This window comes from Hesperophylax consimilis, chromosome 17 (genome assembly GCF_061612785.1).
Source record: "Hesperophylax consimilis isolate HC1 chromosome 17, BYU_Hcon_1.0, whole genome shotgun sequence".
NCBI lineage: Eukaryota > Metazoa > Arthropoda > Insecta > Trichoptera > Limnephilidae > Hesperophylax > Hesperophylax consimilis.
The window spans coordinates 12,795,182-12,867,270 of NC_142852.1; the positions used below are offsets into that span (position 1 = coordinate 12,795,182).

Below are 72,089 nucleotides of genomic sequence, written 5' to 3' on the forward strand. Positions count from 1 at the left end.
CATACTAAAGAAAAACCATTTTCATGTTCGTACTGCCCCTATGCTTTTTCACAGAAGTCAAACTTAATAAAACACATGCGTACTCATACTAAGAAAAAATCATTAGTGACTGACCGAAAGTAAATTTTCAGCCGATACTGAATTTCATCTTCTCTTCTAGTGTTGACCCAAACTAAAATCAAAACTTGAACCAATAACACACGATACATTATGTCCTCATATTTAAGAAAAAAAAATTTCATGTTCTTACTGTTTTCTTATTATTATTTTATATTTTGCCATTTAAGTTAAGTTTGTACATGATTACGACTTAAATGGTAATTACAGTTATTTAAATATTGTAAAAACATATTATTAAATAATGAGTACAAAAATAACGGCACAGTTTTAAAACTAAGTTTAACAATAATATTAATGACGAGTTTTGATTTCTTTGTATACGGCCCTCTTTTTTAAAAGCCTGTGCACTCCTGCTGTACTGCGTTTCCTTGGCAACAGTTGTCGCGCTGCATTAGTTCGGCAAATTGTAGAAACTGCCGAACTTGCTCCCCGCGCATCCCTCTGTGCTTAAGTGAAACGTGAATCTCTGAGATTTATGTATGACAGCATCTCTCATAGTATATTTATCTTTGTAAGTGACTTTAAAAACTTTATAATAATAATATTTGGATAATTTGTAGAGCGCAGTTTTTGTGAAAAATCACCTCAAGGGCGCTGTACAATTTATTTCCTAGGATCTACATTTGTTATTTAGAAAAGATACCAAAACATACTTACCTGGCAAGTCACTTCCGACAAACACACTTATATTAAAAAGTTTATGCTATACATATTTCCGTATTTTATTTAGAAATACGTTCAAAAACAGCGAATTTTTCTGGAATCAAATGTAATGCGAACACGTGTTCCGTTCACTCTGCATTCGGACAGTTCTCTTAGGAGAAGTACATTGCAAAATTGTCTTTAGGATTAGGGGTTATATGTGTATAAATGAATCGAAATCGAAACGATATATTGAAATCCTATTTTTTCAAGTGTTATTTGGAAAACGAGTCATAAGTAGGTACAAACTCTGTTCTGATAGCCGTCCTAATTATCTCCAAATACCAAACTTTGTACATCCAGAGATGTATGGGCTTTTTTAATCTTTTCATGTATTTTGAATGTAAAACATCTTGTTTTAGGTCTGTTTATTTTTGAACCCGTACTTTTTAATGTATTTTCCTGATTTTGTTTTAATGCATTTCTATAGTCCATCATTGAGGATACTTTTTAACTTTTTGACACCAACAGTACATAAATCAAATGAGTGATTATAATAATTCATAAAGTCTTATAAGATAATTTATTTTGTGACATATCTGTAAAGTGATTCTTCATATGTTGTGTCTGTATGTTGCTTCTGTAAAATGTTTTGTAAATGTTTTCTTCATACATTGTGTCTTCACATTGGGTTGGGTTGGGTCTTATTTATCTGTACAAAACTCTTTTTTTTATTTTTTTTACTCTTCTATTTCAAAACTACCAATTGGCGATCCCTTAATGAGTTTGATAACTCATGGGAGTGCAACATTGTTTGTTGTTTGTTTAAAAAAAAAAAAAAAAAAAAAGTAAAACATATACTGCTCAGTACCCCAAACTAGGGAAATGCCCGTATCATGGTGGTAACATAACACAAATAAGAACATATTATATAATAATACAATCATATGCATATAAGATTAAAAAAAAACAAACACAACGGATTTGGGTGCCTCGGTGTTGATAGGCAAATCTGGAGACGTCATGCTGCATAACAGCAGACTCTGAATCTGCATCTCCAGTCCTCGAGTCCTGTCCTATCCAGTCCAGTCCAGTTTTCAATTCAGTCAGACCATGATTTTATTCAGGAAGTTTTCCGAATCTGTTCTGCCACTTTCTATAAGCCATATTGTAATTAGCTTTTAAATAGAGTCCGTTTATTACTGTTGTTGTTGTTTGAATTCATTATATACCTTAGGTGCTAGGAATATATGAAATCGTGGTCCACACCTTGTATTAATTTTTTGCACTATCACTCTTTGTCCTGTTCTTAGTCTTGTCGTGTGACTGTGATTTACAAGACTGTGAAGCTTGGGGTTGTTCGTATAGTATATTATAAGTACAGGTATAATAATTTTGTTTTCTAGAATAAGGCTGTCGATGGATACATGTTAGATGTATTTACAGGTTAACTACAGCTTTTTATATGCAGTCAGTGTAAGAATAGTGTCACCGAGTTCACAGTCCTCACAAAATAATGTGTCTATTTTTTTAAATATAAAGATGTACCCCAATAAAAATCTTTGGTTGCATGTAAGGGGAGAAGTTATATATTTATACATAATGTGTGTGTAGGGGTATTGTATGCTTGTAATGAGTGTCTAGTTGTCTGCATAATGTTTGCAAGTTGATGATTATCTTTCAATTCTCTTTGCCATTTTTTTACTTCAGTTTTAAATACATATATTTGAATTTCAATTTTGTTTTCTCGAATGAATGAATAAGTAAACGAATGAATGAAATTGAAAGTTGAAATTAACCCACTTCCAGGAATAAACGCGAATATTTAAAATATTTCTAATATTGATTTCTAATATTATTATAAATATTGTGTAGTAACTTTGATCCTTTACTAGGTTACCTGCTAAAAATACTAGATATACCGTTCAAAATACAACCAATATCATTCCCATCTCCTTTCCTTTCCAACTCCCTTAATGATAGTAATAATAAGCTGGTTAGGTCTCCGTAACTCATTTGCGGTTTTCGAACCACCTTGAACGTCGTTGAAACCAAACGTGATGGAGTAATTAAAATTCAAAGACAATAATTTATAATTGCAATTTATTATTAATTATATTATTTATTATTAGGTACGTCATATAAATAATTTAATACGTATTTTACTGTGCCTGTCTCACAAGTGTGTCGAGACTGAATGAATTCTTCAATAATAGGTATGCTCAATTTCGATGCGTACATTTTTTGATAATTTTGGAGCAAAGAATTGTATGAATTGAATGTATACATCATATATTAGGTGCAGAAATCATTAACGAAGAAGGGAATCAGTGTAGGGTCAAGGACAGTTCCTTGGGGAATTCCGAAAATGGTTGGGAGATTAGCGATTAATGTATTCACAGCGTTTCAGGATAATTCATCTATTATAGGATGACACAAAGCGTAGTACACTTTTTAATGTCGTTTGTGTTGAGGATATTACGGATTATATGTACCTGACGATTTTATTTGTAATTTCTTCAATGTGTGAATTCCATCGGATATTTTAATCGATTTCAATTTCAATGTTTATCTTTACTACCAGTATTTATTCACTTGCTTAGTGACAGGCAAAAATCAATTAGACTTGTACCAAAAATCAAGGTAATGGTTTGAGTTGACCAGTCTAGGTACGTATTCTGGAAAAATATGAATTTATTTTATTTATTTATTATTGTACATTTATATCATTGGACAAATAATGTGAACACGGGTATTATATATATTATGCATATTGATATGTAATAATACAAGTAAAAAGTCGAGGATAAGCTGTAATGCAGGCCTGAATACATTATGGCCCAGTCCACATTAGTTTCTAACTAGGCAGTGCCTTTTCTAAACATCAATTTCTTTGGTTATTTAAGTTGTTTGGTAGGTATTACCAAATTATTTTTGTACGTATCAATTATTTCGTATATTAATTATTTCGTTTTAATTATTTCGTAAGTAATATTAATTGTACTTAATAATTAGGCACGTAATATCTGATTAATATCACGTAATATCTAATATCTGATTATGTAAGAATTTTTTTTTTTGAGTTTGAAGAAATAAAAACGAACATACAACTAAGTACTCGTATTAACTTATTATTTCCAAAACTGTCCTGCTGAAATCTGATAACCATTTTGCTATTTTTGGACCAAAGGATGACTATTCCCACAGTTTCAGTTGTGAAGGGGTTTTATTATATACTAGCTGTACCCCGCCACGCGTTGATGTGGCTCAGGCTGTGTGTGCAGATAGAGAAACAATAGCGCGTTTTGGTTTTACATCACAGGTAACATCTATATAATATATATAAACACATGCGTATTCAAATACAACGTTGTGTCAAAATTCCAAAGCAATCAGTGAAGAATTGAAGAATCAGTGAAGTGCAATCATTCCACACCTACCTACTGAGTCTAGTGTTGACATATTCTTACGTCTGCTATAATTTAATAAAAATCAACATAAAACTGAAGTGTACTAAACTCAAAGATCTAAACTATTAGAAATCAAAGACCGCGCTTCAAATCAGTGCATTTATATCTTGTGAAGTGCTATTTTTTCATGTTTTTTTGTCTTCACAAAGAAATTGCATGTTAACTGTCAAAAAAATAAACAAACAATAAAAATAAATCTGTCATTCTGTACTAAAACGAGCCAGCTGTTAAAAAATACAAAAGTGCCTAAACTGTGTTGTAACTATCAATATTATACATCATTCAATCAATTTTATTCACAGCGAAATCACTTTTTATAAATTTATTTCAACATGAATAAACTATGCATCGTTTGTGACAAAAATATCGACAGTCCAGCCGAATTCATATCTTGTGTTGTCTGTGATAATGGCTATCATCTTGTTTGTGCAGAGATTGGTGAAAACATACGTGGTGCTCGTAATTCTCAGTGGAAATGTAAAAAGTGCACTAAAGCTTTTATTAAAAAAAAGTCCAGGAATATGAATTATTGTGATGAAAAAATCGATCAAGAACCATCTACCGGCAAACCTACCAAACAGCTAACTCAACCTTCTAAATCTGCAATCGAGCAGTCAACAGACGCAGAGAAATTTCCTTCCTCAACCGTAGATGGCGCAAGCGGTATACTTACGTCAGATAAGTTTATTTTAGAATTAAACAATTTCAAAAAAACAATAATGGATTTTGTGGAACAAAAATATGATTCGATTATCGCACAAAACAAAAAAATCCTTGATTCATTTAAATTTTTAGCGGATCAGCAAGACCTTCTAAAAAAACGATTAACTGACATTGAATCCTCGCAAGAAAGGGTCATTACTGATATGATAGAATTAAAAAAAAAAAAACAAAACGCTGTATTAGAAAATACTACTTCTCATCAGGACGACAAAATTGACCGGCTGGAGTACATTACAAAGATGTGCAATATCGACATCAGAGGCATCCCTGAAGCAAACAATGAAAATATTATGGAAACTCTTAAAAAAATATCAAAAATCATAAATTACGGAGATACCACGATACCTTTAAAATCTGAAAACAATAAAATGTACAGACTAGGACCAAAACTGTCCGAAAAAAATCCCAGATCTGTAATAGTGTCGTTCAATAGTATTAAATCTCGACATGACTTCCTACTCAAAGTCAAAGACTATAAAAAATCCTCTACCTCCAGTTCAAGCAAACTCAATACAGCAGATCTAGGGCTATCTCAAGAAGCAAAACGGATTTACGTGTCCGATCATCTAACGCAAAAAGGAAAATTCCTACTCTCCCAAACTAAAAAATTCGCCAGAGAAAATAACTACAAATACTCTTGGTCATCTTCGGGGCGCATTCTGTTAAGACAAACGGATACATCCAAAATTATTACGATTAAAAACATCACTGATCTTGATCGAGAAAAACGCCAACTACTGTGACAGATGATAAAAAGTACCTCAACATTTACTGCACTGCTAAACAAAAATAATCCGGATAATATCATCTTCATCGCAAGTTTTTTTATGAGCTTTTTCTTTGTCTTTAAAAATAATAATGTTTTAATTGAAAATAATGCATTCTTACTCTTTTTAGGAGTTCTTTCATGTAGCAACAATATCAGTGTGAAAATTATTTATATCAGTATTCACTATTTTTATTATACTTTACCTCCTTTGACTGTAACTCACGTTTCATTAACTCTCTCTAAAAAAAAATTATATATCTCCATAAATAATACTTTCACTGCAAGTTTTTATTTGAATATTACCGCTATATACTATTCACACACCCTAAGCATAATACCTAATATTTATCAAAATAATTCATTCTTACTTTCATTAGTAGCTTTCCCTAGTAACATCAAAATTATTATAAAAATTGCGAATCTTACAATTAAAAATTCTAACCATACTCTTCCTCTAAGCAACAAAAACCACGCTGTTTTAGTATTCTTTAAAATATCTGTTTACTGTGTAAATATTATTCTTCCTGCATGTTCTCGTAGGAATCAGAGTAGTAATATCTTATTTACTCACTATATGATGCTCCTATTTTCTTCAATAATCTTTTTATTTTGGTTAACTTTTATTATATTCACTTGTATTTACAGAATTTACATTAACTACAAATGCTCGAGCTCTGTCAAAATAATGTTTTTGTATTTCTCAAAAACCTTTACTACTGTTTTATTTACATATTTTTTCCGCATTATTACTTACCGGGTTCTGATCCATTTACTTATACAAGCTAGAAATGAGAGTGGTACATCTACCTTGTATTTAATTATTCGCTCGTTGAAGTGCGGCAATACATTCAATCCGTGGGCAATTAGGAGTCAGTTCATAATTCTCTTCAGAATATTATATATTCAAGGTAATATATTCTATATTCAGTTTTCGACATCCGTGATTAGCACATTGTATTTAACATTAGGATACAACAGACGTATACATAATGTTTATATATCAGGGAAAAAATCCCGCTACAAATGCCCACGCACATTTTTAATCATACTTTTGCATTTTTCACATGTTACTAAATTCAATTATTGTCCTTTATCACACCTAACAATTACAATCAGAAGCATTATACACTATAGTATGCACTTTACGGTTAAAATATATTTTAAGTTGGAATACTATGTATCAACATTATCATTCATGTTATATAATGTTCTCTAATTATCTCATAATAATGCACTCTGTCTATTCTCTCTCTCTGTGCTTCAATCAAACTCATATGTACGTATCACAAGCAGCGAGAGTCTTTGTAAGATTATGTTCCCAGCAAATCTATGTAAATCTGGAAAAAATCTTAATTTACATAAATATGTCCTAGTATTGGTTCTTCTTTGCATTTTTCGCATGTTATGGTATTTAATTATTGTTTTTTGGCATTTTTTTTCGCATCAACTCCTCTACAGAATCAGCACATACTTTGCATTTGTCCATTTTATTGATTTTATTGTTTTCATATTTATTGTATTTGCAGCCTTCATGACAGATATCTACATAATCATCAACTGCTTAGATTGCTCTTTACGAAACATACCAACACCATCATCTTTTATAACATCTTTTATATCTAATATAATTAGTGGAATCAACTTTCATCTCAAAGTAAAATACGCATCATACTCGAATTATCAGAACTCACAATCTACTATACAATATATTAATAAAACACTGATTAACAACACAGTAATTTACACTTTCGTTTTTAACTTTTTGTTTGCTGACTTTTCGCAAAAGAACTACGGGTTCACCACCACACATCATAGTAAATTTAATCATAATTATGTTTCAGTTACCTTCGGATAATTACAATGATTCTGTAATTAGCATTAATATGAATATAATTCGAGATCTGGAGAATTTAAACAACTATAACTGGGACTCATATAGTCTAAAAATCATACACCAGAATATTAGAAGCATATCAAATCTCGATGACTTTACAATTTTTCTTGATCTATTTAATTCATCTTTCGATGTTATAATAATAACCGAATCCTGGTTAAATAAATACTATACCGTAAAATCAATCCACAATTACTCTGAATATCACACCACAACCAACCTCAACAAATCTAGTAGAATTGTTATCTACATCAAGGACGGAATTAAAGCTCATGTAGAGGAAATTACTTTAGCACAATCAAACTGTATGAAAATAGTATTGAATAATAACATATGCATATTTGCCATTTACAGATCTCCTTCCTTCATCAATATTGACCCCTTCCTATTTTCATTGCAAGCAATTTTAAACAATGCGAAAAAATTTGAACAGTAAATTATAATTATAATTATAAATTATAATTGACGGCCGGCGTGGTCTAGTGGTATACGCTTTTGACTACAGATCCGAAGGTCGCGGGTTCGAACCCGGCGTGCGCAAATAAATTTTATTTGATTAATTTGTGTTATTTCACAATTAATTAATTTAAAATAATATATAGTATATTTGCGGCACGTTCCAGAGTGGAAGATACTCTCAGTATCGCCCTGGTGTAAGACCACCATTCAGAATTGAAACGTTGCTTGAAATGGCTTTAGCCGTGTTTGGTGACCAGATCTGAATAGCCAGGTACTTCCCCACCTTCCTCTTCCCCATCTCCCTCCCCTCCCCAATACCCTCAGCCACACAACATACCCCAATTGGGGATGCCATAGTCTCACTGGCTCCAGACGGGAGCAGTTGGGACTCTTGTGCGGTATTACTGTAAAAAAAAAAAAAAAATAAAAAAAAAAAAAATAAAAAAAAAATAAAAAAAAAATAATGGGAGATTTAAACATTAACACTATCCCTGACTACCACCGTCAATCAATCGATTATCTATGTCTACTCGCGGAAAATGGTTTCACACAGACTATTAACAGCTTTACTCGTGAACAGGGCTCGAGTAAATCCTGTCTTGATCACATCAATGTAAAAAATATTAACTTTATTGACACTTTTGTTATACACTCAACTATTTCAGACCACTATACAACATCTCTTTGTCTTAAAAACAAGCCTCCCACTTCTTCAAAAATTAAATACGTTGCTAAAACTAATTTCAACAATTTAATTGAGGACTTGAGCGCAGAAAACTGGCTAAATGTTCTAGATAAATCAGATACTGACTTAGCAATGAAAGAATTTATTATCAAACTACACGAGTATATATCAAAACACACAAGTAATATAACCGTATCTAATAAACAAATTAAATTCACACCATGGATCACCCTGGGGCTAGTTAAATCGATTCACAGAAGAAATCATCTTCATGAAAAGGCAAAAACATATCCTGAGAATTTTGTATTACAATGTTATTATAAAAAGTATAGGAATTTGTGTAAGAAATTAATTACATCGGCGAAAGAAAATTATTATAAAAAACTTACGAAAACAACTGCAATCCAAAACGTTTTTGGGATACCTTTCGCAATATAACCAAATCCAAAATCAATAAATCTTCTGAAATAAAATCGCTATACATTAACACATCAAACTCTGAAGTCCCCAAAGATATGGCAAACTTTGCAAACAGTTACTTTTCATCTGTGGGTGACACACTTGCGAAAAAAAATCTCGATAAGTGTAAGAAATCAGAAACCGCTCTTGCCAATTTAACTATCCCTAGGATCGGTCACAAAATAGACTCAATCACAACTTCAACTAACGAAGTCATGAAGATAATTGACGACCTTAAGTCATCAAAAGCATGTGGTCCCGATAAGATTTCATCAAATCTTCTAAAAATCATTAAAGTATACATAGCCATACCGATTGCGTTCATTGCGAATCTAAGCTTTAAATCAGGGAAATTCCCTAACCATTTAAAGCAGTCAATTGTCATTTTACTGCATAAAAGTGGGGACAAATCACTGATACATAATTACCGGCCTGTTTCCTTGCTCAACTCTGTCTCTAAAATTATGGAGAAAATTGTAAAGAACCGTCTCATCCATTATCTCGAAAATAACAACATCCTTTCTAGTAGACAATTCGGCTTTCGCAAAGGTTTAAGCACTGAAAACGCCATCGCTAATTTGACAAAAATCATCTCTAATAATCTAGATAAAGGTAGTAAATGCATTGCACTTTTTTTAGATCTAGCTAAAGCGTTCGACACTATCTCGCACAAAATTCTGCTGAATAAACTACAGCGAATTGGGATACAGGGTCAAATTTTCAAGTGGTTGGTTAGTTACCTAGAAAACAGGAGCCAAAGAGTGGATATTAACGGTACTCTAAGTGATCCAGCCAATATTAAATATGGCGTACCGCAAGGAAGTACACTAGGTCCCATATTGTTTAATGTTTATATAAATGACTTATGTAATACTTCATTTGCAGACCACATTATTACATTTGCTGACGATACAGTACTTTTATTCGAAGGCAAAACCTGGAATGAGTCTTGCAGTAAAGCTGACTTTGGCATAAACAAAGTTAAACAGTGGCTAGATAGTAATCTCCTCACTCTAAACTCGGATAAAACGAAATTCATCTGCTTCAGTTCAACTCAAGCGGGTCAACCACAAGAAATTATTAACATTAGAATACACCATTGTTACGACATTATTACATGTAAATGCAATACCTTAGAATGTGTGGACAATATAAGATACCTAGGAATTATCATTGATAAATTTCTGAGATTGGACAAACACATAGCCTTTACTTCCACAAAGGTCAGGAAACTTACACATCTGTTTATAGCAATAAGAAATATTCTATGTCTAAATGATTTGAAACGAATTTACTTTGCAATGTTCAATTCCATATTAGACTATGCTTCCTTAGGTTGGGGAGGTTGTGCTAAAACCATACTCGATCCCTTAGCTAAATCCCAGAAATCGCTTATAAGAGTCATACTGAAAAAACCTTTCAGGTACCCCAGCGATTCATTGTTCGCAGAGTTTCATGTTCTTGATGTAAGACAATTATACATGAAGAAAATCATATTACATACTCAAAAACAGAGGCACTACTTAGCTTCCGTAAACCACTGTCATAATACAAGACATGCAAAAAAACCCAACAGTTCCGCCCACCACTTCCTCATCTTTAGCACAGAGACAATTCTCATACTTAGGCCCTAAACTGCTCAATCTCATACCTGATGCATGGAAGGAAAAGAGTACTAATATTCTGCGTATGCAGGTAAACAATTGGCTTCTGGTCTTGGGGAGAGCTGAATGCGAGAATATGCTAAAAAACAGTAATTGAATTGTAAATTTTGTTTTTCTTTACATTCTTCTTTACATTTTAATTTATATTGGTATTATATTAGCATTACAGGAACTGTATTTTTACATAAAGAAAGTTCGAAAATTGCTCAATTCTTCGTGATATTTTTCCTTAAAGGAAAAGTTCCTTCTTTACTTTCATTTTTTATTTTTTATTTATTTTTCATTTCCTTGTTTTATCTATTAATATTTCTTTAGTTTATTATATCAGCTAAACAATAGTAAAAAAAAAAAAATGTCGTGGTATAACTGAAAATATACTAGATTATGAATATACATTTGTATTACTTTACCAACAGAATTTCTTCAATTCAGTTTCATTTTCAAATTCATTTTCTTGTTTTTATCTATTAATATTTCTTTACTTTATTATGTCAGCTAAACAATAGTAAAATATGTCGTGGTATAACTGAAAGTATTCTAGAATATGAATATACATAGTATTATTTTAACAACAGAATAGTCAACACTATAATTTACTATAATTTACATGTAAAAACATTATCATATTGGAATGTCCTAAAACGGGCAATCGCCTAGTTGGACATTTTAAGTTCATTAATTGTATTATGTTATATTTACAAACAAACAATAAATAAAATAAAATAAATAAATAAATAAGAACTTTCGGAGATTTAAGATTTTGAACAAACGAACATTTACATTTTTATTTATATAGATAGATATATCCATAAATATTTTATTATAATATATGTAGCCATAATTAGTTGAGTGTTGACTAAGGAAGAGCGGGTTATTATTTCCTAGTCTACGGGAGGAGATATTTATTGAAAGGCAATCGTAGTAAAGTAGACAAATCAATAATACAATTAATTCTTTTGAAGAACCATTTGAGATTAAATTTGTTTACGGTTCTTCTAAAGGAGAAAGAGAAAGTCTCTTCCTTATTCTAGCCTCCCAATAATTGTTGGACAAATAATTAAAATAAATACTCACATCGTTTTTAACTGAAAAATAAATATTTTTCTATATTTCGTCTCGATTACATAACCCAAGTTTCAATAAGAAAATAGCAGAGAAAGCAGTCATTTTTGGTAAAATAATATTGAGATTAACGAAGGCTTTTTCTTTATTTATCTCTTAGGCACGAATGGTGTTTATTACATATGTCGATAGAAAGGACTATAGTATAGTATAGTAAAGTACGGGTCGCTAACGTCAGGTTCTCTGCTATGAGGGGCGTTATTGGCGTTATGAGATAAGTAATTAAGCATACTATATTCACTAACTCTATTTTATGATCTGATTTTTCTGTTTCAAATATTCATTTAGGAATCGCTAATATTGTCCTCAATAATTAAATAGTACGGTTTGAGGTTTTAATCTTTAATTAATTAAAAAAATAAATAAAACTATTAATATTGTTGAAATTTCTAGTTAACCCACCTATTAATCCCAACATGATTAACAAATGAAAGATTTGATTGAAAAGTGATGCCCGAGTCTTAAAGTTGTAAGTCTTAAGAGCATTGTTATCAATGTTGTCAGTAAAGATCACTGGATTTTTTATTCGAGAAAATCTGACAATAGGTTTTTGATATATTTAAGTGAAGTCTGTTTTCACTGTATCAAATCAACAATTTGTTGGGAGAATATTACAATGATAAATATTTGAAATAATTCTAAAAAGTTGGAGGCATTGAAAAAAGTTATATTTAAATACATCATAAAATAATAAGATTTATAATATAATGTATAAACAAGATTGAACCCTGTGGTACTCCACTAGTTGCATTATTCTGTTCTGACAGTAAACATTATGCCGTGTAGTAATCAACCTGTCTTTTTCTTTAACAGCATTTATTTTTGTTATAATTTTAATAACATCTATTGTTTTTAAAATTTCATTTAATAAAACAATTTCTACTGTAATGTCATGCTATGCCAGAACATTTGTTTTGCCATGTGGTATCTTGAACAAGTCGTAGCAACGTTATGTATGGTTTTGTTAGGTTAGTTTGAGTCGTACTTACTTATGGCCACACGATCTTCTCAATCCAGTCTAGATATTGAGTGACTCTAGTGTACACGGCGGGAATGGTGGAACCACATCCAATCCCAAAGGAGGTGATTCCAACCTGGTGATGGATACAGTCCTTCAGTCTATTGGTTGGCAGGTTAATAGTGAGAGGTCCACCGCTGTCTCCCTGAAGGATAAACAAATTACTTTACGGTAAACCGCTACGATATTACAGGACAACGGACCTCTTGCACCACAAATACTGAACTCACACCGGCCACAGTACTCCTCTAATGCCATTAGATGAAAAAATCACACTTTTATCAAATATAACACCCATAAATAGTGTGAATTTATTTATAAAGTATTCAAAAAATAAAACCTTTACTAAGGTTAAAAAAAAAATTAAATTTTATAAAATTTCAATATTTTTAAAATTTCATAATTTATAAAATATACAAAATTTATAAAATTTAATTTAAAATACTAAATTTTGTAATTTTCAAATAGGTAGGTAGGTCCCTAAAATAGTCCACCAAATAAATAGTAGGTGTGTAAAAATGGAAAGAAAATTATACTAACGCTGCACGTGTCTTTCCCGCCATCAGAATTGCCGGCGCAGAGCTGCTGCGGGATGACACCCTGCTTCATGGTCCTCGTCACTCCGAAGCTCTGACGGCACTGCTGGTTGCTGAAGAAAGACAACTCCACCCCCTGCAAGGTGACCGAGTCACTGCCAGCTGAAATAAGGAAAATCATTAATTGTTTTCTCCTTTCTACCGCCAGTGGCGAAAGCAGCGCTACTGCACTATTTTTATATACTTTTAAATTTGGGGATGCTGAGCGGAGAGGAGAGGAAGTTCTGGTAAATAAAACAGTTGGACGTTGGACGTTTTTAAAAGGGGAGCCAAAATATGACTAGCGCCAGTTGCCATTTAGTTCAGGGCCGGCTCTGATGTGGACACCCACACTTATATCCTTACCTTATTTTCCCCATCTCCTTTATCCTCACTACGTACACCTATTGGCGTTGCCATACACCTGGCTTCAGACGGTTGGAATCAGTTGGTACGATTGTGCTGTATTCACATTAAAAAAGGTAAACTTAAGGAGAAATTAAGGAATTTTAGTAAGGTCTATTAATACGTGAAGGTTAAATAATCAAAAAAACATGTGTAAATTGTTGTAAATAGTTTGATAAATGTTACTTTAGTGCACTTCTGTTTAGAGTTGTAAAACATTAACAATATATAATTTACCTAGGCTAGTTCTACCCCATCCAATGGCCTTAGCAATTGTCTGCTCCATTGTCTCGTTTTGCCACAAACAGACGGGCCGAACGAAATCTGTTAACCTGTTGAAAAACATACCTAAGCAATGTGTGTTGAAAATACTAATCACCAAGGAAGATTGGTCAAAGAAGTTGCATGTTCCATTAAATCAAATCGCTGTCCTAGTTCTTGTATGTTCAATAAACCTTTTTTTGCAAAACTGAGTTATGAATGCCAATATGTTCATTAGCCTTTTGCTCATTAATGAAGCTCAAAAAACCATATTTTTTTTGGTTTTTAAGTGACATTTTAAGCATTTTTCGAGTGCCAATATCCACTCACGGAATAATGTTTCAGTTCTTATTTGTTCAATCTCCTGGATATTGAACATTCAAACACTCAAAGATATGAATATAATATTTTTTAAAAAGTTTATAGATATTTGTTCAACATCCCGCAGAAGGTTGAGGTCTTGAATGTTCAATCTTCACTGTCAACCAATCAGGAGCCGGCTAGTCAAAATGTGCGGCCATATTGATTTTTTGTTGCTTTCTAACAACGAAATTGTTCCACTAAAAATACGTTTAATTGCGAATATATACCGTTATTGAACTAAAAAATGACTTCACCGACTATAGAACCAATAAACCTTAGAACAGTAGCTCAAATAGAAAGGTAAGTCTTAAAATTATGTCATTTATAGGTTTTTCACCATATTTTACATGCACTTCTTGAATTTGCTGGGCAAATATACAGAATGCTTAATGTATTATTTATTTATTCAATTATTTATTTACAAACTTAGGACTTTTACCTAAAATAAGTATTAATAAATTATATTAGTGCATTAACCCTTCAGATAATGGTTTTTATTACTTAGGAAGTCTTGGGCAAACGTACTTTCGCGCGCGAAATTCCCAATTGTTCCCGTGTGTTATACATGTTCTTCTATATTAGTTAATATTGATCATTTTGCAAGAACAAAAACTGAACTAAAAACTAGGTATAATAACCTTTCAGACGTGATTATTATAAATAAATATTTTCATTTCTAAATAGATAGACTTTGGAATTTAAAACGTATTATGGGTTTAAAAAAACATACCTGTAAATTAATCCGTAAAACGTATAAAAATCTATGAAACTTCACATTTTGAAAACACATTCCTTTTGATAAGAAAATTTGCAATACTCTCACTTCACTTTTTATATTCCCAATACATTTATTTTTTTTAAATACGTATTAAAAAGTCACTTTTTTTCCACATAAAAATATTTGATCGATAATAAACTTTATTTTTAACGCGATTTTCCTAAGTATTTATAGTGCATTTCCAGAAAACTTTACAATTCACATATATATGAGGCATTTTTTTAATGAATTTTCATAATTTTTGTTAATGTCTTGTAAAATTCAATCATTTTTTTATCAATTTTGAACAGGTCTCGGATAAATCTCTAAAATTTCACCTAGTTATAAACACTTCGTAACGCGTTCACGAATAAGATATACATTAATATACAGAACAAATTCAATAATACATAGAACATATTACAACTTATTGTTAAATTGAGTTCGAAATATAATAAAACGGATTTCAAAACGTAAAAACAAATTCACGTATAATGAAACTTTAATGCATCTATAACGGACAGCATTTCAAAGACAATTGTCAGTTTGTGTCATTTGTAGGGATGGGCGGTACGCTAATTTTTAAACATAATCGACTCTTGTGCGAAAACGGGGTAAGTTGTAGATTTTTCATATAAAGTTGATTATAAATTCTTTTATATACGTGTAAATTTTTTAATTAAAAGGATGATCTACAAATTTACCTTGATAACAATATATAAGTACAAAAGATGAATAAATTTTTTTTTTTGAAGTGAAACTTCTTTAGGCGCGTAATGGATTTTCGGGGACGGAGTAAAACCGAGTCAGAATCGACACGAAAATGCGGGTACCCCCACCACCGCTCACCGTTCACTGTCCCTCTCTCACCATATGCGCTTGTTGAGGTGGGGGAGCCGCTCACGAACGTTCTCTCCCGACACGGGACAACAATCGATGCAGTTTTTGCACGATTCATTAAGGATTTAAGTGCTCATGTATATATCTCGCACTTTAGTTACCATAACCCAATTATCACGACATTAGGAAATGATATTCATGAAATTGACAATGAAAATGGCACATGATTGGTAAATTGTCATTGTAATTTCTTTGTAATTTTTAATTGTAATATTGTTATTTATGTAATATTGTATACTTGTGAATAAATTGAAAATTTTTGGAACTATACATTAATCGAACGTCATTCATCTATAAGAAAATATTAGAAAAAGCAAATCTTCGTCGTTGAATTATTTAACCTCTAATTTTCAAACTAACCTAAGAGAGAAAATAGAGATGATGAAATGAAAATAGAGAGAGAGGAATACTAGAAGTTTCACTTCTGTCTTGCGTAGGCTTGACACACCCACTTTTTTTTTTCATTATAATTCGATTATGATATGACTATTTTTTTATAATGCCTCCGCCGTCACCATTTCTCCACAGGGATAGGCAGAGAAGAATTAATCAATGCACAACACTGTTATAACACATACGCCGTGCTTTCAAGCGTATCCATACATATTCAGTACAGATCATGCCTTTTTTACATAATGAAATAAATCAATAACTTTGTTCAAAATTATGGAATTGTATTTTATTTTTAGACAAATCGATTATAAGAGAGAAACACAATATAAAATAGCATAAAAGTTACATGAGATAGATTACACGTAAATTATAACAATGGATAAAGATTATTACACATTTTTGTAAAAACACAGAATATTATTATTGGCACCTCTAAAAGTATACACGATTTTATTATTAATTATTTACAAATATCTAGATCCACAACTCAATCACATCATAACAACAAAGCAACATGGAAAATGTTTTTGTAAAAACAAAAGGCAGAAATGTGGAAAGTAATCTCGTTCTTCTCACTGAATTCATCGTCGATCACATGGACAACCGCACTCAAGTAAATATCATATATACAGAATTTGCCAAAGCATTTGACAAAATTAATAAAATATTATTTCAAAGAAAACTTTGCTCATTAGGTATACGTGGTAATTTATTTCGTTGGGTTACATCTTATATACTCAACAGATCACAGGCAGTAGCAATAAACGGCTTCGAATCAGATTTCAATAAAATTTCCTCTGGGATCCAACAGGGTTCTCAGCTCGGATCATTGTTTTTGATTTTATATAGTAATGATTTGATCAATAAAATACTCTGAAATATATTTATTTGCTGATGATGCTAAGCTATACAAGCCAATAAAAAGTCTAAACGATTGTGTTAATTTACAACATTATTTAAACAATATATTCTCCTATTATTAATAAAATCAACTATATCTTAGCGTTTCAAAATGTCATCACGTTGTCTTTTCGAAAAATAAAAAGAATAAATTATTTAATTATTCTTTAACAACAAAAACATTGCAACGGTCAGATATTCGTGATCTTGGAATAGACCTTGATAATAAACTATAATATAACCTTAATGTACATCGGAAGTTCCTAAAGTGGTCTATTTCGACCCCCGGGGGTCGATATCGGCTTGCTGGGGGTCAATGTCAGCGACAAAAAATTTTTGGGGTCCACGAGATTCAAATGGGGGTACATACGAGCGGACCCCCATTTTTCCTCAATTCAACATTTAGGAGTTCCGCAAATGACACAATAGACCTAACACAAATAATAATAGACTGAGAAATTACTTATTTGATATTTGCATTTTTATATTTCGTTAAGTTGTTAATTAAGGTATATAAATAGAGTCTACGTTCCTTTTCTCGTTAGAATTAATATATTCAAGCAAAACATTGTACAATTGTACATTGGAAGCCGCGAATTATCCTTGTTCCCCAATTTGTTTTTGAAAAACGTCCAGGGATAAATGTACAGACTTTAAAACTAAGTTTGAGGACATTTTGACTATGGAAATGCAGCGTTGAAGAATCGGATATCACGTGACAAGAAGAACTGACCGGAATAAGCACTGACAAAGAACTTAACGGGCAGTTCTGTAGGGCTAGCTACAGAAAAAAAAATTCCCGTTACTTATCCTGCTTCATTTTCATTTGGTGTAATACCTCACAAGGGCGCCCCTGTCTGCACAGTGTAAAGACAGAGGAACTATACCGCCACCCGGTTGTTGGACAGGCAAGGCAAGGGAACCTTTTTAGGAAAAAAAAAAAAATGATTATCACATGGGACGTTAACAGTTTTGGGAAAATTCAATATTCGGCAGGCAGGGGGTCTACGGAAAATTTTTTTTTGGCTATTGTTCTACGGGGCAAAAAAGTTTGGGAACCTCTGATGTACATCAAATCACAAATAAAGCTGCTAAAATTGTTATGAGTTGCTCATATAGATACATTCATGATCACGCGGCCGGATGCTGAACACGTGGCCAATGCATGTCTACAACATTTAGCACGAACCTACAACCAATAGGAGCACTAGGACGGAAACCATTACCTTATATAATATGATAATGAACGAACTGCCCAGTTCACGTGGACTGCATGTTACGTATGAGGTGACCTGCCTATACGGTAGTGCCCCCCTTCCCTCTGGCTCGCTCGCTGGACAGGTGAAGCGAGAGAGGATTCAACAGTCGCCCCGAGATTGCCCTTGAAGTAACACGACGGTTCAGGCCGCCAGCTGTTTGCCTTATTGGCAAAATTCAGAAAGCAGTGGGGCCAGACAATATTCCAGCCGAATTATGGAAAGAGTGTGGGGAAGTGGGACATAAATGGCTGTGCAACCTGTATAATAAAGTACTGACCGGAGAACCAATGCCAGAAAGCTTTAGGAAAAGCTATCTTCTTCCATTTTACAAAAATAAGGGAGACTCTAGGAAGTGCGACAATTATAGAGGGATAAAGTTTATGTCTCACACCATGAAAATATATGAGAGGATTATAAACACACGAATTAGGAATATTGTAAAAATACACGACGATCAATGCGGCTTTGTATCGGGGAAATCAACAATAGATGCTATTCAAACAGTCAGAATCATAGTTGAAAAATATCGAGATGCAAAAAAAGATTAACACATGGTATTTATAGACTTGGAAAAAGCATTTGACAGGGTACCCCGACGCCTGATATGGGCGGCATTGAGATCTCATAACGTACCAGAAGGATATGTGCTCTCCATACAAGATATGTATACAGACGTAGAAACACAAGTAAGATACACATCAGGGATGTCACCAAAATTTCCAATTAAAGTGGGGGTACACCAAGGATCTGTCCTCAGCCCATTGCTATTCATAATGGTCATGAATTACCTAACGAGTCAAGAAATGAACAGTATTCTCAAGACTATGCTTTTTGCAGATGATGTAGTACTGATAGAAGAAAATCATTGTGATCTACAAAATAGCCTGGAAAGGTGGAGAAAGATCCTGGAGGATAATGGACTTAAAATTAGCAGGAAAAAGACGGAATATTTGTATTTACCATTTGAAGACCCAAATGCTGTAACTCCTTCGATGCAATTGGATGGAGTAACATTAGCCAACTGTGACTCATTTAAGTATCTGGGCTCACTCATCTACAGAGACGGAAGATGTGCAGCGGATGTCAACCATAGGATAGGAGTGGGATGGATGAAATTTAGATCCGTAACAGGAATTTTGTGCGACACGAAAATGCCAATAAAACTTAAAGGAAAGACATACCAGTCTATTGTTAGACCCGCGATAATGTATGGCTCCGAATGCTGGACTATGTACAACTCTTACTCTAGGCAACTCGAATCAGCAGAAATGCGAATGCTTAGATGGACGGCAGGAGTATTATTAAAAGATAAAATTAAAAGCTCACGCATTTGAGGTAGCCTGGGTGTCACTGACATAAACAGTAAGCTAGAGGAACGACAGTTAAGATGGTATGGGCACATAAGACGGAGACCACCAGACTACACAGTGAAGCAGGCAATGTCTATAGAGCTTCAAAGACAGTCATCCAGAGGTAGACCAAAGAAATCCTGGATGACCCAATGCTCCAAAATCCTACAAAGAAACGGCCTAGATGAAAGAACCAAAGAAGAACTCATAACCGAAGAAGCTATAACCTGAGAACGAGAAGAGCCGACCCCAACAGCCCACCTAGGCAATGAGTTGGGATAGTGCTAGGAAGAAGAAAAAAAAATGAGGACTTATGGAACATAAAAAAATGGTTTTTCTCCACTGTTAATCCGCATGTCACCATGAAGGTCGGTTTTTTGATAAAATGCATAGTTTCACAAGGAACATGAAAAAGGTTTTTCTCCACTGTGAGTCAGCATGTGGATCTTTAGGTTGCTCAGGCGATAACTTGCATAGGTGCACACAGAACATGAAAAAGGTTTTTCTCCACTGTGAATCAGCATGTGCTTCTTCAGCTGACCTTTTTCATAACATGCATAGTTGCACAGGGGACATGAAAAGGGTTTTTCTCCACTGTGAGTCAGCATGTGTGACTTCAGGTTACCCTGATGATAACTTGTATAATCACACTCCAAACATGAAAGAGGTTTTTCTCCACTGTGAATCAGCATGTGCCTCTTCAGTAAACGCTTTTGAGAACACGCATATTTGCACACGGAACATGAAAAAGGTTTTTCTCCACTGTGAGTCAGCATGTGTGTCTTCAGGTTACCCTTTTCAAAACATGCATAGTCGCAGTCTGAACATGAAAAAGGTTTTTCTCCACTATGAGTCAGCATGTGTGACTTCAGGTTACCCTGATGATAACTTGTATAATCACACTCCAAACATGAAAGAGGTTTTTCTCCACTGTGAGTCAGCATGTGCCTATTCAGCTGACCCTTTTGACGACAAGCATAGTTGCACACGGAACATGAAAAAGGTTTTTCTCCACCGTGAGTCAGCATGTGGCTCGTTAGGTTCCTCTTTTGATTACATGCATAGTTGCACACGGAACAGGAAAAAGGTTTTTCTCCACTGTGAGTCAGCATGTGCCTCTTCAGCTGATCCCTTCGATTACATGCATAGTTGCACACAAAACATGAAAATGGTTTTTCTCCACTGTGAGTCAGCGTGTGGCTCGTTAGGTTGCTCTTTCGATAAAATGCATAGTTGCACACAGAACATGAAAAAGGTTTTTCTCCACCGTGAGTCAGCTTGTGGAACTTTAGTTGACCCTTTCGATAGCACGCATAGTTGCACAGGGGACATGAAAAGGGTTTTTCTCCACTGTGAGTCAGCATGTGTGACTGCAGGTTACCCTGATAATAACTTGTATAATCACACTCCGAACATGAAAGAGGTTTTTCTCCACTGTGAATCAGCATGTGCCTCTTCAGCCGACGCTTTTTAGAACACGCATATTTGCACACGGAACATGAAAAAGGTTTTTCTCCACTGTGAGTCAGCATGTGGTTCGTTAGGTCGCTCTTTTGATAACATGAATAGGTGCACACGGAACATGAAAAAGGTTTTTCTCCACGGTGAATCATCATGTGTCTATTTAGTTTACCCTGTTGATAACTTGTATAATCACACTCCAAACATGAATGAGGTTTTCCTCCACTGTGAATCAGCATGTGCTTCTTCAGCAGACTCTTTTGACGATACGCATAGTTGCACACGGAACATGAAAAAGGTTTTTCTCCACTGTGAGTCAGCATGTGCTTCTTCAGCAGACTCTTTTGACGACACGCATAGTTGCACACGGAACATGAAAAAGGTTTTTTTCCACTGTGAATCAGCATGTGTCTTTTTAAATTTCGCTTTTGAGCATTTGAATAGTTGCACTTGGAACAAGAAAAAGGTTTTTCTCTTACATGGGTGTGAAAGTTCATTGCAAAATTTGACTTAGGAGAGAAGGAGTAGTTGCGATGGGGAGAAGTGAATCCTTTTTCCACAAAATGCGTCCGAAGATCTGTTGAACAAATTTGAAAAATAGCATGGATGAAAATGATTCAGTTAAACATAGAATAAAAAGGCGAAGTATGTCCTAGAAACGTTAAAAAAATAGGTGAGGCCAAATTATTCAGTTTAAAATTAATACCTGCTACCTTGGTAATTCTTCCAAAGCGTTCTAAGCATTCCTCTTTAACATCCGGTAGGTCTATGTCAATTTTCATATAAGTAAGCCCCGCTTCATCTTTTCGGGGTCCAAGATCCGCGTTTATGGTTACTGTTTCCACATTAATGCTTCCTGGAATAAAAAAGGAGTATAAATAGAGTGTATCTTTGCATTGCCAGTCTTGAACTAAACGGCGCCAGGCGCGAGTTTAATGTCGACTGCCCTAACAGTCTTAATTAGTACACGCCAAGGCAGGATATCACTGTAATCAATAAAATGATGATTTGAGGTTTTTTGTAGCGCGGTATTTACTTAAAATTAATATCAAGGGCGATGTGTTAAGATAAGTATTCGACGCCCGGAGAGAACTGCTCCAATTGCACCCACATAGGGCCAACTATGTATCTTCGTACCAATGATATAAAACGAAACATTTTTATAATCGAATAACTGTAAACTATTTTTTAACGAATAAAGATACCATAGAAGCGGGAATTTGGATGAAAGTTTTAAAGGTCAATATCAGATAAAAATGACTTCAGACGTCCGCTTGTGGAACCGATTCAAGAAGAAAGAAAAACCCTGTTTTAGAGCACCTTAAGTAGGGAGTTGTAAGTCAATGGGATGGTGTTTTCTCATTCAATACTTTTTATTTTTAACGTATAAAAAATATGCTTAATTTACATCATGTTTCAATAAAATTAGGGGAAAATAGAGGAACCGACAACTTATTGTGATACATATAATGTTAAAATAGTGCTGTTTTTGGTAGTTTCCGGCAAGGACGCATTTTAGGTTAAATACCCAATATACCTCATGTATTATAAGAGAAGAAGAAACAAGTATGTTTCCTGTTTGCACGACATTTCAAAACAGACATGGATTCCGGTCATCCGTATTTAAAGTTCTATATTTTATACGTATGCAATGCAACTGGCTGTATGAGTACTCTCCGCATATTACGAGAATTCCTTCGTTACAGCTGGGAGGTCGAAATCTAAATCCGAAAATGCAATTTCACCTCCACCTTCTTCCTGGAGCCCTGGTTCCGTCTTGATGGATATAGTATTTGGCTTCAGTAGATCCATGGTCTGCTTTGGTAGGGTTTGGTTATTAGTTTAACCCTGAAAAAAAAAAGTTGTAATGGAATTCAGTTTTTAAAATATGGCTTCTCAAGTCGTTGCAAAAATACCCAATAGAAAACCTAGAAGTTATGACAAAGGTTTAGAGAAACGTCGTTTATCTTGGGAAAACTCTTTATTTATTTACCGTCTATGTCTACCACCATTCCGTTATAATCCACCTGTGATTAAACGACTGTTATACGTATATTTGTGATCATTTTAATAAATGCATTTAAAATACTAATCTTATAATAGGTTGATGTCAAATTGACAATTTAAAACATTCTGATGTGACAAAACGCCCTATGATTCACTAACTAAACTGGAAGAACGGCCGCTACCAAAGTAAATAGCAATGAATTTAAGTATTATTTCTTACCAATATCCAAATGCATGGGATAATAAGTTTAACAGGGCGGGATAAAAAGAGTGTAGAAACAGGAAGAAAGATTGTCGGAAAAGAAAGCACTTGTCAGAAAATATATAGGTTATGCATAGACAAGAATAAAGTCATAGACAATTAATATAATTTTCATGAACCTGGCCTTTTAAGAACTTGATAATTTCTACTTTTATTTTTACTGGGTACGATAAATACGCCTCTCCTAATAGTAGTACAGTATATATACATCATTTTATATGTCCAATAATGATCTTTAATTTAATATCCTTGTATATCACGTATAAATTGAACTCTTATTAAACAAATAAAAAATACTGTGTGTGCCATTTTCCTGTTACCAGCAGAGAAATGTCAAAATTCGATATTGTCGTAAAAAGCACATCTTCATATTTCATATTAGATCATTAAAGAACGGATTGTTTCTGAGAATTTTTATAATTCTTCAATTTTGAAAGATATTTTTTATGTTCTGTGAAAGATATTTTCAATTCCTGTTACTATTTCAGTTCTATTAAGCTTCTAGCCTATAAAGATATAATAACAGCATTGAATAGGACTTTTACTGAACCTTAAAATGAACGTTGAAATTTGATTAATTGTTTAAATTCTCCAAAATAATTGATTTCAAATCTGTTAAGATTTGTTTGGGCTTGATGAAGTTTTCAAATAACAGACGCATGGTTTTTTTTTGTTTTTACTGCACAAAAACTGCATTTCACTTTATTTAATGTTACAAAGAGTTAAATATTTCCCGACTCGGGCAAAACACTTTTACTAATGGTCTGTAGACCATAGTGACTGCTTATTACTATTTTGTAGGAGAGAAGAAGAAAGAATCCAGTCGGCGAGGCCTTTTATAATCTAACCAAGTAAAACACATTGACAAGCTAATTGTAAACAAACACTGTCAAAGAAAGCCAATTGATAAGGCAAAACATCTGTTTTATCTGTTAGCCCTAGTTTTACCTCTGACCGCTATGTGCTAGGCAGGAGCCTGTAAAGTAACTGGTGGGGAACTTTGCTAATGGTTCGTACATTTTAAACATATTGCCCCCCCGAGATGAGAAAAAACTAGTGGTTTTTTTGATATCAACACAACAAACCTTCAACAAATACTAAATTAGTTCATAATAACTAAACTACCTAAACCTGAAGGGATCGGGAATATAATGTATAACAATCAAAAATATAATAACCCTCATACAAATACATAATCCTAAAAATTAATCACATTAATAATCCCATCAAATTAATAAATCCATAACCTGATAAATCATAAAATTGATAAAATTCATAAAATTAATAACATTTACACATATAGATCACTTAATTAACTAATATTCTAGCTCCCGTATAGAGCAGTTCAAAAACTGAAGCCTGTTTTTTTATATGATTTCATACTTGACTTTTTTACTTTTATTTTTTATTTTTTTTATTTAGAAAAAAAGTAAATATTCACAAGAGATAAAAATATATTATATTTCATATCAGACATCACTTTTTTTGTTTACCCAATTTGTATAGAAATATTCTCGGGTCAAACTGGGGAGCTAGTCTATGTGCTTAATTACTATAATTATATAGATAATAATATGTTTAGTTACAAAAATGGAAAAAAGAATATTAATAATATATAAGAATATAAGAAAAAATAAAAGCTACAATATAAGGAACAGAAATAAGCAACAGAATAAGCAACAGAATATAGCAACAGAATATAGCAACAGAATAGCAACAGAATAGCAACAGAATATATCTGAAAATCATCGATAAAAGTAAGTCAATCTTCTCTGTAAAAATACAAAGAAAGTTTTTTTTTAAATTTAAAATAATTTTTCTCACTTTTTATTGTATCCGGTAAATCGTTAAATAACTTTGGGCCTATATATTCATGATGGTGTTGTGCAGCTGTCGTGTTGCATCTAGGTACGAACATGTTCCCAGATGTTCTAGGTCTTATACTTCGCGTTGAGGACCTTTCAGAATCTTTAAAAACCTTTAAAATAGCATTTCTTTGAAATGGTTTTGAAATCGGTAAGACCTTAAATTTTTCAAAAAGTTCGTTGTTTGGAAAAATTCTTGGTTTTTTTAATAATAACTTTGATTTTCATTTTTTGTGTTGTTACTATCGAATACAGATTATTCTTATGGATACCTCCCCACGCGAATATTCCGTACTGCAACACTGACTGTATAAGAGCAAAGTAAACCATTTTAATATTTGAAAGATTTAGGATATTTCTTAATTGTATAAAAATGTAAGTAAGTTTTCTAATTGTTTTTACACAGTTTTCGATATATGTTTCTTAAATTTCATGTTACTTTCTATAGTGATCCCTAGATATTGGACATCTGGGGTTTTCTTCAGGATTTTACAATTATTATCGTTACATTCTCCTCCTTTACACGAACGACTGTGCACTCTCACTCTAATATTGGAATCTGTGACAGGATCATTAAGATAAAAAGGTATATATGATGTTTTTTTCTACATTGAGACTAAGTAAGTTATCATCAAACCATTCCTTCAATATGTTAATGTCAGCATTCGCATCTATATTCACTTCTGTCCATGTTATTCCTTCGATTATGATGACTGTGTCATCCGCCTATTAGATAACACTTCCATTAAGAGGGAGAGTGAACATGTCATTGACATATATAAGGAAAAGTATAGGCCCAATTACTGTGCCTTGTGGAATTCCATATTCAGAAGACAAGGGTTCACTTAGTGAATTATTTAGTTTAAGGTATTGTTCTCTATTTTTTAAGTAACTCTGGAACCAAGATAAAGCTTTGTCTTCCAGTCCAATTTTCTCTAGCTTAGCGATCAGCCTAGAATGCGACACACTATCTAAAGCCTTTTTTAGATCGATAAATATTCCCAGACACTTCCGACGTCTATCCAAGTTCCCCATAACTAGAGAAGTCAATTTTGAAATTGCATTATGAGTTCCTAGATTAGGTCTAAATCCATATTGGTTAGAATGCAGAATTTTTTTTTCTTCTAAAAATAGGAATAGTCTCTTTTTCACTATTTTTTCAAATATTTTAGAAATGTTAGGTGTCAAAGATATAGGCCGGTAGTTAGTCATTTCCTCTGGGTTTGCCAGATTTAAAAATTGGACTAATTACAGTTTTTTTGTAATTATTTGGAAATCTTCCAACCGAAAAGCTTAAATTAATGATATGCACGATAGGTATTTTTAGAAAATCTTTATGATTTTTTATGATTTCTACTGTTATTCCATCGTATCCCGGCGCTGAGCCACCTCTCAGTGAACTTATTATATTTACAACTTCCGGTTCCGATGTGGGTCCAAGAAGTTGCATTTCATTTGTATCTATTGAATTTCTCTTAAAAGCCTCAGTGGTTTTGCTAGCAGCTAAAGGGTTAATTTGTTGTGCTAAATTTTTTCCTACATTTGCAAAAAAATTATTAAATAAGTTCGCACATTGAGTCGGCTCATCTTTTACGTCTATAGAATTACCGTTGTACGTCAGTCTGTGTATTTCCGACCCTTTCCGTTTCTTATCAATAATTTCATTAATTGTTGACCACATTTTTTTTCTTCTTCAAATTTTGCAAATTCACTTTGTGGCACCATTTTATTTATAAAATAATTAAAACACTTTGTTTTTACCACGATAATCTTTATTTTTTATATAAAGTCAACATGTTTCGAGAACGATGTTCTCTTCATCAGGACAATTAATGTACTAAAAACTAAATTGTCAAGTATATAGAGACAGGTGTGGGTAGAAAAGGAAGTAGTGTGGGGGGGGGGGTTGAGGGGAGGGGTGAGAGGTGGAAAGGGGAGGTGCTTAGATGATTTTACATTTAACATTTTTTTTTTATCATTTTCTACTTGTGACATTTTAATTTTATAATATTATTCTTTAGTATTCCTCATTAAATTTGTAAGCGTATTTCGATATTTGACAAAGGTATTTTTTAATATATAATTGAAAGGGTTTTTTTTACAAAGAATAAATAAACGTTGTTTTTCACGCACAGATTTCACCAATCCAGGACTAATCCACAGTTTTATTGGGCGGTATTTAGAAAGTAGCTTCTGTACCTTAGAGACGGTACTCGCTTCTACATGTTTTGTTAAAATTTCCTCGAAGAGGCGAGAGCTCTCTAAAATATCCCAGCTCTTTAATACACAAGCCCAGGATTCCTTAGATATTTTTTCCCGGAGAAGCTCTTTATTTAACACTAGTTTATTATATTCTCTATCTTTTAATTGATTAGTACTCGCTATTGCATTATAATATAGTAGGCACATATAGTAGTCTGTTATACCGGTTTTATAAACAATAGACTGAAATCTCTTAGTATTATTACTATTTACCCACATATGGTCAATACAGGAAGGTTTCTGACCGGCGACGTCACGAGTAAAATTGTTAATACATGATTTAAAATTCAATTCAGTTAGCATTTTAATATATTCATCCTTTAGATGAGATCGGTGATTTTCAGATATATCCAAATTAATATCACCAACTAAAAACGTAAACAAATCCCGTGTTTTGCAAAGAATTTCATTTAGTTGACATATAAACTGCGAAAGGTCTGACAAGTGTGTCCTGTAGATTGCAATTAAATTAATTGTCAGTTTATTTACACATAATACAACACGTAAACAGTTTACCTTGTCAAAAGCAACTTCCTCAATATTCCGTACTATGAATGTATTTTTGATGAATAATAATATACCCGAATTTTTGTTGATTTCGAGTGTTGTCGCAACGCGGCCGTAGTTCGGTATATCGAAGTGAGTATTGGTATTGGAGTGACATTCGGTTAACACTATAACTCCCGGTTTTTTAAAATTAAATCTAATTGCACCAAAAATTCGCAAATTTTTTTTTTGACACTTCTTATATTTATATGCATTATACTAAACAGAGGATCACACTTGTCCAGAACATCGTTGCACTCGTCGCTAGTCTCACAAACATTTTCGTTTATTTTATACAGCTGGTCAATGTTTTCCGTTATAAAATCTTCCATTTTTAGTAGTCTATTTTTTGACGAGCAATTGTCATCATAAACTGTTTGTATTCACATTTGTCACTGTTCGCACTGTGATTAATTGGATTATTTGTAGATCTTCTTTCGTTGTTTGATGCAATTTTTGCATTTTGATGGTTCTTGTTTGTTATTGCAGTCTTGATATTTATGGTTGCCTGCGCAATGTGAGCAGGCTGGGTCTTTTATTTTATTTAAGCATCTTAGGCTCGAATGATTAAATTTAAGACAGTGACAGACATAACCATTTTAAATCGTCGTTTTAATCGTTTTTTATATCGTCGTCTTTATTTCGACGTTCTCATTCGCATTTTGTCAATATTATACCTATTGCATCCTGCCTGAACAGATTAAAAAAATTAACTATAATTGAGTTAGTGACGTTTCTTGGTAAAAATTGTATAATTCCTTATTTGAAATAAAAAAAGTTACATGAAATATTTTTGGTTTATAATTAAGTGGGTAGGTATTTTAGTATTTAAAAGAAAATGTTGGTTTTGATTAATTTATAATTGAAAATTATAATCATACATTTTTAGACACGAGGTCCACTGTTCATGGAACACAGAACTACAACTAATAATAAATTTAAACAGTTTGAGAATGGATTTAAAAGTCGATGCAGCTGTCACAATAATAATTTTACATAATTAAAAATTAAGTCTTTTTTAAACTAAACTTTCAATAAAAATATATAATTTAATATAACTAAATAGGATTTGTGAGTAAATGTCCCTCGTGCTTGGTTGTTATATTAAAGAAACGCTGACCCTCCTAAAACGCCAAAACCCTATTAATAATTAATTGTATGTCGAATCCGGGAACGTTTCGCAATCAAATGTTTCGATTCTACCCATCACTAGAGACACAGCTCATATCTATCGTTTTCTATGGAATACAATAATACATCTGTCAGTTTTGACACAATCAGACACGATATGTCAAGTAATAATCAATAATATACTTCTGTAACAAATTATTAAATATTAGTAACGCCTGCATTGTTTCCATTAAATGCTTAAATTCTTAATGAGGAAGATTGTTTTTGTTTTTTTATTCGCTGAAGCGGTTAATGTTAAACAGTAGATTTGATTGATTCGTGTATGATTCTAACGACAGAATAGTGTTGTTTTCAAACTCCTGTGGTATAAATCTATGTTGCTCTTCCTTCTTTTATTTAAGGCAACGTTTCGGGTAGCCTTGAAGTTTACCATCATCGGGACAGATGTGTAGAAATGATAAAGACCAATCCGTGTTTTAGTTTTTGAACTACAAACCATAAAGATGGCGAACGATGTTGAAACATTGGAATTTCGACTTTGCCAATGTTGCTTGTCTACAGAAGTAGTTGTTTTTTCATCGAAAAGCAATTATGGGATCATTTTTCAGATTATCTCCGGACAAAAGGTATTATCAATGTATTATTTAATCTATTTAAAGATTAATGTATTTAGATAATGATTTGACATTTTCAGAACCCAAAGTATAATGTTTTTGGTTCTTGAGCCTTGTTGCGCCTCCTCCTTCTTTAATCAACGTTTCGGACAGCATTACAGTGTCCATCATCAGATGTAAGCGATTTGACCTTATGTGCAAAGAAATACAGAAAGAAGTTTGTAAAGAATAAGTTCAGAATCGCTTGTGATAAATATTGCTTCAGAAAATACTTTTTATTTGATGTGTGCAGCTTCTCTGATGACTTTGGAATAAATTATACTTTATTTTTCTGCCTGTCATTTTTTGTCAAGATTACGGACGTCACCAGTCAGTAGATTAACTTCACTTATTTGGGACGAAATGTTTGGGGCCAATATGTCCTAATAAAGCGGAATGGACTGTTTTATGCTAAACATGATTCCTTTGTTGATGATTGACTTTGTATGTATGGGTGATTCCAGCTGGATAATGCAGAGTTCCACCTGTGCCGTCAATGTTGTCACGCTATGGGGAAGTTATCTCGGTTCCGCCACATGTCCTTCTGCGCCAGACAACTTCTCCACCAGTTCTACATCAAACACTCGGACAAACAACAGGTAATCTTATTAAAATTAATCACCCCTGAAGTTAGCGCACTTTTCCCCCAGACACCCTGTAAACAATAGGTTAGATTCCCAACTAAACACGTCTTGTTCACAAAAGGTATTCAATACAAGGATTAAGGAAAAACCTTATAACGAGTGATCTCTCGGCGGCTGATAATATCTTGCATCCCATTACGTCAATTTAATTTAATTTACCCCGGACAGATAATTTTTAAAATTTTTTATTAAACTTTTTTAATACTATGTTTTTTTTGTAATTATATAGTTAGCTATTTAATTAATTTATTTAAAATCTCTGGATATAACAACGTGTAAATAAAATTCTTACTTGCCTTTATTTTATTTACCTCAATTGTTTTGATTTATTCAACTCTATTCCTATATTGTTTTTATTATTACACTAAAAATGAAGTCGTAGACTTACAACAAGGAGCAAGCTAGTGTAGGAAGTAGAGAAATATATTAAATATCTTGTGATTTTTCACGCGTCTGTGCTAGCTATTCATATTTTTATACATTTTTATTGTCAACAGGTCAATTTGGAGATCATTACACGAAAAAGAGCAGAATTAAATTTGGGAGTAAGACTTTCACGATCTAACACTCTATGTGTAAGCATATTTGCACAAGAAGTGGATTCCCCAAGTCTGGTACAAATTAGTTCCATTTCACAAAAACCTTTAAAGAACTTTACACAAGATGTGTTGGGAGATACGGAAAGCAAAAATGGAAACCAAATTGAAATTAAAGGAGAAAATTTGAATGTGGAACGTGACATTGAATTTGAAATTGGAATAGAACAAAATAATACTTTATCAGAACATTTTGAAGAAGACGACAGTAATTTTGGTGATTGTGAAAATTCTAAATTTGTTGAAGGTGTTAAAAGTATTGTGAAAAGAGAAATTAAAACTAAACGGAAGACAAAATGTAACAATATTAAAAGACATATTAATGGTATTTTAGTTGCTAAAGGTTTGTAAACTTCACTTAAATTATTACTATTTGTGAGTTAGGCAGAGCCACCTCTGGTCTGGAGCCCTACAAAACATTTGACTATTTTAACAAACAGCAATCCTTAGATTACAGGAGTCAAATCGGGATTCCGTCCTTGTACCTGAATTTTAATTGGAGATGTTCCGAGGAAACATTTTTATACGGTTGTAATTTGTCACATGAGAATGGGTCGTTCTTGAGTTCAACAGTTCTACTCTGGAATGATATGCCAGTCTCTCGTGTTTCCACCCTCCTATGACATGGCACTCCTTACTTTCCTTTAAAAACCCTCAACACAGGATCTCCTAATATAACATATGACTGATTTCCAAAATGTATCTATTCCAGAAGCACCGCAGAAGTCTGGAGTGGATAGAGTTGAAGAGGAGGCTGTAGCCTCTCTGGATCCAGAGAGTCCTGGTAGTCTATCATGTCCAGTGTGCCGCCAGTTATTCTGGCCCCAGAAAGAACTGACTGAACATCTACAGCAACATGTGGGGGAATCCAACAGTTGCTCTGATTGTGGACAAAACTTCAAGCAAGTATGCTTTAGTATTTTTATGCCAGTACTCTCTCAGATTATCCCACAACTACTTTAATCAATAATCCGCCGTAATAATTTTACTACATAGTTGAAAGCACAAAATCAAGCGAAGGAATTTCCTTCAGGGTCTATGTCATCTCTTGGGGATGATTGTGACGGGTCTTCTTAAGAAAAGGAAAGGGTGGAAGTTCTGAGAAGGAAAAAGGTATGAAGGAAGGGTAGGAATCCAGCGGCAGTGCGTCCAGGAGTGACGGACGAATGAATCTATCCCTCCCACTGCGGTACAAGGTGATAGATGAAGAGAGTCCGGCTGGAGAAGTCAAAGGATCTCCCGCCACGCAACTGATGAGCAGATGTATTCAGACAAACCTCACCCCATGAGCAGTTACCGGCTGTAGCTTGCCACTTGGGGTGACCTATGGCAGAGGGGAAGTTATTGCCTGCTTCGTGAGTTGAATTCCTCATCACAATGACAACACAAGCAATATTTCCGCTCAGTGTGATGGTAGACAGCATTGGAAACAGCGAGTTTGTTAATTTGGAACTTTGGCTCAACAGCCGCTAAGTTTAATTGGAAACAACAGTTGTTGATGCCATTCGAGGTGTGTAAAATGTGAGTTACATTTTTGCAGGCAGGCAGCGAAACACACTTGCGCTGTACACGGAGTAGGTCAAACCTTCTGCTGTGACAAATGTGGGAAAGAATTTTTGAGCAAATCTCCACTGGTTTCTCATTTACGGTAAGTACATTTATGTATTATGTAGAATACGTTTTTCACCGCAGCGGGTGCTTCTATAATGTATTATTTTTGTAGTTTGGAGGCTGATAGTGATATTGATATAAGGATAATTGTAGGAAATTTTATTAACCTCCTGAACGCCAACGCATCCTCAACCCCTCAAGCCTTTGGCATATTGACCCTTATATTTTTTAAAGAAACTGTCGGAAGGTCGTGGAATTTGTGTGGATTTCCGCTTTGCAATAAATTCCAAATAAATTAATTATTTCTGGATGTATCCGGATGGTGAGTACTGTTGTTCAAATACGCTTTCAAATTTTATTATTAGAAATATATATAAATAAAAATGTAAATGTTCATTTGTTCAAAACCTCAAATCTCTGAAATTTCTTCACCGATTGCTTTGAAATTTTGACACAACGTTGCATTCAAATCCGCCTGTGTTTTTACATACCTATATTATGTAGATGTCTCCTTTGACAGGTAAAAACATGCTATTTTGTCAGTAATAACAAAGTTGTTTAGTAATAACGTTCGTTGTAGAAATGTATTATATACTTGTACAGCGCCCTTGAGGTGATTTTGCACAAAAACAGCTTTATAAAAATCTTCCAAATATTATTATTATTATTTTGTGACCTGCGGTAGGTAAAAAAATACTTTGCAATCAGCAAAGTACACAACACCGGAGCTCGAACACCAACAATGACATATTATTATCATTGTTGATTATTTAATGATTTAGATGCCACTGTGCAGCCCCGGGGCCGCCCTTGCCGCCGCCTTCCCCCTCCCGGTCCACTACTGCGTCGAGTGTGACCGCCACTACAAGTCGGCGTATATCTTGCGTCAGCACTTTGGCCGCACCACTCGATCCCAACCTCTACAGGTGAGTGCCGCCTAATACCAGAGTGAGCAGGCAGCATTCTGCCAATGCGCTCATATCTAGTTAAACCACAAGCAGGATTATTAGTTTGGTTTTGCGCACAACACAGCTATTACCCGTGGAGTCAGTTTGTTTGGTCTAAGAAATACTTGTCTTCATTACTCTCATGGTGAGATATATGATCTAAACGGTGCTCGAAAGAGAAAACACAACAAAGCACATTAATTGCAGATTCGAGTGCCTGTCGTGCCCCTCGGTGCGGCGCTTCCGCAGCCCCGCTTTGCTCTCCCAGCACGCGCGCGCCGTGCATGAGCGCGTGGAACAGCTGACGTGCCACAGCTGCGGAGGTAACTATGCCACGCTGGACTCGCTGCAGTCCCACGTCAAGAAGAAACACATGGGCTACAAACCGCCACGCAAGTGGGCGTGTACTTACTGCGATAAAAAATTTAGGGTAAGTTTTATAAATTACTAGCTGACGTGTATCCGGCGTTACTCGGGATTATGAACAGTGGCGGCTCGTGACTTTTGAATGTGATAGAGTGCAATGAGTGCGCCGCACGGATTTCCTGAAAATGTTCTTACAAAAAACCTAATTAACGAAAAAATATAAAAAGTCATTTTCGGCAACATCAATGATGCCAATTTTTTGTAATATTAGCTAATTCTAGTACACCCAAAAGTCACGAGCCGCCACTGGTTATGAATGGTTTAATTGTGAATACCTGACAACTGGGTGCTTTTTGTGGCAGTAAATAGTTGGAGGTGTAATGGTCGCTTTAGTTCCTCCCAAACAGTTGATCGAGGAAAGATTCTCGGCCGTGGCAATTTTTTATTTAAACTTTTGTATTTTTAATTTTAATTTTGACTTTTATTTTAAAAAGTTGTGAGTCTGCACTATGATCCGATCACTTTACACCTGTGACACCTAACAGTTAAGTTAAGGTCCTAACCTAACCTAACATATCCTGGCCTATTTTTTATCACATTCTCTTTTGTCAATGTTCTGTTTTATCTGAGGACTGATTTAGTTCACATTTTTAAGTAATTTGATAGTAAAAAGTAAAAATTTAATAATGTGGAAATAATAATATTAATTTCAATGCAAAACCGACTTGGAGCAATTAGGGTACATTCAGATGTGAGGTTATGATTGACGCATGAATAGACACTAATTATAGTACATTCAGATGTGAGGTTTGATTGACGCATGAATTTATTTTTTATTTTTATTAATTGCCGGAAATCCGGGCGTTTATTGCAATAATGTGATCAATATAACAAATATGAAAGTAACCCGCCTCACTAGAAGATTTCTGTTCTGAGGCGGGTACATATATTTGCTTACACATACACATACATTTATACAAATATATATATCACTATACACATGGAGCATTCCATATATAGTTACATACATATATAGTTACATAAAAACAGGAATTTCGTAGGAACTTTGAATTTACAAAATGGTAGCGTCTAAATCACATAATAATAACATATCAAAAAATAGTTTAAACAACAGTATTAGGTATTGATAAACTAGGCATGCGTAAAACATAAGCAGTTTTAACAAGAAATAGTAAATCACTATAAATGTAAATAACACATGTATGTAAATAAGAAATGAGAATTAGACTAAGAAAGGATTGCTAGAAATTTGCTGATGCATGCCCTTTTTTATGTAGTAACTATGTGTTGAAATGTATAAGTAAACTGTTTGGGTGTTTATGAGTGTTGCAGTAAGTGGTTTCTTTTAGGAAGGTGTTGAAGATGTAAGGTGCTAGGAAGGATTCGTGCTTTTTGGCAAAGGTTGAATTAATTTTTGGCACTTGAAGTTGATTCTGTGATTTTGTCCTTGTGTTATGTGGGTGAGTTACGTGGCATGGTGTGGATTTTATGCAGTTTATTTGAATGATCTTTTTTATGAATAGTTTCCTCATATCTAGTATATTATTTGTAATTAGGAGATTTTCCGTTGGATGCATATATGGTTTTTTGAACATAATCCTAATTAATGTTTTATGCATTGTGTTTAGGGGCTTAAAAAACTTGTCGGCGGCTCCCCCCCAGGCTGATAAACCGTACGTTAAAAGCTTTGACATAGCGCGAAGTAAACATTTTTAAATTGTTTTTGTGACATGATATTTCTTATAGTTTTAAAAATATATGATAGTTTACGGATTTTCTTTGTGAGGGAGTTAATGTGAAGTTCCCAGTTTAATTTATGGTCCACTGTTAAGCCTAGATACTTGATGTTGTAAGTATGTTCTATTTTTTCGCAGAGGTGGTATGAGGATTTTGAGGGAGTATATGGGTGTAGGTATAAAGGCGGAAGGGTTTTTGGTTGCCCAGTGATGGTTTTGCTAAAAGTTAGGTATTTTGTTTTGGAGATATCTAAGGTAAGTAAGTTTTTGTCGAGCCAATTTTTTATGTCTGACATACCGGTTTCCGCATTTTTGAAGGCCTTTTCCCAACTTGGACCTTTGACTAAAATTACCGTATCATCTTCATAACTGATTATCTTATAGTCGATAGATGCCATTTTAATCTCAGTAAGTTCGTTTATGTAAATGAGAAATAGAAGGGGACCAAGGACGCTACCTTGAGGGACACCATACTGGATTTCTTCCGGATCACTGTAGCATTTATTCAGTTCTACTATTTGTTTTCTGTTTTTAGTATACCTAATGAACCAGTCGAGGGGCGGTCCGTTGATACCAATTTTTTTTAGTTTCTCTTACAGAATGTCATGAGAGATAGTATCAAAAGCCTTAGCAAGATCTAGAAAGACTCCGATCACCTTGGATCCTTCATCTGTGTTTTTAACAATGTAATTAGTTAATTCAGAGATAGCCTGTTCCGAACTCATTTTAGCTCGAAAACCGAATTGGCAATCTGATAGTAAGTTATGTTTATCAAGGTAGATTAATAGTCTTTTTTTCATAGCTTTTTCCAGAACTTTCGATAGTGAATTTAAAAGTGAGATAGTAATTGACACTAATTATAGTACATTCAGATGTGAGGTTATGATTGACGCATGCATTGACACTAATAATAGTACATTCAGATGTGAGGTTATGATTGACGCATGAATTGACACTAATTATAGTACATTCATATGTGAGGTTATGATTGACGCATGCATTGACACTAATTATAGTACATTCAGATGTGAGGTTATGATTGACGCATGCATTGACACTTTATGTAATTGTAATTTGACAGGAAAAACAGTTTATTTTTATGGTTTTTTTAAGACAATTCCTAACTTTGAAAGATGCTGTATGCATACAATGCATCTGTGTGGGTTGTGTTTTCGTCTCAAGATCGGTATGAATTTTTCAGAAGTTAGGTTATGTTAATCTTTTGTAATGTTTTGTGCTTGCAGGCCCAGAACGTGCTGAAGAACCACATTAGAATCCACACTGGCGAGAAGCCGTTTGCGTGCCCGGTCTGCCACGACCGCTTCCGCCAGAAGGCTGCGCTTGATACGCACGTGCGCGCCGTGCACCTCAAGCTGGGCGCGCGCAGACGCAGGGTGCCTAACACCAACACCGCAGCCGAGGGTGGTGTGCTCGAGAAGAACAGCACTGAAGACAAGCAGGAAGTGTAGTGTATCTGCCACTGGGATCTCATGTGTACGCCATTAGGAATACCTTCTTGTGTTCCTTGTCTTATTATGACATTGTATTGTTACCAAGTTTTCTGGCTGTGCAGTACAGACGCAGGGTGCCAACACGAGGGTGGTGTGCTCGAGAAGAACAGCACTGAAGACAAGCAGGAAGTGTAGTGTATCTGCCACTGGGATCTCATGTGTACGCCATTAGGAATACCTTCTTGTGTTCATTGTCTTATTATGACATTGTATTGTTACCAAGTGTTCTGGCTGTGCAGTACAGACGCAGGGTGCCAACACGAGGGTGGTATGCTCGAGAAGAACAGCACTGAAGACAAGCAGGAAGTGTAGTGTATCTGCCACTGGGATCCCATGTGTACGCCATTAGGAATACCTTCTTGTGTTCCTTGTCTTATTATGACATTGTATTGTTACCAAGTGTTGTGGCTGTGCAGTACTGGTGCAGTACTGGCGCAGTACTGGTGCAGTACTGGTGCAGTACTGGTGCATTACTGGTGCAGTACTGGTATATTGATCATTCCTCCAATAAGAGTCATTTATTTCTTCCAGTCCCCAATTAATTTCACACAAAACTCAAAAAAAAATTTCACGTGTAACACGCATCAAATAATGCATTTCTTGCGCAGTATTAAAAAAAAAATGACAAAATGCGTGTTTTATTTTACTGTGTGAAGTTCAGGCGCAAGTATTAAAATGTTTTTCATTCATAATCTACAAAACAAAATCATAATTTCCAAAAAAGTGTATAAGTGATACAAGCGCTTTACAAAAGGCCGAGAAGATGTTAATGATGATGAGCGTCCTGGAGTTGCAACCACGTCAACAAACCAACAAAACATCCAAACAGTGAAGAAAATGGTTTTGGAAAATCGTTGAATCACTATTAGGGAAGTTGCAGAGGATGTTGGCATATCAATCGGCTCATGCCATGCAATGTACTCGGATGTTTTGTTATCCAGTGAACTTTGTAGGTTATGTTTGAATTCAGTTGCCCCACACCACTGACTCTATCCAAGGGATATAAGAAGACACGCGGGTGTAGATAGCAGGAATTCCGGCTGCACACGTATTCGGACCGTATGAAGTCACCCCCACCAGGTACTTCATGCAGTTGTTGTTCGGGTACGGAGCGAATATTGGACCACCGGAATCGCCCTGTAATATGAAAATATATTATTATACACTAATTGAGGTAAGGACGTGCTGGGCCCACATATCTGGACAACTTACATGCGTACATCTTCTGTGGAAATAGATCCTTCAGAAATACTTATCACACGCAACGCAAAACCACGCTTCCCATCCAACGCGCTGTCCTGTCAGTCTAACACAGTGAAATCCATAACTTTACAATATCTGATCGATGGCTTAACCGCGTAAGATTTTATATCAATTTCCCAAGCACAGTCGTGCTGTTGATAGCCAGACAGATATTGATAAATCAATACCTCAATGAATTGACATTCTTAAATGTCAGACGGCAACATAAAGGCTAAAAATACTAATAAATTGGCAATTTAGAATTGAAAAAAATATCTTTAATATACAATGGCTGTCGTGTGTACTTTTGGCACTAAAAATGAAATCAATTAATTCATGAGGTCTTTCGTCACAACTATGTAACAGCTTTTGTTTCTCGAAGCTGGAACAGAATCAATTGATCGCATCTCAGATGAATTAATTAAGTCTATAGATTGCGTATTTGATTTCTTTCAGTTCTAAAAGCCTAGTTAGTTCACCTCCATTCATTAATAAGTCTATTATTTTGCATAACAAACAACATTATCTTAAAAGTTGTGCATATTGACGGCTTGAAGGCCTTGTGCATCTGACTGTCGGAATCATATTCTGACAGTGCTCGCAAATATCGCTAACTGGCTTAGATGAGGGATTTTGTCAATATCGTATTGATATAGAGTTTAATAAATCTACCAAGATCGGCGTAGGATGTGTGAAAGAAAGATGGCGTTGGTGGGGAGCCTTCCAACCAATTTATTTATCCATTAAGGACATTTGCTGATCGTTTTGTTGTTAATGGGAGATAATTAACTAATAGTTTTAGTAAGATGTTACAAAGTGATTTGTAAAGTAAATTCCATTGCATATTGACAAGTGTGCACGTTGGCCTGGGAACGTAGTAATGCACATATTGCTCAGTGTTCCTTACCTTCAGTCAATAGAAACACTTTCTTCCCACAGAATATGCAAGTATCCGATACTCTACGATTGATTTAAGAGTCTTGGCGACTACCGCCATACATATACGCCGAGGTTCATACACAGTTGCTAACAATCTGTAAACTCGTCAACTTCAGATTTCATTATCGCAGACTAAAATGCATTAACTGCAATGCGAGTTGCATGTAGACTGTCGGATATATTTATTAGTAAATCACTGAAAGATTATGTTGGCTTCTTCCCCTCAGCCTAAAAAAGGATATCTCTTGTTTCTTTGGTTTGTGGTCTTCACCAAAATAAATGAATTCCTTAAATGTAAAAGTAATTCTTCTTTGCATTTTTCTTCTTCTTTTGTGTGGTGGGGGGGTCAGAGGGGGACATCTAGGTCTGCGAGCTAGTCTAGGGCCTCAGGCGTCGCCATGTGAACCTCATCAATCCCGCCGGGGAATGAATGGAGCGGTCATTCGTTAACCACGTGGTCGGTGGTCGGCACAGCACCACATTCATACATCGCGGACTCTTTAAGGCCCCATCTGTGCATCATGTGGGCACAGCGGCGATTGGAGCACCTTAACCGATTGATGGCGGACCAGGTTTTGCGAGGCAATGAGAACCCAGGCTGTGTCTCGGTGGGGTCCTTTATGAGATGGGCATTTCTCACGTTGACCGTTTGCCACTCAAGTTTTCACTCAAAATCTTCTGGGGTGTGAGGTAATCGGAGGAGCCTGTCTCTCTTTCCGCCCAGAAGGGCTGTCGGGACTTCAAACGGCATGCCGGGTGGGAGACGACATCTTCGTGCAAAGGAATTGCGCTTTTTTGCAGCGCCTTCTTGTATTCCCTCAGTGTTGCAATTTCTCGCACAATTGTTTGCATAAATACATATGATATAAGAATTTATTTAAGAGGCGTGCATTCCATACAGTCAAATAAGCACTGCCTATCCAAGATTACTAACATTAAAAGTTCTAGCTACGAATCACAGCGCCAATTGCGCCTCTACGACCGCACTACTATATGCGACAAAAGTAGCAACTAATTATTCAAATGTGGACTGTTGATGTGTGTATTCGAAGAAATACTTGTTTTGGTTAGTGTAAAAAAGGCCATGCCTTTGTAGGAATGTAGCAATCAGTGCCATCTGTCAGTACCTCTATTAATTAGTACAATGTTTTATATATCCCGTAGAATTTGGTTTGTAAATATGAATAGTGAAGCGGTTATATTGATATTTGTATTAAGATGTTGAAGTAATAACAATTAATGTTTCTCCTAATGCCCTCCCCGATTAAATACTTTTCGTACGCCGCCGCTTACTATCAACTAGCAAAGAATAAAAAGGAAGAAGAAGATGTTACCTGACAGGTGTCCCCGCCACTTTCTCCCAAAGCACAGATTTGGGTCTGCTTTAACTCATCATAGGTATCTTCACACTCTTCTTTGGACACAATGTTCATTCGAAGTTTCTGTAGCCGGTTAGACTTGACACCACCTGGAAATAATCTTACTGTTGTCTTTAATCTATTAAAATAAATCTCCAAATACTTGAGTCGGGCCATGTGTCAGAATAACAAACGGGTATGCATGAGAAGTGAGGATTGTTTGAAGACCGAGTTATTTGGCAGTTTATCCTCTCCGCGTTCCCCTGCTAGAAACGGCTTGACGGTTAGTTAGTTAGGTTAGCGGTCAGGCCGACTGCTGTTGAAGCATCCACGAGAGTACAACATAACACCACATCTGTTTTTATTTTTATTAGGTTTATATTTCATTTTATTTGGTTTTTAACGCCCAGCGGGGCTTTTACACTGATTTTAAAAACAGAATATATCTAGGTAAGTTTTTAGATTCTCACGGCCAAAAGCATTTTTGTTGTTTGTTTTTGGGGTGTTATGCCGTGTTGCGCTAACTCCTTCTTTAGCCGACGTTTCGGACAGCGTTGCAGTGTCCATCATCAGGGCAGATCCGGTAGATCCGAAGATGATGGACACTGCAACGCTGTCCGAAACGTCGGCTAAAGAAAGAGTTAGCGCAACACGGCATAACACCCCAAAAACAAACAGCAAAAAAAAGAATATATCTAGTTCAAGGCATGATATAACAGTAAACTAATAAACTGAATATGAATAAATGGTTTAAGAATTATTTGTCTAATCGAGAGCTTACTGTCTGCATCAAAGGTCAACTGTCCTACAACTTTAAAGCTACAAGCGGCGTGCCCCAGGGCTCACATCTAGGACCCATTCTTTTTCACATATTTATAAATGAGGTTACAATGACGTTATGTTCGCAGATGATATGAAAATTTACCGAATTATTGACAATATAAATGACTGCTTATTAACACAATCAAATCTCATTAGCTTTTCTTATCGGTATATCCAAAATAAATTAACCCTTAATGTAAAAAAGTGTCAAGTCATGAGATTTTATAGAAAGAAAAACCCATTGATATATGAACCATCAAGTCTTAGGAAATTAGAAGTTTTAAATCAATATTTGACAACAAATTAACATTTATCTCCCACATACAATATAACCACCAAAGCGATGCAAATATTGGGTTTCATATTAAGAACTACAAAAGATTTCAAAAATTTATAAATATTGTATTCATCCATTGTCAGAAGCCATTGAGAATTCAACTCAAACATTTGGAATCCATTTTACAATATTCATTAAAAATCAATATCAATCAAACAGTGTTATTAAATGAAATTGATTCATCAAACTGACATAATTAATGTAATCAATTAGAATTCTGAGCTTAAAATTTACGTACCTAATAAATTTGTACTGAACTATTGTTGAGTGAAGTTTGTATAAAGAGGACAAAAAAGGTGTTTGTGGAAGAGTCCGTCTAGCATCTTTGGGAATGCTGGGTGGAGGGTGAATTGATCACTTACCGTCACTGGTTAGTCCCCAGCCAGTAGCAGTAAGATTTAACTGGTTGACATTTAGGTTCCTGTTTGTCCACAAGCAAGCCGGAAGGACAAATGTATTGAAACTGAAAATATAAAATAATTTTTATTATTTTTTTTGTTGTAAGCATTGAATAAAACATACTAATTTCGGTTGTCGGTGCATACTTGTATGCGTGAAGTGAATATTCCTGTGTAATGCATAAAATCATTCAAGTTCAATGAACTTTTAATTTTTTAAAATTTACAATCAATAAAGTGGAAGCCGTAGTTATTTAATTTTTTACTTTAAAAGTTTATTTCTTTTATTTAAATGTTTGACTGATAATAATAATAATAATATTTGGCTAATTTATATAGCGCCATTTTCGTGAGAAATCACCTCAAGGGCGCTGTACAAATATATTTATTAAATAGTTAATAGGTACTAGAACTACTGACTTATCTATGTATGATACATCTACTATGAACATGGTGGTGACATGTCACCCTGATGCTCGTAAAGTTCTAATAGACAGCGGTTTGTGCTTTCTTGGATGGAATGCCTGTCGCACTCGCGATTACACAGGAGCCACTAGATGCTTCAAGTGCCAACAGTACGGTCACATCAGTAAGTCCTGCAAAAGAAACCTGTCGCCACTGCGCCGCTGTGGGACACACTTATGAGGATTGCCCCAAGAAGGCACTTCCCGCTGTCTGTGCAACATGTACCCGCTTTAAGAAACCTGCAGATCACTGATAGGGACTGTCCTGCCCAACTGGCTGCCATTAACATTCAAGTTAGAATTACCGATTATGGCTCTGGCTAATTTTACATATTTCTTCTTTTTAGGAACTACTTCTTCTTTTTTTATTTTTATTTTCATTTGTCTTGTTTTCAGGATTTTTCATGTGATTTACTGTTAACATTTTGTCCATGTATTTTATTTTCAGGAATAGCTACATGATTTGCTTTTCTCTTAGTCTTTTTTCTTAGTCTCTCCTTTTAATTTCATTAATGTATTTCAGGCTTGAACCGAACTCCGTTGTTTGTTTATTTTGTATTGTTTATGATTTTTGATTTCTTTTTGTTTGTCCCCATAAGGGGTTGGATCACGGACCTAGTCCCCGCATACGCTCACTGAAGCTCCGATAAGTTTGGGACTCTGCCAGACATCTGTGACACCCCTGAGGTTGGTTGTGGGTCAGAGGGAAGTCTGTGCGGACCTGGGCACCTTCCGTCCTGCCTCCGACCTCCTGACGCTTTTCTCCCCTAGGGTCTTTAGGGTTAATCCCTATCATCCCATTTACTCTCTTCTGGGCACCACCACGAGGTTGGCTTAAGGGCGCGGTATTTAGACCTGCATTTGTCTTCCCAACCACCACCAATCCATCCTCAGGACAGCCAGCTGCGAGGCTTTGAACCACCTTCCTTTTGTGTTCTCTTTATGCTTTCAGCTCTTCTGAATTTAGCGACTACACGATACTTTCTTTTTTTTCTACTATTATATACTTCTCTTCTCCTTTTTTTATTTTTTAGGTTGCTGACATATCTGTAATTTATGCTCCCTTCTTTCTTTTCTAGTCCCGTCAAACGATTGCGAATTCCATGTTTTGTAATAATGTCCTGTTTTTTTCTTTTTCTATGCTTTATTAGTTATTTGTTTTTAGTTGAGAAGTATTATTTGATCATAACACCTACTGTAGTTACTTATCTGTAAGTGCTTGCATACCGCTTCCTAACACTGTATGCGGGGACATTGAAGGTCTAACTTCACATTTATATATTGTAGAGCCGTTTATTAAAAAAAAATAGATTCTTGCGAGAACTCCGAAGGGGTGACCATAAGTCACCTATACCGGGGTGGGACAGCGGTGGGTCACTTCAATACTGACTTATCTCTAAGACTAATATCTAGTGACTTACGACTAAGGCCTATAACTACTATCTTAACGACATATATACGAGTATTTACATATTAGCAAATTACAACTAAAATTAATATTAACAATCTAATCTTACTAACGCCAGAAGAAGAAGGAAGTTCTATTATATTAGGGTGTTTTTATTGTTAGCTGGATATATATGTTAAAGGAATGAAATTAATGAATAAAATCAATCGTCAATCTTAAACGCATTTAGATGATTCATCTGCCAACAATTAAACCGATTGATTTGTTATGTTCCCGCTGATATTGTCCATTGTCCATTGGCAGGCAAGTCAATAGAAAAATTGAATGAACGGAATCGCTAGATAATGTAACAATTACGGTATAAAAAGGTGAAAAAAAAAAATTTGGATAGAATGACGGATTTATGGAAATGAGAGTCTGAAAAAGTGAGTTTTTAGTTTGGATCTAAATTCTGTTGGGCTGGTTATGCATCTCAATTCCATAGGAAGTTTATTCCAAGCCCTAGGGCCGGATACTCCGAATGCACGATCACCAAACTTAGTGTTCGGATTTCGCTTAGGCTCTTTCAACCTTCCAATTGCAGATGATGTCGCTGATCTAAGAGTTGACTGCCGTAGACTAGTATTTTCCGGAATGCATAGCTCAGTAATAGACGGTGGCGCCATTTCGTTGATAGCTTTAAACATCATCCAGCATAGCTTGTACTGGATCCTTTCAGGACACTTCAGCCAGTGAAGATTTCGGAGGTGCTCCGAAATGTGCGAAAACTTGGGTACCCCGGTGATAAGCCTTGCTGCGGCGTTGAACACTGATTGTAGTTTATCAGTTTCGCATTTAGGAAGATTTGCATAAATGCCGTTGCAATAGTCAAGACGTGATACTATATATGAGTTCACAAGTAATTAGGTAAGTCATTTAGTTGCCTCTGTGGTGCCATAATTTTTCAAGTTTACTGAAATTCAAAAGGTAAATTTCTTCTGTAGAAAGGCAATGATTATGTGGCAAATAATTTTTTTGTAATTAGCTTCACAAATCCTACAACTATAATATCCCGTGATTTAATAAATCTTATTTTCATCTAATAAAAAACATTAAATAACAGTGTTTATACCCTTATTAATAATTATATTAAATCAGTTCCAATTTTAAAAATTAAAATAATTTTCGGTTCGAAATATTTAATTATAGGACAGGATCGAAGGCAGGAATAGAAATTTGTTCAGAATATCACGAGGTATGGATAAAGACCGCATTGGCCAATGAACTCCCTGCCAATGTGTACTAAGGTGAGTGGTTGGAGGTACCTACCTGGTGGATGAAGCTGATATATACCTGACAGAATCCCTGAGTTGTATGAGGGTGATATCGTTGGTTTTCTTGCTGGGATTGTACTTAGGGTGGATGATGAACCTCTCAATGAGGACCTTATCACCATCGTCATCCATTATATTATAGGCACCAACTGTCACATGGTCTGGGCGGCTGTAATACATAACATACATATCTATATAATTCATATATTATAGTTAATAAAAACGGAATTTTACTATTGGATTATGGCGCTGGTTGAATAATTTTCGTTAATTTTGCGGGTGCGGTTAAAACAATAACATTAATAACACAGGATTAAAGGAAGGGGGTGGGAAATGCCACAGATTTACTGTGATGGATGCACGAGATGATGGTTTGCGGGTTTTACAAATATGGAAAGTTCACTGGCGGTGCGTGAGTATGATATTCGACTATCTGAGAAGTTTTTGTCAACAGGGACGCCTTTTCGTACACTGAGGTTCGTCTGTGGTTGTTAGAGGTTTCAGTAAATTGGATTTAGAATTGGAAGACATCTTTTAGGCAACTCAACTACGTATTAAACAAATTAATACTATGTAAGACGGTGCAACAGAGTGGAAGATACTACCAGTATCCCAGAGTGGAAGATACTACCAGTATCGCCCTGGTGTAAGACCACCATTCAGAATTGAAACGTTGCTCCAAATGGCTTTAGCTCTGTTTAGTGACTAGATCTGAATAGCCAGGTACTTCCCCACCTTCCTCTTTCCCTTCCCCACTTACCTTCAGCCTCACAACATCCCCCAATTGGGGATGCCATAGTCTCACTGGCTCCAGACGGGAGCAGTTGGGACTCTTGTGAGGTATTCACTATAAAAAAAAAAAAAAAAAAAAACAATTATGTTTATGTTTTTTTGTTAATAAATTTCTTGAAAAAAACTGTTAGTTCAGAGAACTGTAGACCTTGCATCCAAAAAATTAAGCATTTGAAATATATTCTATTAGGCTGCTGATAGAAAATTACCAGTCACTGAAAAGCGTTCCTTCGCACGCATAGTCCGCCTTAGCGCCTCAACTCCATCCTAGTGCCACCTCAGTAACGTATTAAAACTGCTCACCCTTTTCTCCTGTCTGTTAGGCAATGGGCTGCTGATAGAACGTACGAGTCACTGACCAGTGTTCCTCCGCACGAATAGTCCACTTCATTGCCCGAAGTCCGTCCTAGTGCCACCTTAGAAAAATATTTCATTAATTTAAAATGAATTATAATTCCAAACAAATCTTAATTTTGAATGAGGAACATCACGTGTCACTGTGTTCGTAATCTCCGAAACCGCCCAAACGATTGCATTGTATATGGTTGGTTTCAGCTTGAAATACAGGATAGTTTTGACCCGACAAGTGGCGCTATTGTCGAAATCTAAATTTGTTTTAAATTTTTTCTTCTTTTTCTCATCCAAAAATACATACAACCACAAATTTTACCTTCTCTACATAGAAGGTGGTCTGTGGCAGGACAACGTTTGCTCGGGCTCACTAGTACATATATTTGATGCGTAGGTATACAATTATGTTGAATATTTGGTCTGTCATTCATTCCAACAGTTTAATCCTAAAAAAATTTCGTTGAAGTTTTTAACAATACTACTTATATTTATACCAATATTGTTCGAATACTCACCATGTACGGGAACTCGCCTGGTTTAGCTCCTTTCCCCCCCACTATAAGACTTTCTTGACACGTCTTGGAATGACTTGCGTATTCGTTGCACTCTGAAATTAAAACATGAGTAAGCCTACTCCATACGCAGAGTTTGTTCCGAGAGATGTAAGCCAGCTTACTAACTGTAATCACTTATATAGTTAGTTAGTTAACTTACTTGATTCGCTGATTCGTGACATCTGTTGATTTTTTGGTTGTGGGCAGCAAACGATAGCCGTCCTGTCTAGAAATAAAAATATAAAATATATAGTCATTTGCATCCAGTTTGTATCGACAATAAAATCAACTCTATAGATTTTTTATCGATTACAGATTAATAGAGAAACCACTGTACATTGGTTAGAAAATAATTTGAAATAAGTATTTAAGAAAATAATGCATTTTAGTAGCGATTTCATAAAACAAAACGAACAATTTGACATCTTTTCTTCACGCATTGTTTTGACATAATAATTTAACACACGCCCCATTTTGCCTCGAATAAGTATTTGATTCACTTGATTGTGACATGTCTTCCACTGGCGTCCCCGACTCCTTCTATCGTTCACTTCCGCGTCATAATTTCTCCTTGCACCCCTTTATTCGTTCATCACAAACGACTGATCTTACAACAAATAATATTTGTCTTGTGTGTTCCTCGGGAGTCCCTGACTTGTTCTACCATTCACTTATTGTGGTAGCATAAAGTATTCCACATTGTTACTGTCAAAAAAACTACATTATAATGACTTCAATTTGAGTGTGTATCTCATTCCAGTGCCCAGACAATGCGTATTAATGAAACAAAGATACATGTCTTCATTGTTACAAACAAACTTCGACAAATATACCTTTATAAGACATATTTACAAGAATCATAAAACTTACCACTAAATCCACAATTGGTTGGGGCGATTCCATTTTCAATGTTTCGTTGGACCGAGGGACAGTTGTTGATCACTTTGCATGTTCCGGACACTTTCCCACGTTTTATGGTGCAATTATCACCCACTGAAATATTAATTAAATATATATTAAGTCATTGCCCTTTTCCTATTCGGGTTGGGGGATCCATCGCCTTGATAAGGCGCCTCCAGGCATCCCTTACCTTTCCTCGCACAGCCTCTGAAGTTATTTATTTAACTTTTTTAATTTTATTTTTTTGTGATTACCGCACAAGAGTCTCAACTTCTCCCAACCGTCTGGAGCCAGTAAGTCTATAGGTCCCCTAATTATTAAGATATGTTTTGGGGCTGAATGTAGTGGGGAGGGAAAGGAGATCGAAAGAGCAAGCTTGGGAAGCACCTACCTGGCTATTCATATTTGATTATCAAATACGGCTAAAGCCATTTCAATCAAAAGTTTCAATAATTTTGACTGATGGTCTTTCTCCAGGGTGATACTGATAGTATAGTTCACCGCGACCTCCGTATTCATAGCCAAGGATCGTAACCATTCAACATCAACGTGTAACAGTTTTAATAATGAAAATGGGTGAAACATGTTTTTATTACAACCGCCTGTTAATAAACATATCAAAGCCCATTGTCAATCTATCACATACAAGTTCAAAGTGTTTGAGCTGGAGTATTATTTAATAAGAGAAAACCCGGAGACACAGCTAAATTAATGATTTCAAAAAATTAAATCACTTTGTTCAGTTATATGTATAGGTCGCCTGGTTGCGGTTGCACTCTTACACTCTTGAGTTAATATTTCCATTGAACTGAAGAAGTTTGAGTGTAACTGAAACCGGTCGACATATATAACTCAAATAAAGTGCTTTAAAACAATGTAAAAGTTATATAATGTCAAGCCACAAAGTGTTTGCTTTCTTCGATAAAAATAATAATAATTATTGACTTACCTCTAGCAGAATGCACCAGCGTCACAACTAATGGCATTAATATCCAAACATATTTCAACCTGCAAAGCTGCATTGCACCTGTTATCGAAATTGTATGGTATTTATATGTTTTACTGCTTTCTTACAGATATTCTCACTTAAGTTAGAGCAATCCAGTTAGTAAAACTCAATTCATGCACAAGTAGGTCCTTACAAAAAATAAAATAACCTTCTCAGTCAAAGGATACACAATACTACAAAATATCCGAAATAATATTATGTTAAATAACCAGTCTGCTGATGGCTATTCATATGTAAATCTCACCGCTCTTGGCCTTTAGCGATGGTTGTCCAAATTTTATATTATTTTTAATTTCCTCAAACAGCTCAATTATTAAACCTGTAAATGTGGGATATACGATGAAATATAAATAGATTCATTGGCTTTATACCACAGTAAGCAATTTATATGTTTCCTTATTCACATTCAGAGGTAAGATTTTTGGAATGAGCGCTGCGGAATACAAAACCGAAATCTCCATCGCTCAAGGCATTTATTTTGTAAAAACCTTATCGCTAAAGTGGCACAAAGAGAGGCAAGAGACACAAGTGATACACTGGTCTCAAGTGATACACTAGTCTCAAGTGATACACTAGTCTCAAGCGATACACTAGGCTTTGACTATGACGTATGAATAAAAAGCATTTTGGGATAATTGGATTCAGTTAATAGTTTGTGTGTCGGTATTTAGTATTTAGTAATAATAATAATAATATATTTCACATAAAATTATACAATAAACCATGCGGAAAGTTTGACTAGCCAACTAGGAAAGGATCCTGTTTTAGGCTAGTAAAATTGACATGTTTAGTTCAAATCATAATTTCATATTACATTGTATAATTATAAAACATATTATTTTATAGAAGGAAAAAAAGTGTTAAGATTGAATTCCTGTTAGAATCTTTAGTTAAATATACAATTTTGTACTTATAAGAATAAGCGAATAGAAAAAATAATATCTTAAAATACAAAATTAGTATCGAATGCTTTTGTTTAACAATAGATGCAAGTTTGATTATTTAAATCGCTGGCAAAAATCGAGAATCAAAACATTCTTCAAGCGTGATAACAAAATATAATAATTAACATGAATGACGTGTCCCCAGCTTTAGGAGCCGGTAAAGAAACTCAAAAAGTTGCGACTCGAGAAGGATGCAGCAAATGATTAAAAACAAAATTGAATATTTATCTTAAGGAAGTGAATAAAAAGCGACATAAGACAATGGTTGATACCCAAATGTATTTTTTCCATTTCTTTGCTTAATTTTTTAATCCTAGTAAGATATTTTCCCTTGGAGCACTTTATGTAAAATAAAACCGATAAAGTAATTAAAAGCCAGATGGTAATAATAAAAAGACAGATCACCGCAGTAGTTTTAAGGCAGAACAATGGAAAGGGTAGAGTTATAAGTTTATAATCTAGTTGGGTGGTTAGAAAATAATCAAAAGCATAGATTGATAAAGAATAGACAATTGTGTTCGTTTTTGTATTGTATGGACTTTAACGAATTATGTATGAGTGTTTTTGCAATTATGTATATATATTTTTTATAGTGAGATTTTCTATTGATCAACATATCTTCACTTTTGACCCTCCCTAAATAAAGGAGCCAGTCGTTGATCATTTTGCCCAAAACATTTGTACTTTTCGTTTTCCAAGCATTGGGAATAAAATTAAATGATTTTGGTCCTAAGTACGAGAATTGCCGTTGCTCAATGGAAGTCGAGGTTTTTGTGGGGACTATTGGATTATTCCTTGAAAGTAGTGTACATATTGATATTTCTGCATTAAACTGATTCTGATATAATTGGATTTAAAGTTTCGATTCTGGGAAACAAACCAATGAATGTGTGTCTTCATAATTTGTACTCTCGTTTAGAGATGTGAATATGTTTAAAATCCCACCGTCTGGAGCCAGTGAGTCTATGACATCCCCTGCTGGAGTATGTTGTGAGGTGAAGATGGCTTTTCAGTTATTGTCACCAACCACGGCTAAAGCCATTTCAATCAACGGTTCAATTCTAAATGGTGAGATTTCTGAGATTACATTTCACCCTGAAACTTGCCGTAAATACACTTCAATGTTATTTTTATAAATTAATTGATATGAACCAGAAACCTCCGGATTTGTAATCGAGAGCCTTACCACTATTAAAGTTGGTACTTTAAAAAATGTAAATAATCAAGTAATACATTATTATTATGGATTAAAAAATCATTTTATTTCCTCAATTATTTTGCGTATATTTTCCTCATTGGAAAGGTTAAATTATTTTAAGGTTTGATTTTGTATTTTTTAAACTTATGAATATTTATGAATATTCTCGTGCGTCATTAGAATTGAATTGAAAATTCATTTGCAGAATCATGACAACATAAACGCCCGGTTTTTTATTACGAAACTTTTATATTGATTATGGACCGGTTTTGTGCAAAATTGTGCTTGAAATTTGCTGAAATATACAGAGAAACTTAAAGATATTTGTTTAGATATTACTATTTCTTAGAATAACATTATGAATTATTTGGAGGTTATTATACATAGTAATGAGATGATTTTTGGGGAATATTGCTAGATTTTTCGTATATTTTTAAAAATCCCCAAAATGTGTTCATATTAATGTAGCATGGAAAATACCGTAACGAAGATATAAGCTGTCGAAATATTGATATTTGCAGCCAGCCAAAAACCGTGTGACTTCACTGTACATGACGTACAATGACTGGCGCAGCAGTACTGAAATTCTAATTATGAATTGTGTTTTTAGGTAAAGGTCGCAATCAGGGCTGGCTCTGTGCAGGCGCAATTGGAGCAGTTTGCTCCGGGTGCCGACTTGCCAGGGCGCCAAGGAGGCAAGGCACTGATAACAACAAACACCTTATACAGCGCCCTTGGAGTTTTTACATGGCTTTTATAATATGGTCACCAAACACGGTTAAAGCCATTTCAAGCAACGTTTCATGTCGATACTGAGAGTATCTGCTACTTCTGTTGCGCAAATATATAAAAATATATTATTTTTAATTAATGAATTGTAAAATAACACTAATTATCAAATAAAATTTACTTGCGCACGCAGAGATTTTAACTCGCGACCTCCGGATTGCTAGTAGAGAGCCTTACCCCTCGGCCAAGGAGGCCGTCAAAATGTAATGATTTAAGTACAAAATTAATACACATTTTGTAATATTTACCAAAATGTAGTTGAAACAACTATGAGGAAAAATCCCACAAACTCCTGACTTAGTCGACTTATAAACTGGTACTAGATTAAGTCAATACACTGCTCTTCTTAAAATATCAGCTCGCTCATAAATATAATATTGTTAACACGGCGTCCGGAAACTCGTATTCCAAGCGGGAATTGGTGGATCTACTTTTGGACTCGATTTGGTGGAAAAACTTTTTTTTATTTGAGGTCAAATTAGAAAACCATCGGTTTGTTAATGTCTTTTATAATACGTCGTAGCTTAGACCCAGCTATTTGGTTTAATTTGGGTACCAACAATAATTTGGGAACCATTTATTGGATAACCAACACCCTGCCATAGGTAACCACAATGGCCGTTGACCCCAAGTGGTTCTGTACATATCGTCGAGGGAGATCTTTTGACCTCTCCAGCTGACCAGACTCCAGACTCTCTCTCGACCCATCGAGGGATGGATTCAAACGTCCGTCACTTCTGGACAAATTGACCCTCAGATTCCTTCCCACCCACTTATTCCTTTTTCATTCTCAGACCTTCCTCTCCTTCCTTTCTTTAAAAGGGTCCTAAAGGGTCCTAAGGGTAAAGATGACAGAGGCCCTGTGGGATTTTTTTCTTCAGGGCCTCCTGTGTTTAGCCAACGTAAAAAAAATGAGACACTTTTACAAATGTAGCGTCGCTTACGCTAGGCGGTTCGTTTTAAAACGAACACTCAGATGATGTGCTGAAAAGTTCCACAATGGACTACGCTATACACCTTTGCGAACTTTACTCTTGTGCGCAGGTTTTAGTTATTTTATGTGCGCTCTTCGGCGGTCAATATACGACTGATGTATTAGGTGATCCCTCCTGGTGCCGGTAGTAAGGTTGACCTCCAGCTCGTGGGATACATTCCATGTTAGGGCAAGTCTACCAATTTGGATGTCTGTGGTGGTGATCTACGTATTCTTAAAAAACCTGTATATTTATCAAATGTTTTCGAAGAATATTATGAATAATATTCTATGAATATACTATGAATATTGCGAATATTATGAATGAAACCGGTTCGGCAATTTCAGATATTAAGTTTGGTTAAAACGTATTGCTTATTAGTAGAGTGAAAATAATACTTCATTATTTCTTCAGGCATATTATAACTTATTCTAATTTTGATAAAGAAGATAAATTTGTATTTGAATATTTTACTACAGGAATATTCTTCAAACAATTCTTTCAATATTGAAAATGACATTTAAATTCGAACCGAATTTGAGTTCATTGAACGTGTAAGTTTTTACGCAGGAATAACTAACGCACGTAAATCCAATAAGCACTGTACCATTTACTGTAAAACAATTTGATGTTATCGTTATAAACTACGTTAGGTGACTTAGCAGGGTGCCCGGTTTCACGGGGTGGGGTTTGCCTAGGTCTTACTAGGTGCACATACGTCTACCTACTGACTGTTATGCGAGAGACTGATTGAGGGAGACCTTTTAATCTCTCTAGCAGAACTATCTCGCCCTGCACCGCAGACAATTGGATTCATAGTCCGTCGCTCCTGGTCACACTGATAGATGCCTACCCACCCTTCATATTGTTTTTCTTCTGAGAATTTACTTTCCTCCTACCCTTAAAAGGAACCTCCACACAGCATCGCCAAAAGACGATGTACTTAATGATAATTATTTTTAAAAAATCTTGCCTTTTTTACTATGCAAATATAATGAAAATTAAAATAAAAAATTGAGTTATTAAAAAAACTCTTCCGATGGGTTTAAATTCGATTTTCAAACAACCGATTTACGTTGTAACACAAATATGTCGTTAATAAATTTTAAATTCCGACACAAAAAACGGTTTTTTAAGGACGTTTATTTTTTTAATTTATATTTCACCAAAACATAGAAGTATGGGAAAGATAAAATTTTTAATTATTACCATTAGCACACAAAAAATTGTCAAAGTTGTCTCTGAAATGGTGAAAATTCCACGTTTTAATGGCCTATATTTTCTTATTAAAACACAAATAAATAAATCAACACATATGGCACATATATACAGTATATACACCCGTGGCATTATAGGTTGGGGCGGTACATATAAAAATCAAACTCAAACAATTTACATATCACAAAAACTAATAATAAAAACCATATTAAAAAAACCCAATTCATATTCGTCCGAACTTTTATTCAAACAATTTAAGGTCAGAAAATTAAGTACATTATACTTCTACCATGCAACATTACAAATTTATAAAAATTATATTCAAAATAAAATTGCACCCTTTAAAAATAACAGAAATCTTAGACAAACGTCAATACTTCCTACTCCTAAATATATAAAAAACAATAGGACAGTTCAACCATGAATATCTCGGAGTTAAATTTTTTAACTCATTACCAGAAAAAATTAGAAACATGAATGCAAATATAAACGAATTCAAAAGCCACCTTAAAAAGTATTCCGAACAGTTGAACTGAATCGTACCAAATATAAACCAATATAACAACACCCCCATACACACAAGCCCTGCTTATTTATTGGGGTACATCAAATACTTATATTATGTAATTAATAACTGTACTATATTGTGTAATTATATTATGTAATTCGTGTATCTTTTTTTACTAATAATAAAAAAATAAATAAAAATATCTGTACTAGATATTTTCTGTACCTTCTAGTCTCAAGTGAACCACTTGTCTCAAGTGAACCACTAGTCTCAAGTGAACCACTAGTCTCAAGTGAACCACTAGTCTCAAGTGAACCACTAGTCTCAAGTGAACCACTAGTCTCAAGTGAACCACTAGTCTCAAGTGAACCACTAGTCTCAAGTGAACCACTAGTCTCAAGTGAACCACTAGTCTCAAGTGAACCACTAGTCTCAAGTGAACCACTAGTCTCAAGTGAACCACTAGTCTCAAGTGAACCACTAGTCTCAAGTGAACCACTAGTCTCAAGTGAACCACTAGTCTCAAGTGAACCACTAGTCTCAAGTGAACCACTAGTCTCAAGAAATACACTTTTTGATTAGAAAAATAATTATTCAGTTTGGTCGAGTATTTTGGCCTCAAATCAATAATTAATGATTTTTACATAATTTTTTCTAACCTTTTGTACTTATACTATATCTTTATAGTAATTCTATATTCAGAACTTTTTTACTCACAATACTTTTTATGTTTATATTACATTTAAATAAATAATGTTAAAATAAACATGACTTTGTATTAAGTTCCTGTGTGGTAAGTTTCGAGCTATTTCTAGACTTGTTATACTGAAAGCAAATGTCTGTAATAATAATCACGGACCAGACAAGCCCTGGACTAAGCATTAGTGCCATTCTGTATTTATGGCATTGAAGTCAAATCTAGGTTGTTCTAGTTCAAATCTAGGAAATTGCCTGGCAGCCATCTTGTATGACTAACTTTTGAAATTATTTGATTGATTTAATAAATAAGTATATTTTTTTATCATCTGCATATGCTAGGTAATAAGCATGTAAAAAACATTTGTGAATATCGTATATATAGGTACACATTAAATAATAATGGGCCTAAATGAGAACCCTCAGAAAAGAAATCAATAACAAAATCATCTTATTTCCACCAATCATTCTTTTAATAAGGACACAGGGGCTAAAATTCTTCGCCGTAAAATAATAAAAGCAATAGATTGGATAACTTAGAAGCCCTTGAAATCAAAAAATCCCTGAATAATAACGCTAGTATATTGAATAAACAAATTAATTTATCGTTTAGTCCCATTCTAGATATATTTCCAGTAAATCGCTCTGATTGCCGGAATTCCCGCAATTACCGTTTCCCCTTTGTTAACCTCCCACTCAAACACCTAAATTATATTTTTTGTGTAGGTATATATCTGTCAATATTTTGTATCATAGGTTAGTTTTAATATTCTACTGACGAAGGAAGCGTGCTTCCGAAACCGGTACAGTAAAATTAAAATTAATGTGGTCTAAAACAAATTTATATCTTCTATGTAATTTATTGGATTATTATAGGATTTCCATTTTTTATGAAGTTTTTGTTTCTCTTTGATGATTTTAATTAGAGGAGCTGAATACCAGTTTGGAATTTTTTTCGGCGTTTGGGTACAAATTGGTTGATGGTATTATTTAAGATGTTATAAAAGTAATCAACTACTTTGTCAATGTCTGCATTTTCCTGAGTAAATGACCAGTCTATCATCAACAGATGTCGGTTGATTAATTCATAGTCGGCTTTTTCAAAAAGGCAAAGTACTTTAGGAGGAGCGTTGATAATTGGCAGTGTATCGATTTGTAATATAATTTTAAGCGATGGGTGGTGTGAGTCCTCACTGCCAAAATGATTGCTCGTTACAGGTGATTAAATCTAGGATTCGGTTATTGGAATTTTTTATGTGATTATATTTTTTTAAATTCGGAGTAATAAATTGTGTGAGTAAGTGAGGAACTAATTGTATTTAAGTTTCCAGGTGTTAAGTGTGAATCATGCATTTCCCATATTATGGTGGGAGAAAATATCATAAAACGTTGTTCTCAAGACAGGAGGTATGTATACAGCACAAATGGTGAGATTGAGAGAACTTACCGGAATAGATACGAAGATTTGTGCAATCTGATTTTTTCCAAGTCATCGAGACGGGAAACTGAGAGCTCCTTGCGCACTGCTACTAGCACTCCGCCTCCGTCCATCTTACCAGTAAGTATACGGTCCCTATCTCGTCGGAACACCGTGTACCGTGAATCAATGAATTCGTCCGTATTTACACTTGCTACAAGCAACGTTTCAACTAGAACTATAACACCATAGTTATTCGATGAAATATTAATAAGTAGATCCTGAGTTTTGGTCTTCATACCACCGCAGTTCTGGTAATAAACGGATATAGATTATGTCATTTTATTAGTGTAAGTGTGCCTGTCGATTTATTCCACAATTGCGAGAGCGGTACATTAATTAGGACGTATGAAGCATCAAAATTATATATGAAACAAAGATTACTTAGTGTAAAATATGTCAACATTGTAAGATGTTAATGAATATGCAAGATATATGATAGTGCTATATGATTATGGAGGCATTGCGCTGTAAACAAAAATATTAAGTAATTTAAGAAACAGACAAATAAACAATGGTACAGGATAGTGTGAGAGAGTTGGCATTGACAGCAGCAGTAACGAGTGTGTTGTAGAAGTCACATATTTTGTTGATCATGAGTGCTATTTTTGTTAGGGTCTCCCTCACGACGAATGGTAACCACTCGAGAGAGATCATTCCTTTTCGCCAGGATACTGTGATTCCGCACCCATACGTATTTAAAGCCGTTTTATTTTCCGGTGCACGTGTTTTTACAAAGAGTATTTTATTTTTTATTGTTAGGTGTTCATTTACATAGAAGTTAGTGGTGGGAGCGCCAAGTCCTAGTTGGCCTGTTGTGAGGCCGCGGCGAGTCCTTACCGCAGCGATTACATCATCACGGAGACGCTTTGTCGTTAGCTAGACGACTATGTTGCGTGGCCGGTTGAAGGGCGACGAGTGACCGCGAGCGACGCGGTGCACCGCCACCACAGAGCCACTCAGAACCGGGACGTCAATGATGGACCCCATTCTCTCCAGTAATGTTAAAAAAAATTCACCTTTTGCCTCGGGAATGCCGTGAATGTCCAGATTACATACACTGCTACGCTGCTCCATTTCGTCTTGAGCGTCTCTGATTGATTCCATTTCCTGTCTTGGGCTGGCATTTTATTCCTGGAGAACAGTTACACATCCCATCATTTTGGTGTACCGGTCCTTCCACTCATTTGACAGCGCGTCCAATTTTTGATGAATGGCGTCACCTGCGAGTTTACTTTCAGTGCGCATTGTTTCGAGTTTCAACCAAAGATGTTGATAAGGGAGTCTGTGTCAATGTTTATTATTGACTGATGCGTTGCCGACGGTGAGTCCATGGGGCCAGATTCAGTCAATAGAGGTGATGATGTTGTTTTCTTCAGACTGCAAACCATTCTGCGAGATTTAGACATTTTGGTTATGTACCTAATGTTTTTCCATCGCCAAAATGTGCAAACAAAAGTACAAATAAAATATTTATTTTTATTTAATGCCAGTAGGATTTGAACTGAGGTTATCCGAAACTCTACAAAGTAATGGCGGGCGCTATCACCACTGGAATAAAAGCCGCATTTGTATTTGGGTAAAATATTTTATTAAGAATCGTGTTAGCACTAGGATTTGGTGTATTTAGAACGGCTCAAAAAAAATATTTATACTATAATCGTATTTTTTTCTTGGAATCTTTGGGATTCTAACTTGGGTTCTTCCAATCTCGGTGCAGGTTAAGCGGGCGTTCTGACAACTGGGCTAAAATCCGCATGTGATGTACCGTGAAATATGTGTAATATGAATTGACTTAGCACAGGTATTATAATAAGTAAATGAATGTTTATTACGGCGACAACACTAACTGTCACTTCACAGAACTTGAACTAATCACTTGAAATAAGATTAAGTACGACCGTTTAGACATAGCTAACGTAGCTAGTTCAACAGGAAATCATTTACCGATAGATTGATTGATTATTATGACGTATTCTAGACCCTGAATGAGGGTGATTTTTAAAGAGCGATTTTTTGACGTGCTTTCTGAGTGAATGTTGGTGAAGAAAGCTCGCACGATTGGGCATTTTTTTATTTTTTTATTATACATTATACACTTTACAAATAAGGTAAAAAGTCCCGATAAACTGCTTTTCAGCAGTTTGTCTAACGGGTTCTTTACATTATAAATCTTTTTATATTGAATTTACAGTTACATTTTTAAAATTATTTATTTAATTATTTATTTCGCGCCTATTAAGGCTTTTACATACATACATATAAAAAAAATTACGAAATTATACATGAAAATAGTGCAGCCGACTATTTAAAATAATTGCCGAAAAATAACTATAGAGTCAAAATATCACTGAACTTGATCTACACAGCATGCAGGCACAAAACATAATTTTTTTCTGTTTCAGTTGACAAAATTATTATGTGTTAGTCAAATCAAATTAAATACCTTTATTAAAATATTCCACTACTTGATGAAAAAAACTTCAATAGGGTATGCTTATATATTGAAATTGATGTACTAAATATATCAACAACATCGTAGTATTTGTATCCTAGCTGTTGAATCCGTCGCATAGGAGTGTGATATTGGGACGTTTGCTACAATAATAAGGTAGGTACTGTCTTGTAACCGACCTGCTTGGAGTATGAAAAGAGATTACATATAATAAATCAGGGGTTTCAAACATTGAATTAATAATTTTATACAAACAGGTTAAATCGGAAATAATTCTGCGATCAGATAATTTTATTAAATTTAATGAACAAAGTACGTTATCGTAATTTAGGTTTTCTTTAGGAATGCCCATTTTTAAATTTACATATCTTAAAAATTTATTTTGGATTCTTTCAATCGCATGTGAATGAACCACATAATTTGGGGACCAAACTGTGGAATTGTATTCTACATGACTCCTTACTAGTGACATATATAATGTTTTTACAGTATTTACATTATTGAAATCACTAGATACCCTTAAAATAAATCCCAACATTTTCAAAGCTTTATTGGTTATTATTTCAATATGCTTGATAAAGTTAAGTTTCATGTCAAACCAAATGCCTAAGTCATTAATTATCGAGACAGATACTAACGACATATTGTAAATGGAATAATTAAAAAATATTGGATTCTTTATTCGATGAAACCTCATAATTTGGCATTTTCTTATGTTAAGTAGCAAGCGGTTATCACGACACCATATAATTAATCTCGACAAGTTATTTGATAATATATGGCAATCGTTAATGTTTCAGATTGCAATGAATAATTTCAGGTTGTCTGCAAACATTAACACTTGAAAATCATTGAACATATACAATACATCATTGACAAATAATAAAAACAGGATTGGACCTAAGAGACCCCTGGGGAACACCACTCGTAGCAGTGAATTTGTATGAAAATGTACCATCAATTTTAAGAGCCAGTAATCTTTTAGTCAAGTAACTATAAAACACTTATATAGTGAACCTCCTATACCGAATTTTTGGAACTTATTCAATAATTATTTATTAATAACTCATGATTGACTCTATCGAACGCCTTGCTAAAATCGGTATAAATAGAGTCAACTTGACATTTACGAGACATGGAATCAGATATATGGTTTTGATAGGTTAACAAGTTAGGGTAGATTTGCCAGTAGAGAAACCATGTTGTTTAGGAGAAATGACGTGGTTTAATCGGAAAATAATTTTTTTGAAAATAATTTTTTCAAAAACTTTAGAAATCGTTGATAAAAGGCGCACCGGTCTGTGATTAATCTCCTCGTGTTTATCGCCTTTTTTAAAATAGGCGTAATGAAGCTGAATTTCCATTTAGTAGGAAAACATCCTGTTCGTAAAGACTGATTAAACAGCAAATATAAAGGATACGCCAGATTGGTAGCACAATTATTCAAAAATACAGGAGGTATTTTATCTGGTCCAGCACTTTTGCTTTGATCTAGTAATTTTAGTTCAGTCAATATATCATTATATTCTATGTGGATAAAAGATAAATTAAGATTATGATAAGTGGTAAAATTTGATACTGTACTAGCAGAAACTGGTGTCTCACATTCATAAACGCTTTTAAAAAAATCAGCAAAAAGGTTAGCAATACTTTGAGTGTCTAGTGATTATATGTAAAAAACAAAAAAAAATACAGAAATTTAGATTCATTTATTTATTATTTTTATTTATACATATTCGGGCCAGCAGATCTACAACCTGTTGACTTTGGGAAATCCGGAACCTTGAACACAAATCACAATAAAATATTTACACAAAATTAAAAAAACATTGTTTCTAAAATAAAGTTTAGTGCAAGCGATTTGGACACTGACCTTTATACAGTTTCTTTATACATAAGGCTTAAAATCACTTTCAAAACTAAAGGCAAACACATAACTATCCTATTAGTTGTTAACCCTTAACTAGGCAAGGATATCAAAAATGAAATTTTAAAAGTTAAACCGTGTTATTAGGATTCTGGGTCTAAAACAGTTCTTGAAAAAAATAGAAATAAAATAAATAGGTTATTTAAATTTTCAGTAATATCAGAGTTCAAAAGTTAACTACGGTGAACAACGCTAAATGCGGTTGTTAAAGTTAGATTTGAATGAAAAATTGCAGCCAATAAGTAATTATCTGTATTAACTACTAATAAGTTTCTGTTTTGTAGGGAGAAAAATATTTAGATTTTAATGTATCTGAGAGGAAAATCGTCAAATCATTCAAATCAATGGAACTTTTTTCTGTCTGCCCAGGTAGTACGTTCTCTAGCGGTTGAAGTACCTAGGAGATGTGTTAACCAAATAATTCTTGTAGGTACAAGGTGCGATCTCCACAGGGTAAACAGAGAAGGAAATGTTCTAGAACGCACTAGTAGCTGCTGCTACAGTTCAACAGTTTTGAAAGTGAATTTAGAAGTGTAATAATATTATTTTTAAAATAATTAAATACATTACTGTACACATATTCATATATATTTTTATATTCGTGTTAGTAGTATGACATAATTATCTTGTTTACACATACATTTACATTTAAGTTACACGTACATTTAAGTTTAAAAAAAATCAAATCTTTTCCAATGCGATTCAGAACAAATTCAACGAAATCGCAAGGTTATAAATATTGTGACCATTATAAAATTATATTAATTTTAAATACTGGTAACTCTCTGGTGAAACATATCAGATCGAATACTAGAATTTATTCTGTAAATAGTTTTCGTGAAGGTGAATGTTAACGCAAGGAACAAGAAAAGTGTCCAGTCAAAGAGTCTTTTCGAGAAAATGCATAATTCCATATTAAAATAAACATTGAGTGCGCACGCGTTTATTTCAATCTCTCTTCAGCCAGAAAACGAGAAAGTTTTTTTTCAGCTTCAGTCAGTTTTTCAGTCAGTTTTTTCTCTTCAAGGAACACTGTTGATAACTTGCATAGTTGCACTCGGAACAAGAAAAGGGGGTTTTTCTCCGCTCTGAGTCAGCATGTGTTCCAACAAATGTCCTATATGGGGGGTAAGGTGGCCTTTCCTAGAATCTGAATATGTTCACTTGGAAAATGAAAAAGGTTTGTCACCACTGTGAGTCAGCATGTGGCTTTTAAGATGTGCGTTTTGAGAATATCCATAGATGAACAAGGAACAAGAAAAAGTTTTCTCCGTAGTGACTCAACGTGTGCTTCAGATTGCCTTTACAATAACATAAATATGTGCACTTGGAACATAAAACAGGTTTTTCGCCACTGTGAGTCAGCATGTGGGTATTAAGATGGGCGTTTTGATAAGATTAAATGTTTCACACGGGACTTGAAAAAGGTTTATCTCCACCGTAAGTTAGCATGTTGCACTTCAGAAAACATGTATAGTTGCACACGGAATATTAAAGAGGTGTACCTACGATGTGAGAGAGCATTTGGCTCTTCAGTCGGCCCTTTTGATTACATGCATAGTTGCATACGGAACATGAAAAAAGTTTTTCTCTACTGTAAGTCAGCATGTAGAACTTTAGTTGACCCTTACGATAACACGCATAGTTGCACAGGGAACATGAAAAAGGTTTTTCTCCACTGTGAGTCAGTATGTGTGCCTTCAGGTTACCCTGGTAAGAACTTGTATAATCGCACTCCAAACATGTAAGAGGTATTTCTCAACTGAGAATCAGCATGTGCCTCTTTAGCTGACCCTTTTAACAACACGCATATTTGCACAAGGAACAAGAAAAAGGTTTTTTTCTCCACTGTGAATCGGCATGTGCCTCTTCAGCTGACCCTTTCGACCACACGCATAGTTGCACACGGAACATGAAAAAAGGTTTTTCTCCAATGTGAGTGAGCATGTGGCTCATTAAATTACCCTTTGGGAAACACGCGTAGTTGCACACGGAACATGAAAAAGGTTTTTCTCAACTGTGAGTGAGCATGTAGCTCTTTCAATGACCCGTTTGACAACACGCATAATTGCACTCCAAACATTAAAACGGTTTTTCTCCACTGTGAATCAGCAGGTGCCTCTTTAGCTGACCCTGATAGCACGCATAGTTGCACACGGAACATGAAAAAGGTTTTTCTCCACTGTGAGTCAGCATGTGGCTCGTTAGGTCGCTTTTTCGATTACATGCATAGGTGCACACGGAACATGATAAAGGTTTTTTTCCACTGTGGGTCAGCATGTGGCTTGTTAGGTCGCTCTTTCGACAACATGCATAGTTGCACACGGAACATGAAAAAGTTTTTTTCCACTGTGAGTCAGCATGTGGCTCCTTAAATGACCCTTATGATAACTTGCATAGTTGCACACGGAACATAAAAATGGTTTTTCTCAACTGTGAGTCAGCAAGTGTGTCTTCAGGCTACCCTGTTGATAACTTGCATAGTTGCACTCCAAACATGAAAATAGTTTTTATCCACTGTGAATCAGCATGTGGCTCGTTAGGTCGCTTTTTCGATTACATGCATAGGTGCACACGGAACATGATAAAGGTTTTTCTACACTGTGGGTCAGCATGTGGCTCGTTAGGTCGCTCTTTCGACAACATGCATAGTTGCACACAGAACATGAAAAAGGTTTTTTTCCACTGTGAGTCAGCATGTGGCTCCTTAAATGACCCTTATGATAACTTGCATAGTTGCACACGGAACATGAAAATGGTTTTTCTCCACTGTGAGTCAGCAAGTGTGTCTTCAGGCTACCCTGTTGATAACTTGCATAGTTGCACTCCAAACATGAAAATAGTTTTTCTCCACTGTGAATCAGCATGTGCCTCTTCAGGTGACCCTTTCGACAACACGCATAGTTGCACACAGAACATGAAAGTGGTTTTTCTCCACTGTGAATCAGCATGTGCATCTTCAGCTGACTCTTTTGACAAAACGCATAGTTGCACTCCAAACATGAAAACGGTTCTTCTCCACTGTGAATCAGCATGTGCCTCTTTAGCTGACCCTTTCGATAACACGCATAGTTGCACAGGGGACATGAAAAAGGTTTTTCTCCACTGTGAGTCAGCATGTGGCTCGTTAGGTCGCTCTTTCGATAACATGCATAGTTGCACACGGAACATGAAAAAGGTTTTTTTCCACTGTGAGTCAGCATGTGCCTCGGTAGGTCGCTCTTTCGATAACATGTATAGGTGCACACGGAACATGAAAAAGGTTTTTCTCCACTGTGAGTGAGCATGTGGCTCTTTAAATTACCCTTTTGAAAACACGCATAGTTGCACTCGGAACATGAAAAAGGTTTTTTTCCACTGTGAGTCAGCATGTGGCCCATTAGGCGACTCTTTTTATAACATGCATAGTTGCACACGGAACATGAAAAAGGTTTTTCTCCACTGTGAGTCAGCAAGTGTGTCTTCAGGCTACCCTGATGATAACTTGCATAGTTGCACTCCAAACATGAAAATAGTTTTTCTCCACTGTGAATCAGCATGTGGCTCGTTAGGTCGCTTTTTCGATTACATGCATAGGTGCACACGGAACATGATAAAGGTTTTTCTCCACTGTGGGTCAGCATGTGGCTCGTTAGGTTGCTCTTTCGACAAAATGCATAGTTGCACACGGAACATGAAAAAGGTTTTTTTCCACTGTGCGTCAGCATGTGGCTCCTTAAATGACCCTTACGATAACTTGCATAGTTGCACACGGAACATGAAAAAGGTTTTTTTCCACTGTGAGTCAGCATGTGGCTCGTTAGGACGCTTTTTCGATTACATGCATAGGTGCACACGGAACATGATAAAGGTTTTTTTCCACTGTGAGTCAGCATGTGGCTCCTTAAATGACCCTTATGATAACTTGCATAGTTGCACACGGAACATGAAAATGGTTTTTCTCCACTGTGAGTCAGCAAGTGTGTCTTCAGGCTACCCTGTTGATAACTTGCATAGTTGCACTCCAAACATGAAAATAGTTTTTCTCCACTGTGAATCAGCATGTGCCTCTTCAGGTGACCCTTTCGACAACACGCATAGTTGCACACAGAACATGAAAGTGGTTTTTCTCCACTGTGAATCAGCATGTGCATCTTCAGCTGACTCTTTTGACAAAACGCATAGTTGCACTCCAAACATGAAAACGGTTTTTCTCCACTGTGAATCAGCATGTGCCGCTTTAGCTGACCCTTTCGATAACACGCATAGTTGCACAGGGGACATGAAAAAGGTTTTTCTCCACTGTGAGTCAGCATGTGGCTCGTTAGGTCGCTCTTTCGATAACATGCATAGTTGCACACGGAACATGAAAAAGGTTTTTTTCCACTGTGAGTCAGCATGTGCCTCGGTAGGTCGCTCTTTCGATAACATGTATAGGTGCACACGGAACATGAAAAAGGTTTTTCTCCACTGTGAGTGAGCATGTGGCTCTTTAAATTACCCTTTTGAAAACACGCATAGTTGCACTCGGAACATGAAAAAGGTTTTTTTCCACTGTGAGTCAGCATGTGGCCCATTAGGCGACTCTTTTTATAACATGCATAGTTGCACACGGAACAAGAAAAAGTTTTTTCTCTTTCATGGGTGCTTACGTTTATTGCAAAATTTGACTTAGGAGAGGAGGAGTAGTTGTGATGGGGAGGAGTGATTCCCTTTTCCACAAAATGCGTCTGAAGATCTGTCGACAAATTTGAAAAATAACATGGGTGAAAAAGACGAAGTTAAACTTATTTCCTAAAATTAGAGTTTATAAGCGAAGTAAGTTCGTAGAAAGGTTAAAAAAAAATAGGAGAGTCCGAATCGTTCAAGTTAACAGTGAAAAATTGGTTTTACCTGCTGCCTTGGTAATTCTTCCAAAGCGTTCTAAGCATTCCTCTTTAACATCCGGCAGGTCTATGTCAATTTTCATATAAGTAAGCCCCGCTTCATCTTGTCGGGGTACAAGATCCGCGTTTATGGTGACTGTCTTCACATTAATGTTTCCTGGAATAAAAAAGGACAATAAATATAATGAATCTTTGCATGGCCAGCCCTGAACCAAACGGCGCCTGGCGCAAGTTTAATTTTGGCTGCCCTAACAGTCTAAATTAGTACACGCCGAGGCAGGATATCACTGTAATCATTAAAATGATGCTTTGTGTTTTTATGTAGAGCGGTATTTATCAAAAATAATATCAAGGGCGATGTGTTAGGTTAAGTATTCGACGCCCGGAGCGAACTGCACCAATTGCGCCTGCATAGGGCCAGCCCTGTATCTTCGTCAAATTGATATTAACGAGAATTTTTTGAATAGAAAAACAATAAAATATTCTTTTACGAATAAATATCATTGATCAACAAGGTAAGATAAAAAGTGACCTCAGATGTCCGCTTCAGGGAACGATTCTTCATGAAAGAAAAAAATTTCTCCAGAGCACCTGTAGTAGAGAAATTGGTTGTTTTCAGTGAATGGAATATTGTTTTCCAATCAATATTAATGTTTTTTTAACGTATAATACGTGTAATTCACATCATATCTCAAATAAAAATAGGTGAAAATCGAGGAACCGACAACCTAATATGAATAGTATAAAAAAGTTTAATGAGTGCTGTATTTTGGTATTTTCCGGCAAGTACGCATATTAAGGTAAATTCCCAATACACCTCATGTTTTATAAGAGAGGATATTGTGCACAAGTGTGTGTCCTGTTTGCACGACATTTCAAAAGAGACATTGATTCCGGACATCCGAATTTTAAGTTCTATATTTAACACGTATGCAATGCAACAAACTGGCTGTCTGAGTACTCTCCGCATATTGCGAGCATTCCTTCGTTACAGCTGGGTGGTCGAAATCTAAATCTGAAATTCAATTTCACCTCCATCTTCTTCCTGGAGCCCTGGTTCCGTCTTGATGGATATAGTATCTGGCTTCAGTAGATCCATGGTCTGCTTTGGTAGAGTTTGGTTATTGGTTTAGCCCCGAAAAATATATCTGAAACAGAACATTGTTAAAATAAAGTAAAATGATAAAATTTATAAGTTAAATTACAACAGGATATATGATTTTTAGCTTAACTCGTTAAATCATTCCTCCTTACGTACCCTTAAAAATTGAACGTAACAACCTGCAAATCCTGATACGGGAGAATTATCTTGGGGTGTGCATTGATAAATACCCCAAATTTTATACAGCACATTCAAGATATTAAAGACAAAATCACCCCTTTAATTAGCGTACTTGGCCGGATATCATATCTGTTACCAAATAAAATTAAAAAAAGGTCTATATTATAGCCTCGTAAATTCACATTTAAACTACTTGATTGAAATATGGTTAAATGCATATGAAACATATATAAATGAACTACACGTAAAACAAAACAAAGTAATCAAAAAGCTATTTCAGTTCAAAGCTGGAACATCCACAGAAAAAATATGTATGAAAACAAAACTATTAACACTAAGAAACTTTTTATGAATATAATATAATATGTCTCCTTATATGAAAAATAAATAATAAACTCATACATCCAAATACAGAAATCATTAAAACGTACCAAGTACACAGACACTTTACACGGCAACAAGATAAAATACATTTAAACACCATACATACTCATTACGGCAAGCAATCCATTGGTGGCGAGGGAGCAACATACATAATTGCCTCCCAGACGAAATTAAAAATGAAAAAAGTGTAGGTAAATTTAAAAAAAAGTTGTTCAGTTTTAAGATCAATCAACAAAACAATGACAGTGAATAAAATGTTTGTGAAATATATTAATGTGTAATGTATTAGTTTTTTCTAGTTAAATAAGTGAAAATGTAATTTTCTTTTATCTAGAATAAAAAAACATAAAAAACAGATGAAAAATAAAATGTGGTTTCGCTTGGAATATCCTGTCAAAATAACGAAGTCGTAGCCAAAACACATATTTGAAAACCTTGAAGATATGACAACGGTTAAGAGAAACGTTGTTTAGCGTGGGAAAACTATATTTATATATATTTACAATCTTTACCGCCATTCCGCTTTTAACAAAATATCTGTTAACCATATGTTTTTTTGAGATCATTGTAATAAATGCCTTCGAAATGCTAATATAATAATAGGTAGACCTCAAATTGACAGTTTAAATATTCTACTTTGACAAAACGCCCAATGATTCCCTAACTAAACTGGAATAACGGCAGCTACCAAATAAATAGCGATGAATATAAGAATGAGTACTTACTTTACCAATAACCATCACAGGCGTGGGATAGTATGTTTAACAGGATGAAACGACTCTCGGAGAAGAAAGCACTTGTTAGCACTTGTCAAAAATATTTTTGGGTTATGCATAGACAAGAATGAAGTCATAGACAATTATTATTATTTTCATGGCGACCAGATAACTCAAAAAAAAAACATTTTCATCATTTGACTTTTGAACATATGCACATTGTTCATACATATTCATCATATGATAATTAATAACGGTAATTCATAAGAACGGTTATTATTAAGAACGATCGTAACTAAGAATAACTATTTTTAAGAACATTTCATATTCAGCACAATTTGCGGGTCATTCCACGCGAGTGAAAGTTAGTTCTGCCTCAAAGTCTCAACAAAACAGTTCCATTATTTTATCTGGTTAATTATTGATGTGATAAGGGTTATTATTAATTTTAATTATATTTTCATTTGTGTTCCGAGTTTCAGCAGAAAAAAAATAACAATAATGTTTGCAACTAAATAATTTTGAGTTTTAATGTGAACATGTTCGTGATATTTGCAAGTAAATTGTTTATTTGTTTTTGACGTTGTTATGTAAATATTTTCTTTGTGTATTTATTTGCAGATATCGACACTTGCAGAAAGCCATTTCTTTGTGATTCTCTTTCGACGAGACCAATCCAAGTTACGTTACTGCGCACTTGTCTACTCTATAACATTCTGTACCGCTGGTTGTCAGCCAGCTGCAATGGTATATAACACATGGGTGTTATATATCATTGGCCGGCTGGTAGAGTCGCGAAAAAAGGGACTAATAGTAAAAAAGTCTACTTGGGCTAGAAATGATACATAATAAAATAACGACAATACTTTAGTGTCATCTTTTTTCTCAAGTGCCTTCACATTTACGTATTTATTTTCTGTAAAATGAAACATGCTGTCACGAACCATAAATCAACTATCTATAGATTTGGTGTGAGAATTGGATTTTGATTTCTAATCTTTATTTTTGGTGTAAATTTATCTTTATTTTAATGTTGTTTTTTGTTTAAATGTATAAATTCGTATATTTTAAAATGGGGGCCTCAGCACGGGTGAACAACCCAGTGAGACCAACGTTGCTGAATTGAAATGTGAAGTACTGTAGAGTAATGTATCAATAAATAAATTGATAACTCCGCCCTCTTTCCGTACGTTTGGCTCGGTCAAGTTTTAACCTTAGATCTGGCAAATTTGTAGACACCACGCATCGCTGACGTCACACCATACCATCGACAAAGGATAGAAGAAATTTTTAAAAAAGGCGCAATCATAGACAATATAATTCTGCTTCGGAACCTACCGAAAACCCAATTCATTAGCCTAAAACATAAGTAAAATGTCACCCAAGACCACAAGATCCCACCAGACAAAGCCCTGTCCTAAGAAAGAAATTACCTTTAAAGTATCTTCCTTTACAGCTCTTTTTCTCAGGACAGCGTTTTATCAGAAGGAAGCTGAAAAACAAACTCATAATTACATGTACAGTAATTTTATTTTTTTAAATATAAATATGAAATACAATAACATAAACACAAAACACATTTAGAAGAAATTACTGTATCAATATATGACTAGCTGTTGGAAATGATTAGTTATTTTCTTTCAACATCCAACGCTATTGAAAAAAATAAATAAGTCAATAAGGCAGTCAATGATTCAACCTAATGTTTTAGCTGTATTAGCGTCTAATTACATTATTATTTTTTTTTGTTTCCCTCTTAATTATCTTATTACTTAAATATTTATACCTTTCATATATAAATAGTAAGTATATACTTTTGTGATACTTTTTAGTTTTAAAAACTTTATATGCCTTTTAGATATTTTTAACTTAGGAATAGTACACAACATAAAGAATGTAACAGTGTAAACAGAAAAGTAAATCAATAGGTTATTGTTTTAACAATACATATTGACACCTGATAAATAAATAGGGTATAATAATAACAAATAAAAACACAAAATACAAGAATATATACGCACAAAATAAATTTAAAGAAGGTGTTGAGAGAATATTCATTATGATGATGTAATAAAAAAGTAGAACTACATATAAACTAGAAATATAAAATAAACTAATTTGACTATTTTTTATTAACCACTGAAGCAGCGACCACGCGAAATAAATAATTTTGCCTCGATTGCTCGAAATATCCAGACGATCATTTTTTTTAATTTTTCGCCAACCTTAAAAAAAACATAACTTAGAATTTTTACATGAAGTAATACAAACTTATCATAGTGCTATATAGCCAATGAGTTAACCTGTATTTTGTTGCTGGTTTCTGTTTGTTTATAATCGCGTGAATCCTGCGTATTTTTTATTTCGAAACTGCTGTGACAGGTACTTTTTCGAGTCGACATTAAATATTTTATATTTCTGTATGTTTTCTGTTAATTACTTGATAATAAATGATACATGTCTATGGAAAAAAGACTTGATTTTTAACCGTAAACAACCTTTCAGAGATCGTGGGTGAAAAAATATTTTAAAGAATTTGATCACGGACTGTCCAAATGTCAAGAACTAAATTACTATGTTAAGTATATTTAACACACTGAAATTGTATTAAATTAGAAAGATAATTTCATTGTCTACAATTACCAATAACAATTATTATAATTTTTGCCTTTTTAACTAATTGAATAGTACATATAATACAGACAGTCTATTTTACAATGTCAAAATCGAAGCGCCGTTTTTTATACATTTGAGATCTAATACAGGATATTTTACCATGTTTTTATATTGGATAGTAAAACAAGAAACAAGGTTTTTAATAAGATATGTATCAAAGCAAGACATATTACTAATCTTTCAGAAAATACTTTGTAAATTGCTTAAATTCCGTGTTATTTTGACATTTTTTCCTCCAGAATACGTGATCTGACAGCGTTTAAGATCAATACACACGGGCCTTAGCA

The 72,089-nt window shown here is 34.7% G+C and overlaps 2 protein-coding genes and 1 pseudogene across 2 annotated transcripts; 1 reads left to right on the plus strand and 2 right to left on the minus strand.

The window, feature by feature from the left end:
- Positions 1 to 12,996: 12,996 nt before the first annotated feature.
- On the minus strand, positions 12,997 to 13,918 carry LOC149416016 (serine protease snk pseudogene; annotated as a pseudogene).
- A 17,671-nt stretch (positions 13,919 to 31,589) lies between these two features.
- Positions 31,590 to 37,988, plus strand: LOC149416017 (zinc finger and BTB domain-containing protein 41-like). Its single transcript, XM_089641845.1, has 7 exons — positions 31,590 to 31,632; positions 31,781 to 31,957; positions 32,327 to 32,520; positions 33,159 to 33,262; positions 34,008 to 34,151; positions 34,380 to 34,602; positions 37,540 to 37,988. Exons 1-7 carry the CDS (start codon positions 31,590 to 31,592, stop codon positions 37,762 to 37,764), a joined length of 1,110 nt encoding a protein of 369 aa, XP_089497971.1. The 3' UTR covers positions 37,765 to 37,988.
- A 55-nt stretch (positions 37,989 to 38,043) lies between these two features.
- On the minus strand, positions 38,044 to 49,849 carry LOC149416018 (chymotrypsin-1-like). Its single transcript, XM_089641846.1, has 9 exons — positions 49,634 to 49,849; positions 48,655 to 48,777; positions 47,945 to 48,010; positions 47,746 to 47,837; positions 47,183 to 47,295; positions 46,107 to 46,256; positions 42,867 to 42,967; positions 41,322 to 41,455; positions 38,044 to 38,943 (listed from the first exon to the last, which is right to left on the minus strand). The coding sequence occupies exons 1-9, from the start codon at positions 49,704 to 49,706 to the stop codon at positions 38,773 to 38,775; spliced, it is 1,023 nt and encodes a 340-aa protein (XP_089497972.1). The 5' UTR covers positions 49,707 to 49,849; the 3' UTR covers positions 38,044 to 38,772.
- Between the last annotated feature and the right edge of the window lie 22,240 nt (positions 49,850 to 72,089).

Excerpts from the sequence above, each read along its gene's own strand:
- LOC149416017 (XM_089641845.1), top strand. The coding sequence starts at position 31,590 with ATGTGTAAGCATATTTGCACAAGAAGTGGATTCCCCAAGTCTG. Across the intron at positions 31,633-31,780 it reads AAGTGGATTCCCCAAGTCTG|AACAAAATAATACTTTATCA; the intron begins GTACAAATTAGT and ends AAATTGGAATAG. Across the intron at positions 33,263-34,007 it reads CCACTGGTTTCTCATTTACG|ATGCCACTGTGCAGCCCCGG; the intron begins GTAAGTACATTT and ends TTAATGATTTAG.
- LOC149416018 (XM_089641846.1), bottom strand. The coding sequence starts at position 49,706 with ATGCAGCTTTGCAGGTTGAAATATGTTTGGATATTAATGCCATTAGTT. Across the intron at positions 47,296-47,745 it reads CAGGCGAGTTCCCGTACATG|GTGGCACTAGGACGGACTTC; the intron begins GTGAGTATTCGA and ends TATTTTTCTAAG. Across the intron at positions 46,257-47,182 it reads CTAACAGACAGGAGAAAAGG|CCGCCCAGACCATGTGACAG; the intron begins GTGAGCAGTTTT and ends TATGTATTACAG.